The sequence below is a fragment of the Armigeres subalbatus genome, chromosome 3 (genome assembly GCF_024139115.2).
Source record: "Armigeres subalbatus isolate Guangzhou_Male chromosome 3, GZ_Asu_2, whole genome shotgun sequence".
NCBI lineage: Eukaryota > Metazoa > Arthropoda > Insecta > Diptera > Culicidae > Armigeres > Armigeres subalbatus.
In genome coordinates this window covers 157373793-157445881 of record NC_085141.1, presented here as the reverse complement: position 1 = coordinate 157445881, position 72089 = coordinate 157373793, and the positions used below count along the sequence as shown (strand labels likewise).

At 40.4% G+C, this 72089-nt stretch overlaps 1 protein-coding gene across 1 annotated transcript; it reads right to left on the bottom strand.

The window, feature by feature from the left end:
• Positions 1–55500: 55500 nt before the first annotated feature.
• On the bottom strand, positions 55501–56650 carry LOC134219121 (homeobox protein Hox-B4-like). The gene has a single exon (XM_062697813.1). It carries the CDS (start codon positions 56585–56587, stop codon positions 55697–55699), a length of 891 nt encoding a protein of 296 aa, XP_062553797.1. The 5' UTR covers positions 56588–56650; the 3' UTR covers positions 55501–55696.
• Between the last annotated feature and the right edge of the window lie 15439 nt (positions 56651–72089).

The following is a 72089-nucleotide window of genomic DNA, read 5'->3' as shown; positions in this document are numbered from 1 at the left end:
AAAGGGGACCTCGTTAAGGCTGGGGCAGGCGTAGGCACCTCGTCGGCAAGTCCTTCTGTGTGCTGGCGAATAGGCCCTATCGCAGAGAGGTTAATTTGGGGTGCACGCGGCATCATCATTCTTGATACCAGTCGTGCAGAGGGAAGCAGGCGCGAAGTCGACCCTTCCCACCTTCCGAGGGCATAGGGCGTGGTAAGGCCACCTGGAAAGCCGGCAACGCGCTGGCACGATACCATGGTGTTCTTCTAAAAAAGCGAGTTACGATGTTCGGTGCTGCAAGGACACGTAGCTAACCTCGAGGGTGCGTTGTGCACTGGCCCCCCTTTGAAGCATTTCTTTCTGGTTGTACCGAAGGGATTATGGGATTGGCGGCAATGGAAACGGTTTAGCGGGTCGGGGATGTAGTCCTGCCTCCCTTGATTGCTGTTGGAGGTGATATCTAACCCCGCACTTCCTGGACAACCCAGGATGTCTGTTGAGCAGATTCCCCCTCCATTGCTTAGGAAGAAAAAAAAAAAGACATAGAGGATCACGAAATTCGTCGCAAATTTTGAAGATGAACCCCAGCTGTCTATTTGCTTTACTTATCATGTATTCACAATGTATACGGAATGATAAAGCTGAGTCTAGAATGACTCCTAGGTAACGAATGTGATCTACGCGCTCCAATCGTTGTTTCAAAATTGTGTAGTCACAAATTATAGGATTTAATTTCCGATGGAATGTTATCACATTGCATTTCGCTATACTTATGGTCAATTTGTTCCTGGTACACCAATCTGCGAATTTGTTGATCATACCCTGTAATACGTGGCAATCTTGTATGCAGTTTATCACAAAATATAATTTTACATCATCCGTGTAAAATAACCGGCAGCCCGGTGGCAGTATATCGGCTAACTCGTTGACAAAAATTGAGAACAAAGGTGGTCCTAAGTTGCTTCCTTGAGGAACGCCAGACAGATTTGAAAAAACCAATCAATACGCTTATCATTCGATTTGTAAGGTAGGATTCAAACCATAATATAAGGCTGGAAGATATGCCGAGCTTGTCAAGTCTTGACAGCAATATTGCATGATCAACTCGATCGAACGCAGCTTTATGTCGTTGATATCTAACAAATTCATTCATTCATTGATAGTCATTTCGGGAATATTTCGATAGGGGGCTGGGGGTAATATGGACATGCTAAGAAATCGCGTCATTTTCACAAGGAAAACGTCGTAATATTGGGGACCTAAACCACTTACGTGAATCTTGAATAGAAGCACTACGATGGCTTGAAGTCAATTTAGTGGAAACAATCGGATTTTGTGATTTTTTGACAATGAAAATCAGGATGAAAAAATCTTGTTTGAAAAGTATGCGGGTGAAATGGACATAGTGTGTGGGTAAAACGGCCATGTTAAGAATTTAGGCTTAAAACAGTGAATTTAGTTGATGAATTGTATACATAGGCTATAAATCTGTAAAATGAGCCTCTGTAAATAAAAATGTTGTATAACAATTAATATACTTGTAACTTACTATGATTTTACTATGAGAGCATGTAACAAGATGAAGCATCAATAAAAATCACTTAAAATGTCATTTGTCTAAACAAAACTCGGGAATTCGAATTTCCTAATGAATGCTTGGTGTTTTCGAAGGTAATCAATACAAACGTTTCAAAATAATATTTCGTTGAAAAAATGTATGTACCGTGCGTCGTCGGGGGTGACAATGGGTCAAATGGGGGTGAAAATGGGTCACTGTTTCAACCACTTAGAATACTTATAGAATGTATCTAAGGGCAAAAAGACTAAAATATAAGAGACCTTTTTGAACGATTTTGCTCTATGACCTCCAGACTGCCGGTGAGAGCGATGACCCATTCTCACCCCCGATGCACTATGGGGATTTAGGCGGACATTAATCGGAAAATCGACTTTCACCAATATTTTTTCCACTATTTTTTTCGAAAGTAGATACACAAGATAAGAAAACCTCAAAACTTCAGGTCCCTACGAGTTATAGTTTTTGAGATATTAGTTATCAAAGTTAAGAAAAGGTAAAAAACTATAGTTTTCTTTTCAAAATCTTGCTTCACTTTATGCCAGTTTTTGAAAGGTTTTTTTCAGACACGATATCAAGGTTTATATATAGCATTGTAAAGATAATTGAAAGAGCTTTCATATCGTACTAACAAAAATTTTGATATCATGAAGAAAAAATTTAAAAAAAAATCAAAATACGAACAGAACATTGAAAAATAGAAGCATTTTTAACTTTCAAATTCAGCCACTTTTTTCCCCGCATTTTCAAGATATTTAGTTCCGGAGATATTTAGTTGAGGATCAAATTTGGGATGTGTATTTTCAGAATCCCACGGAAAATCTTGCTCAAACTTATGCCATTTTGAGAAAAAGCGATTTGATAAAAAAGCGTCTGGCCCAAAACTTGTCTTTTTTCCGAAGTGTGCATCATAGCAACACAAATTTCAATATTCTACTATAATAAAAGTTCCTTCCTATTCGTTTTTGATATTTTGTGAATAAAAATTCAATGTCGTTTTGAGATTAAAGAGTCAGAATATTAGGCCCTTTTCAAAAGTTAGTCGCGAAATTACTGAGATTGTTGCTGAACAACATTTGCCTGTTATGACGACATCAAAAACATATTGAAAGTTCGAAACTTTACTTACTTATGGATCCTGTACACCTCCGGTGGTGCAAAGAGCCGACTTGAAAGATCTCCATCCTGAGCGTTGCCCGGCTATCGCTTTAACCTATTGCCAGGTTAGATTTCGGTCGACTTCTTTTATTTCTTTATTGAGGCTTCGCCGCCATGAGCCTCTGGGTCTGCCCCTGCTGCGATATCCCGCTGGGTTCCAGTCTAATGCTTGTTTACAGATTTCGTTTCCGCCCCTACGTAGAGTGTGGTCGACCCAGCCCCACTTCCGATCCCGAATTACTGTTGCTATCGGCCTCTGGTGACGACGATGGAGCGTTGTTTGAAATCTAGTTGTGAGGCCACCAGGCCCGAATTATATACCGCAGGAATCTGTTAATGAACACCTGCAGCCGTTGAGTGTTCTCCACTGATTCACACCATGTTTCGCTAGCGTATAACAGCACAGATTTCACGTTAGAGTTGAAAATTCGTATTTTGGTGCGTTCATTTATCTGCCTGTTTTTCCAGATATTTCTTAACCTCGCAAAGGCAGCCCTTGGTTTCTTGATCCGTGCGCCTATGTCGATCTTGGTACCGCCGTCTGACGCCAAAGTTCGAAAGAAGAGAGAAAATATTTTTGTCCGCCTGTTTGTATGGGGAGGCCACATAGTGCGATGGCGGTACTTCATATGGTCCACACCAGAACGTGTCCGTTTTACCCCACCATGATCCAATTTTTTTTAAAAATTCTCAGGAAATCGAATTTTGAGATAAATTATTAATTCAACCCGTGCCCAATCTTTGGATAGACTAAGTTTGAGATACTCGAGGATCATGCGGATTAGTTTTGCCGATTTCTGCTTTAAAAGCTTAATTACTGCACCTCGAAAATTACATCACCATGGCATTTCAGCCATAGTTTACAATAAATCTTTAATAAACCTAATATTTTTCACTATTTGAATGAAGAAAAACATTAATTTACAATGTTGTGAAAACTCATATGTGAATATGTACGTTATGTGGAAGATATTGATTTGGAAAATGTATTGGAGGTAACCACTTTCCCTTCGATGGGACTCGAACCCATGACCCTACAGTACGCTAGACTGGTGATTTAACCAACTTAGCTACGAAGGACCTCTGTCGGCCTTCGCAACCTAGCGACTACTGAACGAGCTCGAAATTCCCAACATATAGTCAAATCACTCGCAATCCATTTTCCCAAGTTAATACTTCCACATGTTTATACTACACTTTCACTACGATGAACAGATGACGACAAAAATCAACGGAGGACCATACAGGCATTTGAGAGTGGACCCACTACCCGGACTAATCCGACTTACGGATAAAACGATAAAGGAATGCAAGACGATCTTCGGAGAAGCCCGGGTTAAAATGACGAACCCTGTGTTACCAAGGATCAAAGGACTACCAAAGATACACAAGCCAGGTACAGAGATACGAGAAATAGTTTCATCAGTGGGATCCCCTACACAGTTCCAGAGTATGCCGAAGCCGTTCCCCAGCAGATCAGTTGTAAACACCCAGGAGTTCACCAAGAGGATATTGGAATCAGGAAACATCGGAGAAGAGGACATCATGGTATCATTCGACGTAGCGGCATTGTTCCCAAGCGTTCCAGTGAAAGATGCTCTGAACCTTTTAGAGGATTGGCTACTAGAACAACGGACGGATACAGCATGGCGAGGAAAAGTAAAGATGTATCTCAAGCTTGCAAGATTATGGATGAATGAGAACTACTTCACATTCCGTGGAAGCTTCTACAAACAAACGAAGGGTGCACCTATGGGAAATCCGCTATCACCGTTTTTGTGCGAATTATTCATGGCGAATTTGGAGGACAACCTACACCCAACCGGCGGTTGTTAGATTTTCAAACAATTCTGTATAAGAATCTACCAAAACCTGTATAAGATCTGGGCATATGCGAAATTGTTAGATTTTTATACAAAAAATGTTAGAAAAGCTTACAAATATTGTATAAGAATCTAGCAATTTCGCATATGCCCAGTTCTTATACAGGTTTTGGTAGATTCTTATACAGAATTATTGGAAAATCTAACAACCGCCGGTTGGGTGTAGAGGAACAAGGAGTACTACCCGAGAAATGGTGGAGATACGTGGACGACATTTTCAGCATTATCAACCGGAAAGATCTACCCAGGATTTTGGAAGCGATAAACAACGTGCATAAAGACATCAAATTCACCCAGGAGGAGGAAAATGAAAGGTAAATTACCTTTCTTGGATCTACTGGTTATCAAGGGAACAAATGCAACATTAGACTTCGAAATCTACAGGAAGCCCACCAACACCATGAGAGTCATCCCATACACATCAAATCATTCGTATCAGCATAAAATGGCAGCTTTTCATCACATGATCCACAGGATGCAGACGATCCCCCTGAGCGAAGGAGCTACAACACATCATGGAAACAGCGAAGATCAACGGATACAAGGAAAGAACAATACAAGCAATCATCAACAAGAAGCAGAGGAACCTACGGAAAAACGAACTGACAACACTGACACCGATCGATGAACCGCTGAAGAGGGTATCGGTCCCCTATGATCAACACATCATCCACCAGCTACGCCATCGACTGAGGAAATTTGGCATCGATAAAAATAGTGTAAGCTGCGATCATTTTCTTCAGGTCGAGTCAAGTACGAGACACTGAAGACACTGTTGAGGTCAAAATACGTATCTGTCAAGATAAAATTAAGTGGTGGAATTCAATGGGATTGTACAAACTCGTCTTATGACAAGTAAATTAATGTCCAAGTCGGGTGGTTTAATCCCCGGAAATAGGCAATTAACTTTGCTTAAACTAGAAAAACATGTAACACTCATAATTTGCAACAAGCAATTTGCCTTGACGAAGCCGCGCTGCTGCCATCTCGCGGAGAAGGACGTGTGCGTGAAATCACTGTATTTCGACATGGTGAAGATAGGAATTATTTTTGTAAATGCTTTTAGAATTGTTTAACAGAGTTATACTGAAAACTTCCAAATATCTAGGGTTAGAATTTTGGAAAACTACATGTTAGGCTAGGTTTTTTTAACGAAATAATTCAACTTTTGTATTGCCAATCTAAAAGCAAATCAAATTTCTAACCCGAAAAATCAAACTATTTTCGGCTAAAACGAGTTTTAACGTTTTAATACGCATTTTGAAATTGACGTCCTATATGCCTTGCCGGGTGAAATAAAAAAGCATCAAAAAGCCCCCATTTTGTTTTCGCGCTGCCGTCAGGGCAAATAAAATCCACTTGATGGAGTGGATTTAGCTCAAACGGGACCCCTGTCCGTTTTACCTACCCGTTTCTCCCGAGCTTACGATTTGGTACTGATTAGTTTGGCAAAAAGTGTCTTTTTTTTGGTTTTTGAGACTATGACGAAAAGACGAAAATGCCTGCCTTTACCCTATTTCACATTTGACATCCGATGATTGTTCTCAAGAGCAATATATTTACACTAAAATCACAACAAATATTTCAAAGTGCCCATTTTTTTCTGGAAAGAGTATGTTTTGTTATATGATGTTTTTTAGAACTTAACAAAGGTTGAATGTGTTTTAATTTCTTTTCGTTCAAGTTTTTAAAGGATCCATCCGCGTTCAAGTCACGCAACTTACTCAAGTAACTTGTTTTGTCAAAACGTAACATAAAGGTTCCCCAAATACACGCGACGCGACTGTCGTTGTCGCTTAACGATTACGATTATGTCGCCGTCGCTTGGTGACTGCGATTCTGTTTGCGTTGGTTTGGATGCGTAAATGGAACATTGCATGCAACGACCCAATGAAAGAACCTCAAAACCGTTTCACACTCTATACCAGCTGCATTTTTTGTCACCAGCTGCAATTCGCTTAGTGAAATGAAGACATGATGCATACAACGAACAGCAAGTGTAAATTAATATTTATCAATAACTTTTATAATTAAATGTTTAAAAATAATTAAATATTCTGCTGAGGATATTTTCAAATTTATAAACGTTTACTTTCGAGCTTTTTCAAAAACTTGCTTTCAATAAGTATTTTTGAAATAATAATATTTCGTCATAGATGTTATATCAACAAATCTCATTAAAACAATAAATCAACAATCTGATTTTTTGGTTCAATGTAAATAGTTTTCTGTCCGTGTTGAATAATGGTTTTGAAACTTAAGACACAAACAGGCAGTTTGTGCTAAAAACCTTATTTAAATAGAATTTGTTTAATGTGAGCTGCAGAGTTTATTCCGATTTAATAATTCAACACTGGCGGTAATGAAAACGCATCGGTTATGATTATTATGGAATAAAAAGATCGATTTATTATTCTTCACCCTATGTTTCAATATACATATCTGAAAAGTAAATACTTGTGCGAGGGCTTTTTCATGCAAGAAAGTCCTTACTGTGCAAAAATGTGTGTTGCCCTTGAAAAAGAGCATTATTTGCACAGAAAAAGAAGATACCAACATAGGAAGAAAGTAAATCGAATAAGATCAGATCCCTTTATATTTTTAGAGGTTGCCCGAAACACGGCAACGATTCAGACTCCAGAGGCTCTCTAGCAGAGGGTCCTCGCAACATCAAACGGCAATTTATCACGCTGCTGGAGTGATGCTTGTTTGAATGTTTTGTGGGATTTGACAACGATTTTCCAAGTGCATCCCATTCATTGAAGTGCAATTTCGACAGATAGAGGAGAAGAACGAAAACTGAAACGATCGATAGATCTCGATTCAAACTGAATGGAGTGGCGGATGAATGGCGAAGGATTCCCTAGCACTGAATGGGAAGAAAAGGACACTTTTCATTTTTTTGTTCTTAGTTCTTTTCTCGGTTCGATTTGGCTAAGGTCAATAAAATTTGATTGATCGTAAGACCCTACGAGGGTCTGATTGTTGTCGAGGAATGCTTAAGAAATTTGCTGCCGACGGCAGCGGCTTCCATTTGGAGGTAATGAAAAAGGCTAGATTAGAATTGAAGGAACATCGTCTATAGTGGGATTTTTCATTGACTTCATTCATGAGGCGTCTACCAGAATTTGGCAACATTAACTAATTTCGGGGTTGAGCCATGGGTTCCGAGAAATGTGACCAACCCTTGGGGAGTTTGTGAGTATGAATTCGTAGAAGGACCTTACACAACTGGAATTTCTAACGGAAGCCAGCGCAGTAACAGTTCATTCATAATGCTTCGTGACTTTTATAAAACTACATAGACAAGAGTTATGTAAAGAGTTCTGAGTTTGCCTCAATTCTAGAATGAAGTTATTAAACAATAAACACATATCTGACACTAAAATAAAATTATTATATTTTAAGCAATCTTAATTGATTTTCTTCACAAACCCTTCCCAACTTCAACAAATCTGTTCTCAGTCAACCATTCATCAGCATCAGTGGAGAGGTTGATCCCAAAAGGCTTCAAACTGTGCGGTAGTTGACAAACGGCTGATCGCATAAGATCTTTCCCGGCTTAGTTCTCAAGTGTCATCGTCGTCGTAGTCAAACGAGCAAATTGAACCCACGCCGCCAATCAGGTAACGCCGTTTCTTCAAGCTTTGATCTTACCGAATTTTGACAATTATTGAACCCGGGTAATTTTCCCATATCATTGTAATAATTAGAATAGAAAGAAAATTTTGCGCAATCATCGTAGAAGATGGTTATCGATTCGATACGGTTCAGGAAAGCAAAAATTTTCCACATAGGTTCAGCAGCTACGTACGGTCCTTGAATTGTTAAGGTTAGAAGGAAAAAAAGTTTTGCAGAATCGTTCACATTCCGTAAGCATGTTAACCGTCGAACTCCGCTAAAACGTGATGATGCTGAGATAGCAAAATAAAGATTTAAAAAATGAATCCTGGATCTTTGTGTTTCTAATTGTCCGTCGAGTGAAACCAAACAGTCATTGATTCTGAATGCTGTGCGAAAGAGCCTGACCCATCCGATTATATCCAGTCGACGGTTGATGCAAGAATTTCAAACTGTTCTCCAGGTTTCTATTAACTCATTTTAAGAATCTTCGCTCTCTTAAAGATTTAGGTTCATAAAATGTATTGATTACGCTTATTAGATGTCGCAAAACTTAGCGTACACTGAAAGTATTTCTATCAAATTTAATGCACTAATATTTTTAATATTTTTTCTTTCGTTACATGGCTCATTATAACATAACGCGCTACTTCAACGTTCATTATTTTGAAATGAATCCAAGTGCTGATTGAGTTGTGGTCAAAATTGGGAACAAGGAAAAGGTTTGAACATTATTTTTTCGATGCTGCTGGGCAAAATAGATGCTTTATTTTTTTGGGTTTAATGAGGAAAATACAGAAGAGAAGTCAAAATATCACTTTAAGGAGATAGATTACATTATATCCATTAATTCATATTTATTTGTATGTAGGTAGATATGTACGCATAATAATAAAGTTTTTTTTTGATCTCGAATAATACTGTACCGCTCATAAGAAACTCTACTCCTCCGCTAATTTTTAATCGCAACAGAAAATAAGCGCCAGATAGTCGCCTAAGAAAAACACACCGCCAGAAAAAAACTGCTTTGATATTTTTGAAAATTCGGCCGACACGTGGTGGATTGTGGCGATGAATGCTTTGATAGCACGTGCTATTTGTACTGCGGATATTTTTTCACATCTATTGGAAAATGATAACGAAAGTTGTCACTTAGACACAATAAATTAGTTATGTTAGTTTGATGACGAAATCCATATTGAAATTGTGTAGAAGTGCCTTGCTGCAAAGAATGTGTTGTTGAAAAGAACACATTTCTCAATCAAATGTGTTTACTTTTCACAGGATTTGATAGAAACTATTTCAAAAGGATAATGAAACATCAATACATCCTTAAGCAATAAGTCTTACCCCAGTTAATCTGACCCTTCTACAGTGAAGGTATAAGCATTGTGATACACCCAACCCTATCGGCAATCTGACTTCCTTTCACACGATCAACGAATGGATCACTGTCGGCTAGAAACATTGCTCATGGGCATGATGGCATGGCTAAACAAACGGACTTTTTTTAATAAGGTTGGGTTTTATATTTACATTTTCTACATGCAGGTAATTAGGAGATTGAGATCGTCTTGTAAAGTGTAATGGTTGCTTTGAATGTTGTTCCGAACCCAGATCAGCGAATGTAAATGTAAATGGCAACAACATTATTCTCTCTTATAAATGTCAGGATAAACACAACTCGCAACAACCCATTGCACAATGGTTAGGCTCCATACAAAGGGATGGCCAGAATTACAAAGATATGATTTCGCGATTATATATTTTTATTGATTTTATTTTTGAGTAAATAAACTATATTTTCATGCATGATAATTCGAAACAAATTTAGCCCTTGTGTAAAATGTGAAAAATATTGTATTTTATAAATGCGTAAATAACGTAAATAATAATAATGTGTGGATATCTCGCTTAACTTTTCAAAAGGACCTAAGTAACATTTTTTTCACGAATTAATTTGAATAGCGCAATCAACAGAACAACATGAAAGCTTTTGATTACAGTACTCCAGTTAATCCATGAAAAAAATGTTGCTTAGGTCCTTTTGAAAAGTTAAGCGAGATATCTACACATTACTATTATCAGCTACATCAATAATCATACTAAAACTTTCCCAAGTGTATAAGTGCCAAAAACGTATTGCATATCCTCCAGAAGTAATACTGGAAGGTAGTTCCGGGGGGGATCAGGGCATTAGATGAGAGGGTAACCCAAGTAACCTTCTGTTACTTAGGTGGATTTAGTGGGTCAGCCTTCTGCCATCCCCACACCCTGAGTTTTTAGTCGTATGTTTGCAGATTTGCTTTCATCCCTCTATAAAAAAATGTCAAAAACGTGTTTTTCCTATACGCTCAATGAAATTATAGTATGTTTGAACATCATTTTCGAATTCATTAAACGATTACGCTCACTTAAAAGAGAAACACTGGAATAAGATATCGCGCTGAATCTATTTTGCATTGGTCTTGTCTAGGCAGTTCTCTTACACATATTTATACATATGTACATTCAAGCACATACTAACACAAATACACACCAATACACAGTGTACACATTAGGGTGGTTCAAAAAATCGATTTTGCTTCACAGTGCTCATCTGATTCTTTACCATGTTCTGAGTGTCCTCTGAAAATTTGAGTTCATTTGGATTAAAACTGATTTAGCACAAGCCGTTTCAAGTTTGCATGTAAATTAGTATGGGGAATTTTTTTTTCGTTATACTGTTAATGACGTTTCCCCATTAAGCGCAGGTTAAAAGAAAACCTACATAGCTAAAAGGGATACTCAACAGCTTTCACCCAACGAAAATCGCATGTTGATTAATCATCCCAATAATTAGTAATCGATTTTAAGACAGGTTGCGAATCTTTAGTCATGATCGTTAAACTTCTTTGAGGGCATCACTGAAATGTACAGTGCAACATAGTAGCCTGAATTTGTGTGTGCTATCTTTCGCGCCACGAGCAGCAATGTTGCCTGTTGATGAGTTATGCAATTAGCTCCAGAAAACCACGGTATAGATTAAATTCGATTACTAATTATGGGAACGATTAATTGATATGCGGTTTTCACTGAGTGAAAGCTGTTGAGTATTCCTTTTAGCTATGTAGGTTTTCTTTTAACATGCGCTTGACGAGGAAGCGTAATTAACAGTATAATGAAATCATAAATTTCCCCATACTAATTTGCATGCAAACTTGAAACGGTTTGTGCTAAATCAGTTTTAATCCAAATGAGCTCAAATTTTCAGAGGACTCTCAGAACATGGTAAAGAATCAGATGAGCACTGTGGAGCAAAAACGATTTTTTGAACCACCCTAACACATACATACACACAGACAGACATTATCTTGGGGCAGCAGGGACAGCATGGACCATGTCCAAGGGCTTGACGACCCCTCCCCAGCTGTCTGTGAGTCAGGGAGAACTGCCTAGGGCGTGGTGGGATTTAACAGTGGGCTCTGCTAAAATCCTCCCAAAAAACCACAAGTGCCCGTAATCAGACTCTATCAAAGCGACTGTGTGCCGCTTCAAAAGCACAAGCCCAAGGAGTGCCAATTGGCATGGGGAGTGTCCCTACTTCGGTAGGGTAGCGCGTGAGCTGCTTCGGCAGGGAGTGAGTGATCTGTTTGTGCTGAGGCAGAAGTGTCATAGCGCGTCGCCGCTATTGTCACCTCGAAGCGCAGCAGAAGTCTGAGTATGGACTGCACATGCTGAGGTAGGAGTGTCGTAGCGTAGTATCGTTGATTGGTCCCTACATACCGCTATCGACACCTCGAGGCATGGCAGTGGAGTGTTAGAGTGAGCACCCGAATAAGAGTCACATGGAGCGAATGGTCTTTGGAGAAGCTGCTTCGGCGGCAGGGTAGCAGTGGGTTGTACCCACACACCTACAGTTGTGCACATGTGGTGCATGGGGAGTGTCCCTGCTTCGGCAGTGGTGTGATTGATCTGCTCGTGCTGAGGCAGGAGTGTCGTAGCGTAATATCTGTAGGCCCAGGCAGTTACCGCTATCGACACCTCGAGGCATGGCAGCGGAGCGCCTGGGAGAGCATCCAAGTAAGACTCAAATGGTGTGAATGGTGTGCGAGCACCCAAGTCAGTCTCGCATGGGACGGGTGCCTGTGTGAGCGATAATGAGCGAGTACGTTTAGTACTGCCATCCCCCAGAAGTAGTACTGGGGGGTAGTTCCTGGGGGAAACGATGGTGGAGCCCAAGGGAGTTTAGTCGGTATTACCGGTATGGTCGAGTCCGACACTCCAGTACACTTCCGTGTGGTAGTTTGGCAACTACAATGCACGTGAACTGGGTTAGTGTGCAAATGCATTCTCCCTTGTAAAAAAAAAGACAGACATTATCTGGGCCAGTGTTGTAAAATGTCATTTGCATTCGTTTGTATAATTTTCCCAGAACTTGTTTCAGAAGGTAGCTATCAATTCATGTTGTATGACGAACTTAAAGCGGTTAAATGGGCCTACAACTTTGTCTAACGAGACTTTGCTGTAAATATGTAATCTGGGGCGTGGGAGGCAAAATGTCATTCAAATGACATTATGTCAAATGACACGTGACATTTTGGAGAGTTTTCACTCTCCAGCCTTTGATGTTATACTTAGAGCAATGTACCCTTGGACAAAAATATAACCCTACTCAAGCGTTATGAGTACATTCAAAATTATGGAAGAAATTTTGCTTCTAAAGAAAGTTATGAGCAAATTAGTCAAATGACATGCAGATGACATTTTACAAGCTTGAGGGCTGCGAAATGGCGAGTTGACATCTGGGAAGGAGCGCCTACACATCTCTGTCCTCACAAGTTCCAATCTCACGCTTCCACGGGTCTTCCGATGACAATCGACCGCCAGCTAAGGGTTTTGTACTTAGCTGGTAGTACAGCCTGGGCACTGTTCTCCTTCTGACATCAGCTAGAGTGAGTGGGTGCGACCAAAGGGACCATCGTCCCTGCCCCCTAATCCAAAGGCGTTAAGCGACCCGTGCCGAGGGGATGCATGGCCAAGGGGTGAAAAAATGAGCTAGGCCTTTAACGGAGCCTGTGGGGTACCTGGGCAACCTCCACAGTAATTGTCCCTTACCGCGTCATGCTGGGCTCTGGTGTGGTGGACCTCTTTTCCCGAGCAACTCGTGGGACCAAAATGGAAAACCAAGTCAATTCTTCAATTAGTGGTAGTAGTGTAGGCGACAACCCCTTCGCAAGAGGTGGGTTGTTCAGGTCTCCGCCTAGGAGGCCACAAGCAATAGCCGGCAGCTCGGTGCGCAGCACCAGCGTGGGTCACTTAACCATCTCCCAGGCTACGCCGGTAGAGGTTATAGACGGCCCATGGCTTGTGAAGGCGATGAATTGTAAACGCGATGGGCGTTCGCAAAAGGGCGCCGCCTACAAGAAGTTGACGGAGGGAGTCCTAGGCGAGAGGGTCAAGGCCCACGACGGAGGTGAATCTAAGGGTTAAAGACCTGGACGAGATCACTGAAGTCGAAGAGCTCGTCACGGCACTGCGGCGACAGTGTGAAGTGGAGACGCCCACCGCAGCCGTTCGGCTACGGAAAGGTCCGACAGGGACGCAGGTAGCATTGGTTCGGCTATCTGCAGCGGACGCCTCCAAGGTAGTCAAGTTAGGGAGCGTCAAGGTAGGATGGTCGGTGTGCCCTGTGGGCATATACGAGCAACCCGAAGTTTGCTTCAAGTGCCTGGAAACGGGGCACAAGCAATGGGACTAAGAAGGTCCTGACAGAAGCAAGCTCTGTCGACGCTGCGGATTGGAGGGACATAAGGCACAATGCTGCACGAACCCTCCCAATTGTTTGATTTGTTGTGAAGCTGTGAACAGCAAGCACCCCATGGGGGGTTCGAAGTGCCCGGCGTTTAAGCGTGCTGTAAATTTACAGTGCAGGTAACGCAGCTGGCTTGCTCGGCCTCGCCCGAGTGTTTGGTGTGCGCAGATTTAGAGGAAACGGCGGAACACGTGTTGTTCGTGTGCTCACGTTTTCGCGCAATGCGTGACCACATGCTTGCCACATATGGTTTGGACACTACCCCGGACAACCTAGTTCGGAGGATGTGTAAAGATGAAGTTGGCTGGAACGCCGTTTTATCGGCTATCGTCCAAATCGTCTCGGAGATACACAGAAGGGGGCGCGTGGACTCAAGGATGGCTAGTTCAGGCGCAAACAAGAGGTGGTCCAAGGGTTCAGAGTTGGCTTCATGGGTCATACCGGTGGTCATGCCCTGAGGTCGAACAAGATCCTTTTATCGAACAAATGGCCACGCGAAGAACAACATGGTATCGTCGCTTTCGCGGCGTCGGTCAACCGGGCGGGTTCCGAGCCCGAGGACGGAAAGGGGACCTCGTCAAGGCTGGGGTAGGCGTAGGCACCGCGTCGGCAAGTCCCTCTGTGTGTTGGCGAACAGACCCTATTGCAGAGAGGTCAATTTAGGGTGCACGTGGCATCATCATTCTTGATACCAGCCGTGCAGAGGGAAGCAGGCGCGAAGTCTACCCTTCCCACCTTCCGAGGACATAGGGCGTGGTAAGGCCACCTGGAAAGCCGGCAATGCGCTGGCACGATACCATGGTGTTCTTCTAAAAAAGCGAGTCACGATGTTCGATGCTGCAAGGACACGCAGCTAACCTCGAGGGTGCGTCGAGCACTGGCCCCCCTTTGAAGCATTACTTTCTGGTTGTACCGAAGGGACTATGGGCTTGGCGGCAACGGAAACGGTTTAGCGGGTCGGGGATGCAGTCCTGCCTCCCTCATTGGAGGTGGTCCCTAACCCCGCACTTCCTGGACAACCCAGGATGTCTGTTGAGCAGATTCCCCCTCCATTGCTTAGGAAAAAAAGACAGACATTATCTCAATTCGTTAAGTTATGTCGGTTGGCCTTCCAGGTCATCTATCAAAAAAATGGTTTTGGAGAGAACCCCCCGGTGTCTTCCTAAAACAATCCGATTTGAAACAAAATATCTCACATTTGCTATTTAGAGCAATTTGAAGAAAAAATCATTTTAAGCTATTCTGATATATTTTAAAATAATTCTTAAACATTTCAATCACAGTTACATACTTTTCGTATATCTGAACATCATGAATAAAAAAAAACATTGCATTTTATTTTGTGGTATAAAGTGCCCCAACAGCCCCTAAAATAAACCAAATCTAACGTAATTTCCCAGTCACTGATCCCGGTTCTTTGGATGGACCATTCTCAATGCTGTAACTTTCTATGTCTCTTCTTTCATCGAATAACTCTGCTCCGGGATGCGATAACATCAAATTCAATCTTCTTAAAAACCTCCCAGATATCGCAAAAAGACGATTACTTGACCTGTACAACTGTTTCATGGAGTACAACATTGTGCCACCTGAATGGCGACAGGTGAAAGTAATAGCTATTCAAAAGCCTGGGAAACCAGCGTCTAATCACAATTCATACCGACCGATTGCCATGCTATCATGTATAAGAAAATTATTAGAGAAAATGATCTTTTCAAGAGTCGACCATTGGGTCGAACAAAATGAATTACTCTCAAATACTCAGTTTGGATTTCGTAAAGGTAAAGGAACAAACGATTGTCTAGCGTTGCTCTCTTCAGATATTCAGCTGGCCTTTGCGCACAAGGAGCAATTAGCATCAGTATTCTTGGATATTAAGGGCGCTTTTGATTAAGTTTCCATACAAGTACTGTCAGACAATCTGCACAGTAATGGATAACCCGTTATTTTGAGGGGCCGTCCAGAAACCACGTGGTCATATATGGGGGAAGGGGGGGGGTTGGAAAATGACCACGATAAGCCACATTGGGGGAGGGGGGTGTTGCTCTCGAACCACGTGGTTTTTTACACGAAAAACTTTTGGTGAATAACAATAGCGGTGTAAAAATACAAATCATTAAAATTGAATGATTAAATCATTAAACGCAAAGCGCATCTAAGGGCCGATGCCTACGTAGCGTCTTTTCAACTCAGCGTTAAAAAGACGTAGGTGTGCATCGAGAAAAATCGATAACGCAGCGTCGGTCGCAACGCCGATGCATATCTGCATTATTTGACCATCTTAGCCGAAGATCCTATATACATACATAAATAAACGAAAAAACAGGTTGCCATTCAGTCTCAATTTCCATAAAATAATTTGGATAGGAAAAATGGAAAAATATTTAAAACAAATCCGCCGCAGATGGTTTTTGGCATCACACCGCCGACACTTTTTCATCAGCGGACTGCAGCTACAATTTTGAAAAATGTTCATGTTTTTACAATAATCCAAGAAAAAACCTAAGATCGAGTATAATCCCATATCGGGGATTTGACCTATTATTTGGAATCAGGTATGCTATAAATCGAGGCCGATATTAGCAATCAAACCCCAGTAGCCAAGTAGCCCCAGGACCCGTTAACATTCGCCTGAGATGTACTGGTGAGACCGCTCCCCCTGGAAGGCCTTTTATAATCGTAGATCACCCGAAAGTCCAGGGAGAGACTCCGAGGACATTGTTGGGACCGCACCGTCGATTCCGTCCAGACAATCGACGTCAAAAGGGAACAATCGGGTAATTCACCCGTTTTCGCCGCCTGTAAAGCATTCTGAGCTGCCGTCGAATCATCCATCCGATCGGTGGCCCGTTCCCCTGATAAACCATTCCGGGATCCCGAAGAGCTCCAGCATCGGCCGACCGCAACTACACGCCACACAGACACACATACAACCGTAAGTCGAAAAGAATATATAAATATGAAAAAGAACAAGAACGTGTTTTACTTGTGTCCTTGACCAGCCCTGTAAGCCGACCCTAAGAGTCCCATGCCCTGGGCCAGGTCCTTCCGACCCGCCCAGTAACACAAGTTCAACCCACAAATCTACCAGATCAATCAAGACATTTGCAATGTTCTCATCATCGGTATATACCTAATCCGATGAAATAAGCATATGACCCTAATTTCCATTAACATGAGATCCAGGAGACAAGATACCCAAAATTATCTTGAGTCAACAGCAAGTTGCACAATGACTATGAGGTTTGTTCGCAAACTGTCTTTGTAGGGCTTTAGAAGCACTGGGTTCACGGACTTGAATGATCAAGTAGTTCAAACATTACGACTTCCAGGACGTTTTGTATAGCCTAAAAAGTCTGTAGTAGCTTGTATAAATAATAATTGAAGTCATATCAACCCAATGGACCTACTGGGATATTACATCATACATTATTCATAAGTTGGTTAATTGGATAAATCGAATGATCCGAACTCCAAAATAATAATTGGTCTGTAATACATCCATTCCTCTATGAGTCGCTTTTGAAAGGACCATTAACTGAAGCATATTCGAGATGTGGAATAGAAGTTCCTTGGAAAATTATTCCAAAGAACCATCAGAGTGACCGAGAAAATATTTTTAGTATGGCATCATTGGCTCCCACGAGTCGATATCAAAATAAAATTACATTGAAGAATTAGAAATTTTGAGAGATGAACCAGCTCTGGATTGAAAATCTCTTTAGTAGAGAAAAAAATTGAAATTTTCCATAATAAAATAGGAAATTTCCAATAAAGAACAATTATACACACAACAATAATAAATTAGCACTTGTAAAAGCAAAAATTGCAATTATGAAATAAGAATTTTCCATAAAGAAATCAAAATGTTTAACGAAAAGATACAAAATTTTCATGAATAAATCAATATTAGCAATGAACAATTAAAAAAAAAATTATAATTATTTATTTCTAATATTGATGATTCTGAAAACAATACTGAAATTTCTACAGGAATGCTACTCAAAAGAAACAACAGTAGGAGGTTTTATTTGCATCTCTAAGATTACATATCTGGGGGGGGGGCGGTCTGCCAAATGACCACGATAAGCCACATGGGGAGAGGGGGGGTTGAAAATCTTCAAAAATATGACCACGTGGTTTCTGGATGGCCCCTGAATAATTTCTTGTAGAATTTGTTGTCAGAGAAACAAATGAACTTCACACTCGGCACACTGACAACTTCCATGGTTAAGTCCCTTGCTTTATAATTTCTATATTAAAGATATTGATAATTGTTTGGAAGGACAATGCACGCTCAGACAACTTGCAGATGATGCCGTGGTCTCTCTAAGAGGTCCATCTGCAGCTGACTGTTGTCTGTCTGCAGCTGACCATTGCAAAGTACCCTAAATAATTTGACTGTTTGGGCCAGACATTTAGGGAACCGAGTTTTCACCGCAAAAAACTCAGTTGGTTGTATTTACTAGGAAGCGGTACCCAGCTAAACTGAAACTAAAACTGTTGAATGATGACATCAACCAATCTTTATCTTCTAAATACCTTGGGGTCGTGTTTGATTCTAAATGTAACTGGAAACTCCATTGTGAGTATTTGATACAAAAATGCCGGAAAAGGATCCATTTTCTACGTTCTATCTCCGGAACATGGTGGGGTGCTCACCCGGAAGACCTCATTAAACTCTATAGAACGACTATTCTCTCTGTTTTTGAGTATGGCTCCTTCTGTTTCCTCTCAGCAGCTGATTGCCACCTGATCAAATTGGAACGAATTTAGTATCGTTGTTTGCGTATTGCCCTTGGCTGTATGCATTCACCGCATAACATGAGCCTGGAGGTGCTTGCTGGAGTCACTTCTTTAAAGCACCGTTACTGGGAGCTCTCACTTAGAATACTCGTCAAATGTGGAACAAGTAACACACTTGTCTTAGATAACTTCGATAAAATGCTTGAACTGACTCATCGTTCAAGATTCCTTAGAGTTTATCTCAACTACATATCGTCAGATCTTTGTCTTCCGTGTTATAATCCACCTCGAGTTCACTTCACCAACGACAGTTCCTCAATTGAATACGATCTGTCCATGAAACACGATATTCAAGGAATACCAGATCATCTTCGACAAATATCTATTCCCTCTCTTTTTTCAGAAAAATATGAACATGTCAATTGCAACAACAGATATTTCACTGATGGTTCTCGCATTAACGAATCCACTGGCTTCGGTGTTTTCAATGTAACTTCAACCACCTTCCGAAAACTTCAGGAACCGTATTCGGTTTATGTTGCTGAGCTGGCAGCAATTAACTTCGCTTTGGGGATAATTTCAAAACAGCCCGTAGACCATTATTTCATGTTCTCGAAAAGTCTTAGTTCTATCGAGGCACTCCGGTCGATAAAACCGGTTAAGCACGCATCTTACTTTCTTACAAACATAAGAGAGCAGATGCGTGATTTGGTCGAAAGATCATTCAAGATTACCTTTGTTTTGGGTCCCATCTCACTGCCCAATCTACGGCAATGAGAAGGCAGACTCGCTGGCAAAGGAGGTGATAGACAATTCTCGACCAACGAGTTTTTCCCATTAGTCCGTCAGAGTACTCTTCAAAGTTGGCAAAGAAATTGGACACACGACGAACTTGGACGGTGGCTATTCTCTAAAATTTCTCAAGTTTCTGGGCGAGCGTGGTTCAGAGGTGAGGACTTCAGGCTTCATTCGCGTGATGTCGAGACTTATGTCCAATCATTATTCACTAAACGCACATCTGTACAGAATAAACCTTGTCGATAGCAACTTATGTAGGTGCGGAGCCGGTTATGATGACATCGATCACGTAGTTTGGTTCTGCTTGGAAAACTACGTCTCCAGAGAGCAATTATTGGATACCCTAGTGGCCCGAGGTAAACAACCCTTCCAGGAGATAGGAGGTGTTTTGGGGGATCATGATGTGGTCTATATGCAAGTCATTTATAGTTTTCTTTGTTCCTCTGACATAAAAGTCTAATACTTTTGTTTTTTCTTTTCTTCGAAGTTTTTTGTTTGTTTTGTCTCTGTCTTTCTGTCCCGTAGAGCGCCGTAGCTCTGGCCGTCCGGAAGATGCTCCTATGCGAACCATTCTTCGAGCACGACGACACACCACATCGTCCCCGACGCCAAGTGACTGGATGAGCTGCTGAAATTCCTTGATTATGATGATTCCCTGATTCCCGAATCCTAATCCCCATCCATCCTTAAACATTGTAAACCTAACCTCGAGTCACCACGAGTACGTTGGCTTATTCCCTCTCTAATTTAATAATAAGATTATGTCGATTGTACATATCACAAAGAAACGTGGCTCCGTAAAGTGTTATACACGCCTGAGCCTACCAAATAAACAAACTTGGAAAAAAAAATTCTTTTACTTTATTTTCATTTTTGAACATTTTTGCTGAGTGTTGGATAAATTGTTGTAAACACTGCAAATAAATAATACAGTTTCTCAAATAAATAATTCAATATTAAAATTTAAAAAGATCTCTCATACTTCAAAATGGTAAGTGAAGGGTTGTGTCTAGATATTCGTGAACAATGTCTTATTTGCTAGAAAGAAGCAGAGAAAACGCAAATATTCTGCAATATTATATTTGAGCGACGTAGGACGCAAAATCCGCCAGAATCAAACTACAATAAAATTTCCTCCAAATATGTATATGCCCACACATAAACCTAATATACTTTTGACGTAGAATTACGTCTTTCAGTAAGATAGGGGGGTCAATCCAAAGTTTCAATTTTGGGACCGTCAAGAAAAGCGGTCAGGAAGTAAAAGCCAATAACCCAACCATTTTTTAACGGATTCTGGAGATTTTGGTATGAATCGATTAGTAAACTATCTAAGATTTCATACAACCGTTGTAAACAAATGATTCAATGCATTTAACTATTGAAAAAATTTGTGTGGGAGTTTTGAAATTTCACTTTTATAGTAAATTGCCTACATTTCAGCTATTACCCATCCAGCATGAACATGCACAAAATGTTGATGATCCACTATCGCACTATACGTAATTCTACGTTCAATTTGCGGCCGTGTCTTTGATACAACCTTCTACTTTTTTTATTCTCAACTGTATTCATTTGCAGTTTGGGACAATGCACAATGGTCGGAAAAATACGAAATTTGGCCAAAACTAATTTCAACGCGTTTTTCTTATCTGGATGCCATATAGAGGGAATACAATGTTTTATGTAATGTAACATTTCTAGCATGATTTTGCAGAGTATTCAGAGCCCCAACAGCCCCTAAAATAAACCAAATCTAACGTAATTTCTGAAAACGTCGTAAGTCCAAAGGAGGGGCTCTCTTTGTTTACTTTCTCTTTCGACTATTACGAAGTCATACTAACATTTACATCGGACGTTTCAACAGAGATCTGGAGAAAATAGCTCTGTCTAGCGTGCTGAGGTGGAAATATTGCAATAAATGCAGAGCTAGCTTCGCAGAATCATCCATATCGGCTACGTCAGAGTCCAATTCATCAATGGATATGGAATCATAATAATCACTTACACGAACGGTGGCTGAAATAGCAGTCGATGCAGTGGCAGTGGCGGATGTGTCTTGCGACTTAACCATTTCCGCATACGACTGCTTGGAGCGCTGTACCAACGAGCGCTTCACTTTTTGGGTGCGCTCTTTGTACACCGGGCATTCTTGCAAACCATGGGGAGGGTTCAAACCACAATAAGCACATTTTGTTGCTTGTTGCTGGCAGGACTCCTCCCGAAGTTTTTCTGAGCATTTGCCACAACGTGGTTTGTTGTCACAAAACTCGGTAGTGTGACCAAGTTGTTTGCAGTTGGTACAATTAAATACCCTTGGCACAAAAAGACGCACCGGAAATAGCATGTTTTCAACATCAACATATTTTGGGAGCATCGAACTGACGAACGTCACCCGAAGCGAACCTGAATTGGAATATACCTTCTTTCCATCTACCGTGGCTGGTGAATGCAATTCCATGCAGTCCAGAATATCCACGGTAGATTCCATTGCATTATTTAGGCGGCCTTTTCCTGCAAGTACATCCTTGCAAGTCAGGCTCGCTGCGTTGATCACACCTTCAATTTCGACCTCCCGCGAGGGGACATAAACCAAATATTCAACATTGTACGCCCTGTCGCCAGCAATTTCATTCGCTACCTGATATGTAGGAGCAGGGAATGCGTAGTTTGTTCCTGTTGATCTGATTAAAATCAAGCTTCGCAAAACGACGCGTCAAATCTCGTTTAATGCCGCGAAAATCTAGACTTTTTACTTTCTGCCGAAAGTAAACAACCCAAGGCCCAGGCGAAGCCGCATAGTACAATCGTGTGCGCCCTCCATCTTTAGCAGGCCAATTGCCTTCCCCAGTCTCCGCCTCCATTCTCACCCCGCAAGGTGGAAGGATAATTTTGCTTATACTAACTTAAAACTAATAGCTAATTAGAAGAAAAACTAATTTGAATAGTTCTAAGCAGTTCCACTCTGTATTGAACAGAAGGGAGAACTATAAAAATCTTTGCCACTTATCTGCCCCTGCTGCCGTAGGTAGCAGCAGTAGGGACGTTCCGATATCTCAAAATATCGATATTTGATTCGATACGATAATCGAATCAAAGTATCGATATCACCAATATATTGGTAAGAAAATATCGATATATCGGAAAATCATATGATATTTCGAAAATGAAAATATTTAGAATATATTTGTTGTAGTTATTCAGTAATCGTATTACCGAATTACCCCTTAATAATTATTAGAAATTACGTTTTCTTTTACTTATTCCAATCTTTTTTCTAGAGTATGCCAGTCGTACAATCTTCGGCGGCGACATTCGTCGTAGTTTTAACCGGTGGCGGCGGCGTTTTCGGCATGATACTAATCTTACTGTTTTCTGTTCGCTCGAAAAAAAAATCAACTGAAATTTCGAGAAATTTGCTGAAATTTCTGTATTTCTCCTAGTTTTATTCTGATTATTGACAACAGAAAATTCTCGCTTTCCACGGAAGTTTAATAAAGTTTAAATTTAATTTTCAGAGAAAATTCAGAATTTTCACGAGAAAATTCATTGAAATATTCTTAACTAAAAAAGAAAACTCTCTTAATCTTTTACGAGAAATTATTTTTTTGTTTCACATGAAATTCAAATGAAATTTATTTCCCACCAGAAAAAAAATCCTAAATTTTCATCAGAAAACCCGTAAAAATATTTTAAGGAGTCCTGTGTCTTGTGGGACATTATTTTGAAAGAAATTTTCATATGTTTTCCTATTCTTCCAAATTTACATTACATTTCTACAAATCTCTTCCTAATTTCCAAAGGTATTTTATCTAATAATTCGCATAAGGAATCAAGGACCAGCGGCATTACAGATGTTACACAAAGGCGCCTCAATGGAAAGTATCGAGTTGCCAAAACTATTTGTGATGGCAGCGCACACCTCTCACCATCCGAGATACCGAGAAAAAACGTCTGAACCGTTAAAAATACAGCATTTCAGATCCATTTTGAAATATTTTCTTCCACAAAACACAGTGCAATTATTATTTTTGTGTTACTTTGTTCTGATTCAATATATCGATATCGAAAGTAAAAGTATCGATATGACCGATATATTGGAAGCAAAATATCGATACAAAAATATCGGATATCGAAACAAAAATATCGATATTCCGATATATCGGAAGTATCGGAACGTCCCTAAGCAGCAGTAACAATAGCCTGCTTCACTTGCGTCGCCAGAAGCAGCTACTTCACTCGCCGACAGCGATCGCCTTGGATCCGTAGGTAGGAGCGCACCACACGATAGCTTTCTCACTATCGGACACACAGCACACACGTCTGGCTCGTTCGAACTATCGGCACGGAATGAACTCCTGAGTTATACTAGTTTGAATAAAAAGTTAGATTTTCTGTGCTATTTGTTTATAGCCCAAAGGAATTCCCAAGAAATCCATAATTTCATTATGTATTATGACGGATAATGATATGCTAATGGTAAAATGTGTTATTCAACCAGTTATACTTGAAACTGTTGATGTTTGGTGTTTTTTTTAGATATATCGTCAATTTAAAATTCATTCCATATACCCTTAATCAAGCTAAAATACAAATGTCGCCAAAAATGATCAGATTCAATTTGTAACATTAGTTAAACTTATACAAGTGAACATCATTGAAAGTGCTTAATAATTATGGCCAGGAATCAACATCATTTACTCCTATGTGTGATGCAACGTTCGCGTTGTTAACGTTATTAACGCACTAAGTATTCAGAAAGAATATAAAATCGGCTATAACAATTATTATAAAAATCCTGCATTTTATAAAAATCCTGCATCTGAATTTCTAAACAAATCCTCTCAGAAAAAACCTTTAGCAAGCTTTCTCCAGGAATTCTTTCGAAAATTGCTCCAAGAATTCTATCGGGAATTCTATCAGGGATTCTTTAGCAATGCCTCCAGCAACTTCTTCGGCAATGTCTTCAGGAATTTCACCATAAATTTCACCGGGAATTGATCCAAAAATTCCACCATTATTTATTCCAAGAAATCCTCCACGAACTCCTTCATAAGTTCTGCAGGGAATTCTTCAGATAATTCTTTCGTGCTGTTGTTCATAAAAAAATCTGAAGAACTGCTCCGTGGAATTCCTAAAAATATTCAGGGGAAATTCCGCAGAATTGCCAGTAAACATTCCTGAGAATTCCGCGAAAAATCTTTGAATTTCTTGTGTGAATTCCATAAAATTTTCAGTGAAAGTTTCGAATAATTTCTTGTGAAAATTTCAAAGAATTTGTTCAGAAATTCTACCAATTCCATTCCAATTTATACAGAAATTATACCGAAAATGAAATTATCAATGGAATTTTCGGAGGAATTCCTAGTTTAGTTACCGAAGAGATCCTGAAATAATTCCGGTGAAACTTCAAGATTTCCACTGGGAGATCCTCCAGGAGTTTCTCCGGAAATTCCTCCGGGAATTCTCCCAGGAGTTCCACCGGCAGTTCCTCCAAAAGTTCCTCCAGGATTTCCGCCGAGAATTATTCCGGTAGTTCTACCGGCAGTTCCTACGGGGGTTCCTCTGAATTTCTCCAGAATTTCCTCCGGGAATTCATTGTAACCGTTTGGTTACAAATTGTTGATTTTTGTCATGTCAAAAACACCATGTTGGATGGAATGAAAATGCGGGAAGATGAAAAATAGCGGGAAAATAAAGTGGGAGTTTTGTATAAAAGAGTAGCCATTGCCCAATTTCGGCCTCTTACCAAATCAGGCGTCCGTGTGCTGAAGACGTGTTTTTTCAAAGTGCAGTGAAAACAGTGTGTTACCCCCCTTCCTAGCAGGAGCTAGACGGAACATTGGGGAAATACCGTTCAGGACCTCTTTTGCCTCTCGTTTTCGCTTTCGGACTGCTTTTCCGTCCAGCACACGGTTCGGCCCGCGAAGTCATTTGGCTTCCGCGCCTAATCCGTCAAGGATTGTGACGTCCTTCACCTGACGATTACTCGGGCCGTATGCCCTAATCGTTAAGGAGGAATTCCCCTCTCGGCCATCCAAGGTGGCTAAGCCACGGCCGGCCGATCGCGCCTACGAGGGAAGACGCCTGCCCGCCATTGTCTAGCAACGCCCGCTCTGGTCCCGTCGAACGACAATCGTCCGCATCGCCACCCGCCTCGCCATTATGGCGAGAATTCTGGCCGCACAGCTGGACTGGAATCGCTGTGTCGGCAATTCCGGCCTCAACAACGGAAAGGAGCAGCGGTATGTACCGGTACCAACAGTTAAATTAGGTTGCACATAACAAATTAACACATAATTTTATTACACAGAACAACACGCACACGCCACAAATAGGAAAAATAAAATGCATAAGTAATGTGAAAGTTTTGTGTTGTTAGTTTTTGTTTACCGCGAAAAACCCTTGATTACCCAGTAGTTAGCCGACCCTGGGATTGCCGGAGAGTCTCTTGTGTCCTGGTTGGGCTCGCTACTGCTAGTTGTCGATCTAGTTTCATCATTCAGGCTTTCTTTCTGGAATTTATTTAGGCTTTTTGAGGAATTTATATAGAAATTCCTTCAGAAGCTCCTCCGAGAATTTCTCCAGCAAAAATCCAGCTACATACCCCTACAAAGGATTCAGCTAGACGAGATTTATCCATAAGATGATTTCTCCAAGATTTTTTCCGAGAATGCTTCTGGTAGTTTCACTGGCAGTTCCTCCGGGGGTTCATCTGAAAATTCTCCCGGGAGTTTCTTCACAAATTCCTCCGGGAGATACTTCAAGATTTTCTCCGAGAGTTCCTCCGGGAATTCCTCTGGCAGTTCATCCGGGATTTTCTTCGGGAGCTCCTCCGGGAATTCCACCGGCAGTTCCTCCGGGTGTTCCTTCCCTAGTTCAGATCGGTGTGGTTACAACCACTCCAATGTGACTGGATTTGGTCACATATGAGTCACAATGACTGATATGTGACAAGTGTGCTACTATGGTCTGCAAAATCCTTCGGGAGTTCCACCAGTAGCCCAGGAAATTATTCAGGCTTTTTTTTCAGGAAGTCATTCAGGAAGAAATTTAGCTGGAAATTCTTCAGAAAAATATATTAAGCTCTTTTAGTGGAATGTATTAAACCGTCTAAGACGAATTAAGTACTGTCCATTTAATTCCACCAGTTAATTTTCGTTATCTTTGCTGATACGTATTTCGACCACAACTGTGTGGTCGTCTTCAGTGTCTCGTACTTGACTCGACTTAGTCGACTTAGTCGAGTCAAGTACGAGACACTGAAGACGGCCACGCAGTTGTGGTCGAAATGCGTATCTGCAAAGATAACGAAAATTAGCTGGTGGAATTAAATGGACAGTACTTAATTCGTCTTAGACGGTGGAAATTCTTCCCGAAGTTTTTCCGATAGTTTTTCTGGGAGTTCCTCCGGGAGGTCCTATAGGAATTCTTCTAGAAGTTCCTCCTGAAATTCCTCCGGGAGTTCTTACGGGAGTCTTTATTTTAGTGATTCTTCGGGAATTCCTCCGAGAGATCTACCGGTAGTTTCTACGAGAATTCTTCCGGGAGGTTCATTTCCGGAGGAACTTCCGGAACATGTTGTTCAAAACGTGCACTTTCAGCCGAAAACGCTTTGTCATGCATCATACACGCATTATTTTGCATGTGTAGGTCAGCCGCTCTAACCGCAATCGGTGATGTACAACCACTAATTCTAAATGATGTTGACGGAAATTAAACCAGATTTGCTGTATCATTGCGAAGTCTGTTGACTAAACCGTGGAACCAGGCTTGAGAGATTTTATTCTCTTCGAAACGAAACCGCACTATTTTTTATAAGATAAAGAAAACCTAATGCGAGTGACTTAGCTTTTCTGGTAGATATTACCAAACATCTCAATGACTTAAACATAAAGCTGCAAGGCACGGAACAACACGTCGGGCTTTTGTGATCCAACATTAAAGCTTTTAAAATGAAAATGGCGCGAAATATTTTGGCACAAATTGTTGCTGAAAGCTGGTACATTTCCCTCATCTTGTTGATTTTTTAGAATACAGTTACGAAAAACCCATTCTCCCAACACCGTTTTATGATGTGAATTTTAAAATGTATGTGAAATGTTTCAAGTGAAGATTATCGACCTCCAATACAACAACGAGCTTAAATCTAAATTTCTGAAAGAAAACATCTCTCATCTCAGCACTTTTCAAGGATATAGCAGTAGAAAACTTTGAACCCTGATTACGCATTTTGGTCACCGATTACGAAAACACAATGCGTTGATTATTCGAGAGTAGGCATCAGTTTCATGTTTCTCATTGAATTTTCAACCACCTGTTACGTTTACCGTTCCATATCATTCCGGTAGTGCTAGAATGTTAAAATTCACATTTTTTTTTCTCGCGGGTAGACCGCTGCTTATAATACAGAGCGCTCGATTATTTGAAAATCGCATGTAATAATGATTGAGAGGAGAACAGTGCATAACGCACACACGGGGCAAAATGGCCAAACTAATAAAGTCACTCAATCACTCATTAATGAACGAATAATACCATTACAATTTCATATTAGTTATTCTTCATTGATCCGCAATGAAAAAATGAACAAACCCCCTTCATTTTTATTTAGATTTGCGATTTCCACTAGGTGGAATAATTGTTTTTTCGTGTTTTGGACAGTCTTTCCTTCTCCCATTAGGGTCAGAATATGGAAAACAATTTCTAAGGGTTTTCGAAAATATTTCATGTCAAAAATCCATTATTAACGTAAAAACATGGAATATCTACTAAGAATTCTACAGTATTACATTTAAACACAGTTTTGCCGATGATTTTCAATAGAGAAATTCGCTTTGTGTTTCATTTTGTTTGTGAAAAAACTATATTTCATACTGTAAATGAATTTCAGATATATTTGTTCAGATCAAACATTCTATCTATGCTACGTATGATTTAGCAGAAAAAATAAAACGAAGACATCTTAACCCACATTTGAAGTTTCTCATTAATATTAAGAAGCTTACACGCGTCCTACTATCTTAGAATCACAAAGCGGAACCAACCAAGAAAACCAAGAACCAAGAAAAACGTTAACGGAACATTGAGGCCTGCTGGTCAAATAACTTCCTTTCTTGGCATTTCCAATTCAGATGCAAATAAATATAGACCACACGCTCTTCCGAGAGCTCTTAATTTCATGCTCACACGGGATTATCCCAAAGATCAACAACGTTCCACTCAACTGCCGACAAGTTAATCCAATTTTTAGATGTTCCTCTCTTTTTCATCGCCCGAAAATCTCATTTGCCCTGCTTCAATGGATATGATCCTGATCCCGGAAAGGTGAAGTGAAAAGAGATCGCAAACCGGAGATACGAAGCCAATTTGCTGGCGATTTTTGCCATTTCACCTTGGTTTGTTTCCGAAATTGAAAGATTGCTTCTTCCGATTCAGGACCATACATCAGGCCAGACACCTACACAATGGGATCATTTTTCTCATTTCGGAACTAGCATCAGAACGAAACCATTCCAAAAGTCGCCTACAGTAAATGTTAATAACAATCATATTTCATTATTGTTTGTAATAATTCGTTTTCCTACGGCTTCAAGCTACTGCTATAACCGATGGTTTTTATATTGTGCAGCATTTTTGCAACCTCATTTGCCGCCACATTATAATCGTAAAAACCGTATGTCCGTGCACCGTGTTGGAGGTGTAGAAACTTGCCTTCTACATCCGGTCCTTTGCGTACGTTCGTTATGGAAGTAAACTAATTAAGACTTTTATGTTTGATAGAATGCTTTACTGTCGACGATGACGGCTGGCAAATTGAGATGTGACTGACTAGAATTTATTTGTGTTTGGCAGCTTATCGAAGGTGTATACTAATGTGTGATTAATTGTTAGCATTTCCGGTTGCGGATAAAAATGTTTTAAATAGAATGATCCATGCTCAATGCATTTGTTAAGCCGATGAAAATAAAACAAAATTGTAAAAATCATTTAGTATGATGTATAATATATGTAAGTTTCACAAAAATATTCAATAATACAAACATATCACATTGATTTATGAACATTAGAAATTTGAGCAAAAATTTGAAAAGTTATATTTCAACACTTTGGAAATTTATTGCTTTATCTATTTGAAAAGGTATCCCAAACCAAAAATAAATTAAGCTGTATTAAGACGATACATTTTCTTCTCCAAAGATATGTAGGTATCTTTTACAACAATAACGCTTGAGCGATCCGGAAATGACTGACCAACAGTGTAACATTTTTACAAACCATTTTCTGCCCTCGTCTCAGATCAACATTGTTCATATTGAAGAAAAAGCATTCAAGGAAGCTATTTCTTGTGGGATTTAATGGTCTGCTAATAGACTTCAAATGGCACACAGGAAGTGGTTCTTTTTGTGCTGTGGTGCTTAAGCATCAGGTATCTGAGGAAGAAAGTGGTTTACCTTTTGGCAGTCAGTCCGTGAAGGTTGAATTTCAAAAACTCTATCAACCTGTCCTTTTTGCCTTTGAAGAAAGATTAGAAGACAGATAGGTGCTCTGGGATAAGGTTTACTTTTGAGTCAGCTCGACACTTTGTTAGCAACTTACATGTATTTTATCAATTCTCCTTCTACTTATTTCAATGTAAGCCTCTACTGACGTAATGAGTTTGTAAAAAGGATGAATGAAATAAAAGTCGTAAATTTATGATCGTGAGCGTTTCTTCATACGAAGACTCGATACTCAAGACGAGACCATTCAAAAGAACCACTCCATCAGTTTTATAGCACTTCAGTCGAGCACTATGGCTAGAATTCGTCATCCACAGAGTAGCTTTGAGTTGACTGTAAACTTCCAGCTGCGTGCGTGTCCTTTTCTCACCGGAGTGAGCAATGTCGTCCACGCTCGAAAACTACAGGAAATCGATCTGAAGCTGTTTGGCTGAAAACCGTAAAATTTAAACCTTATTAACGTCACAGCGAGCGTCCGGTTCCACAGAATATCTACTGCACTCCAGAAAAACGAGCACGATGCATTAGAATTAGAGCTCCCTCCCGTAAGGACGGGGACGGTTCCGTATGGGATTTGGTTGAAGAGCCACTAGAAGGGAAGAGGGTGAACCAAATAGCAGAGGATTCACACTTTCGCCCCTTGCCTCTAACATTTGCTGTGAAACGAATCCAGAATCAGGAAGAAACGACGTCAACAAAAGAGAAAAAGTCCTGAATCATTCTCCCATTTAGAAGGAAAAGCCTTTTCTGGTGTGTATGTAAACATAACAACCGGCATCAGCGCTGCGTGAAGTAGCGATCCGAAGCGGCTTGTTTGAGGTGCGGCGATTAATGGATGTAGGTTTAATCCAATTAGCGGTGAAATTAAGATAACAAACAAATTTCATTAAAATTATAAAATGATATCAAATTAAATTTGTCGCGGTTGTCTACGCGCTTTAAAGAATGCGCACGGTTACCGCTTCATGAAGCATGTGATCATAACATCAAAATCTGGACTCGATTAAAGATTATAACGAATTCGTGATAATTTTCCAACGCAAATTGTCTCTGCAGTTTTAATATTATTGCGCAAATAATATTAAAAATGTACCATTGGTTCAATAGTATGAACAATTGATTTACCATATAATATACAGAATACCACAGAATATATTGTTTTTCGATGGTTGCACATGTTGTATCCATACGGTTGATTCAATACATCAACATTTTTCTCCAATGTGACTATACTTGCAATTGTTTTTGAATTGTTTAAGAACAGAAAATTAAATCATTAATTCACTTTTGAAGTAAATCTTCATATTGCATATTAACTACATAAAAATATTTGACTCCTAGTGCCAGTTTCTGCAATATGCATAATTTTTCCTTAAATTCATTGTTAAACGTTGAAAGTACCATAATAACAAAATAGAATATTGTAATGCTTTACAATAAAAATACAATTCAATCTATTGCATTTTAAGTATTTTGATCGGTTATGCCTACAATATATTTACCATACATTGCTATGTATTGTTTAACGAACAAAGTGTACGGAAAAATCTCAAATTTATTATAGTTACGATACTTAAAACCCGTATATTCTATTGCGAAAACTACATTTACAATTCAGTGAATAGTTTATAACAACACATTCTGATGTAATTTTTTTTATATTTTAATGTATTTTTATTCTACAATATATTCTATAGCAAATTTATTGTTTTGAAAGGTACTGTTACAATAAAATGAATTGTTTTTCTTTAATATTGTTTATTCGGTTTGCTTCCACCGACCTCTAGGAGACGCGCCGCAAATAAAGTAACACATTGTGCATTTGGGCCGTTTGAACTCAACATTTCATCCCGATTCCAAAAACTTAAATTTCAACCGATTTTTGGCGTTAAACGAAAGCTGTAGGTTCCTAAAATGATGCTTTGTGATGATTCATCCAAACTGACTGGCTGTACCAAATAAAAAGACACTGTTTGACCTTCTCACTTAGGCACCTCAAGTTAAGTTAAGATGTTTCAAATTACATTCTATATTTAAGCGTGTACAGGAACTTGATATCTGAAAGTCTACGTGGCAGAAAATCCTCTTTAAACTTTTTGAAACTTTATGATAGTTTTTGATTAGCAGATATCAGAGCTGGGCTGGTAGCACAAAACAAATCTTAAAGTTCTTTACGGCCGTCTTGACAACACATCTCGGAAAAAGGGGGTTTCGGGAGCTGGCAAAATTATACAAATTTGATTTTAAAAACAAAAAGCATAGCGAAGGGGATTGAGGGACGATAATTAGAAATCATTATCTTTTGCGCGATGCACTACATGAATATTCTTATTATTCTGTGCATACTATTCAACCTTTCACTTCGTCAGCAAAAATTTCCTACTAAATGGAAAAGCTCTACTATGTTTCCTGTATTTAAAAAAGGAGACAAAAGCCTAAGCTTTATGATTTTGAGAGACGAGCTCAATAGATGTTTTTTTTAGATTCTCCCTTACGGAAGTGGGCTAATTTCGATTAGATCCCAAACCTATCAAACTTCATGTCATGCGACATATCAAACTTCATGATTTTCAACGACGAGCTCGATTTCTTGAAAGGTTTTGCACACATTTGCCACGTCCGGAAGAGTTCCTGGGGACCTGGTTCCCTCATTTCATTTATTTATTTTACATATAAACAGATAACACTGAATGAACAATTTGACGCCACAATACACGGTTCGAAGTCGCATTTCTCCATCCTCGAATGCGCCCCACGCTCGCCAAGTCGTTATATACCTTGCAAGTCCTCCTCGAGCATTGTCCATGTTGCATGTCCGTAGAGGACTACCGGTTTTATGAGCGTTTTGTACATGACACATTTAGTGCGGTGGTGATTCTGTTTTGACCGCAGTTTCTTCTGGAGCCCATAGTAGGCTCGACTTCCACAGATGATACGCCTTCGTATTTCACGACTAACATTATTATCGGCCGTTAGCAAGGATCCAAGGTAGACGAATTCATCGACCACCTCGAAGGTCGCGCTGGGTTCCACCCATTAGCATGTACTTTGTCATTGATGCATTCACCACCAGTTCAACTTTTGTTGCTTCACGTTTCTGGTGGGTGTACAGTTCTGCCACCTTTGCAAATGTTCGGCCGGCAATCTCCATGTCATCCGCGAAACAAATAAATTGACTGGATCTGTTGAAAATCGTACCCTGGCTGTTACACCCGGCTCTCCGCATGACATCTTCTAGCGCAATGTTAAACAACAGGCACGAAAGTCCATCACCTTGTCTTAGTCCACGGCGCGATTCGAACGAACTGGAGTGTTCGCCCGAAATATTCACACAGTTTTGCACACCACCGTTGCTTTGATCAGTCCGGTAAGTTACCCAGGGAAGCTATTATCGTCCATAATTTTCCATAGCTCTACGTGGTCTATGTATACTGTTGTATGCCGCCTTGAAATCAATGATCAGATGGTGTTTTGGAACCTGGTATTCACGACATTTTTGAAGGGTTTGCCGTACAGTAAAGATCTGGTCCGTTGTCGAGCGGCCGTCAACAAAGCCGGCTTGATAACTTCCCACGAACTTATTCACTAATGGAGACAGACGACGGCATTAAGGACGGTGATTGCTCGAAAGTTCTCACACTCAAGCTTGTCGCCTTTCTTGTAGATGGGGCATATGACCCCTTCCTTCCACTCCTCCGGCAGCTGTTCAGTTTTCTAGATTCTGACAATCAGTTTGTGCAGGCAAGTGGCCAGCTTTTCGGGACCATCTGAATGAGCTCAGCTCAGCAGATATTATCGGCAGCGACGCTTTTTATCTCCTGGAAAAAGCGGTTCTACTGTCTCCGCTTCCGTCTATAACGTTCCACGTTCTGCTGGGTACCTTGCAGCAGCGCGACCGCTAGCGCTTTGTCCTTCTCCTCCAGAATATGTCTACTTTCTTCGTCGAACCAATCGTTCCGTCGACTTCGTCCCACATATCCGACGTTGTTCTCCACTGCGTCGTTCATGGCTGCTTTAACTGTATTCCAGCAGTCCTCAAGAGGAGCCCCATCGAGCTCACCCTCTTCCGGCAAAACTGCCTCGAGATGCTGTGCGTATGCAGTGGCGACATCAGGTTGCTTCAGTCGCTCTAGGTCGTACCATGGCACCAAATTGTTGATGACGGAAAAATTGTTGGGCGCAGTTTAACCATCACCAGATAGTGATCAGAGTCGATGTTAGCGCCACGATATGTCCTGACGTGGTCGATTTGTGATTCTGTCTGCAGTGGTGATCTCCAGGTGTACCGATACGAAAGGCTGTGTTGGAAGTAGGTGCTGCAAATGGCCATATTCTTGGAGCCGGCGAAATCAATTAGTCGTAGGCCGTTTTCGTTCGTCAGACGGTGAGCGTTGAACTTCCCAATAGTCGGTCTAAACTCCTCCTCTTGGCCAACCTGAACGTTCAAATCTCCTACGATGATTTTGACGTCGTGGCTTGGGCAGCTGTCGTACTCACGTTCTAGCTGCGCGTAGAATACGTCCTTATCATCATCAGTGATTCCGGAGTGTGGGCTATGGACGTTGATTATGCTGAAGTTGAAGAACCGGCGTTTGATCCTCAACCTGTACATTCTCTCATTGATCGGCCACCACCCGATCACGTGCCTTTGCACATCGCCCATCACTATGAAAGCTGTTCCCAGCTCGTGTGTGTTGCCGCAGCTCTGGTAGATGGTATGATTACCTCTAAACGTTCGCACCATTGATCCCTTCTAACCTCCTGCAGCGCTACGATGCCGAATTCACAAAGTTGATCGCTAGTCCTAGTCCCATTTCGTCGCACTGGTCTTCGCCGATTGTTCCGGTCCGTACTCTCTTGTTGATTATTCGTTGCGTAAGTTTTTTTTAAAGGCAGGCTTGCAGGGCCTGACACCAAACTCGCTGAATTTCTGGAGGACTATCCCTCCTTATTTTCGGTGGACCATGGTGTACAGTTTCATTAAGAGCCCCTCGCTGGCACTCGGCCGATGATCAGCCGACATGGAGAACAGACGCTGATGTGAGCCGCTCCTAACATGGAGGACGGACGCTCAGTAAGATTTGCACAAGGTAGTAGCACCGGTTTTTTTTTTTTTTTTTTTTCTTTATTTGAGTGATTTTTAAGTAAGTACAAAGTTCATCACTTAGCACCGGTTTGTCTTTGTGGTCTGATTGGTGATTTATGGCAATACTACCAGAGATGTCCTACACAGTTGGCAAAAAATCTACTCTTTTATTTGTTAGTAAAACTAATAGATGGATATTTCATTTGATCTGTCAGAAAAATACACGCTGGAGCTACGCGAGCGCGCGCACGGCAAATACACCGGCGTTTAATACACGCCGGTGTATTTGCTGTGCATGCGCCCGCGTGTATTTGACTTCCATTAGACTGAGGTGACAATTCGAAAATTCAAATATCCATCTATTAGTTGCACTCACTGAATGAATTTTATTTGATATGTGAAAAATAAAAAAGCAGATTTTTGCCAACTGTGTAGGACATCTCTGAATACTACAATAGGTTACAAAACGCAACTTTCGGGCTGAATATTAAATAGGCTTCCACTTTATTTTCTTCTTTATTTCTATCTTCTACCTTTGTTCTCACTTCATATTTTTGACTGTTTTTTCCTTCTTCCCTTTTCTAACTTCTTCGTTTTTTCTTATTTTTTCTATTTTTTTTTCTTTATTGCTTTCTCCTTTTTCCTGTTTTTCTTTCTTTTTTCTTCCTCCTTCCTGTTTTCTTCTTCCTTCTCCTGCTTCCTCCTTCCATCTGCTTTATTCATTCTACCCATTCTATTTACTATTTACTACGCTTTTCCTGAAAAACAGCTCTCCCACTTTTCTTACTTTTGAATTGGGTCAAGCGGTTCAGAAGCACAAGCAATTGTTTACAATGATATGAAAATGCTAATATAATCTTCCAAACTTAGACGTACATGTTCATGATAGAATTAGAGGCGAAAGTATAGAATTAATAGTTCCGTTAGGATACGGCAGGCATGAAGAATGTTTTTATAGAAGTCGATTTGAAAGCGAGCGGAGGGCAATATTTGTGATGGCACATATCGCACGACCTTCCTTCTGCCAAGCTCCCGTATGAAAGGGCAGGGAAGAATATCAGTGTGGAAGCTAATATATCTCCACTGGCAAAAGGAAGGTGGTTTGGCTCATATGCCATCGCCTGCGGAAGGGTTTTCTATCGACGAGTCGACTATCTAATATGACATCAGCATCTAGTCGAATAGGATTTTTGAGAAATAAGGAAATATTTTTGTGATACATGAAAATTGAGTATTTTGGATTTCGCATTTCAAATTTTCTGGAGGGCCTACAAGCGGGAGTGGGGAAAGTCAGGTCCCCTCGGGCCCCCTTATTCACGCCATTGAACGCGGTTATATTTCGATAATTGTAAGATTTGGGATTCATCTCATGGCTTGAATCTTCCTTTATCCAGGGCTTTGATCTTTCAGTTTCCCGTCCATGTGATTACATGGAGCTACGCACAATTATCTTACTAAAATACATAATCATTTGATTTAACCGCAATTCTTGGCTACCAATATTAGCTTGTGTCTATCATTTGTCATAAACTGATCGTTTCATTTTACGAGCAAAACTTTCGGATACGAATAATCAATTTCAATCCTAAGACAGAATCCAGTTACATTTTTACATCATTTCACGATTTTCGTCAATGCAGAACAAAATATTAAATATTGTCGTAAACAACCATAAATTAATTCCCAGTAAACAGATCATCAATTAAATTGATGTTGTCGCATTAACATCGGTCCTCCCGTGTGTCCACAAATCCGCTGCCGGCAGTTGTTTGCCATTGTGCGATGCCAGGGTCCGAAAAGTAAACAAAATATATAATCCCCATTAAGTGCAACGCGGCCAGCACCTCTTCCCGATAAAATACCTGTCCGATCTATTTTCGTTCGAGCAGAGGGTCACATCTAATTCCAGCGAATATAAAGGACGGATTTTTTCAGAGAACGCTAACCAAAATTCGATGGCAAACAAAGCCTCGATCAAAAGGTTCCAAGCTGTCTGGGCTGCCCGGCAGCGATTTTCGTGTTTTCCTTCGCACTATTGGCTTTTCATCGTCGTGAATAGTCTTCAGCGAACCTTTGGATTGTAGAGAAACTCTGTTATAATTTGTGTTTTGTGTAGACCGTAGAAAAGAAGTTAATTTATTATCATAATTCAATGGCTTTGTCGGCAAGATCGACCCTCGAACGACGAGCCGATATCGATCCCAATTCCAATAATGAGCGTATTATTTTCCAGCTGAGACTGTCTGCCAGCTTGTCTGCCGTTTCTGCTGCTGTTGCTTCCAAGTGTTTGTTATGAATGAATTGTACTTTTTCTATGTTTTTTGTGCCGATCGTTTTTTTTCCAGAGATCGTCCTTTTTTCACCTAAAAACATACCATCGAATCGGCACAGGTAGAACTCCTCCACAATTCATTCATGCATGGGCCGATGCCATTCAGTCTCGGTGTCTTTCATTGATGACCATTCAGAGTCAGATATACCAGAAGTGAGAGGACAAAGGCGTATTGCACATTAACTTTCAAATTCCTCCAACAGCATTTGGTCGGTCAGTCAGTGCAGGGTGCAAGATCCCCGATCGATGGCGTGCTGGGCGCGGTGACAAAATCGCCTCCTCAGGGGGTCCATGGGCTTCGGAAGATATCGAATGTGTGCTCCGATTCCCTGGAGTGATTTTGGAGTGCAGGGCAGGTATTTCTGAATTGCATTCGAATTTTTAACGCACTTTGCGATACGGTTCAAGCGTAAATTTGAATAGAATCTTCTGAAAAGGAAATTTAGCAATTCATTGCACACTTGACTGCTGCGAAGTGAATTTATTCTGTTCTGGTCGAAACCGTGGGAACTGAAAGTTTGACTCTTGAGGTAAAGTCTGCCTAAACGATTATCGTGATGAACACAATGATGTTAGAAACATGAAATTTAGTCTTATTACTTATTCCTGATTAGGGTTTAGAAAACGCAAACTCGTGCTCTCTACTTGTAGCATTACATGTTTGATACCAAAACTTAACACCAAATTTTAAAATGAAAATAATAGTCTAAATAGATGACAAAATTCTGCAGATTCCGAATTACCAACGTCAATAAATTATCGGTAATACGTGCAACAATTCCAATCATAAACTCTCCCGACGTGAGTGTTCATAAAGACTGCATCTGCATACAAAACCGAATACAATCGACACTCATTATATTATGGTGCTGTGGAGATTGGGGCTAAACAAACAACTCCAAAAAATGTTTTGATTTTCTATACGAAAGTGATTAAGCGGTAGAGGGGATCCCCCAGTGCCGGACACATAAGCCATTTAAAGAAAAACTTTCTAATTATCCGGATCATTGATGATTCATACAAACTATATTTGCTCATTTGAACACGTTTCAATATATTTTGATGATGAATTTTGGTAAAAAAAAATCAGAGGACACCCCAAGTACCGGACACTATTGCATCATGTTCAAATATGACCAAGTTCTAGTTACTTGAGTAAAGACATCATTTAGAATAGTAATATTTTTCACTTGCTTTATTAAAATGTGTTAGTAGAGCTTATTTTACTCTCCAGCTATTTTTTTTACATACTTCTCCAAATTCCAACATTTTCCAATAACATCTTTAATCTCTGTTTCTGTTTATTTCTGTGGCTTTCAAATACCTTAGCAAGTAGAAACATTTGAATTTAAGTAAGTTTAACAAAACAGGTGTGAAGAATGGCTATTTGATCACATACAAATTTCACTGTCCGGTCCCGGGGGACAGCTACAGGATACAGAAATTGATTTTTCACCACAGTTACATTATATGTCTAACAAATCATGATCGTTATTTAAAATATGACTAAAATTGAGCATCTCGACTATTCACAATGCATTAGATTGATTTTGATATTGTTAATTCAAACCTTCTAAAGTTAGGCGAAATATGAACATTTTTGGCATTTTTGTTGAATTCCAAATTTCGTACAAAGCTTACAAAATGAAGATCTGATTTTCCATGCAGGTAAAGGATTTTTCAATCGCTTTCTTTGTACTACATAAGATGGGGGAGGGACCTCTGCAAGTGCCATTTTGAGCAGTGTCCGATATTGGGAGGTGTCTGGCGCTAGGGGATATCTCCTTATTTTGCCCATTATCACTTATTTGTCCCATATGAATAGGAAATCCAGCAACGATGATACTGATAGGCGATCATAGACAGCATAGGATAGAAGTACTAGTGTTTCCAATCGAACCGTCAAAAACCGTTCCAATTCGAGTTGTTTACACAGAAAAAAATAAAGTATTGCATATCTGTCAAGTACTATTGTAAATTAGTTAAGACGGTCTACAAATGTTTGACGACAATAAATACAAATACAAAATGTAGGGATTTTTTGTTGACGTATATTTTCCCAGCCTATATCTCCTAGCAATAGATGTTTCGGCAATGACGAAAGCGACAATCTTGCTTTATAGTTTATTACCTCTTATGCTAAATTCCATAGCGTCTAATCAAGTGTTGAACTAATGACAATGACCTCCAGCTATGTAGAGTGAATTGATAATCATTCGGATATAATAATAATTTTACATCTTTTTGCATAAGAATTTTATAAGCGTAAAAAGGGTTGCAAAAGCTAATCTTTGGTAAAAGGTCAATATAATAGGGGAACGTTTCTGCATTTCATCTCATAGCTCCCATTTCCATCCCATCAAAAACAAAGCAATGAAAAGGTATTTGATTAGTTATTTGTTTTTGTGATTTTTTCCAGCAGTGAGCACGAATGTTAGCAAAAAGAAGCGACAAGATTGGTGCAGTATTTCTCTGTTTTGCAATGAGATGAATATATGTTCAGTGAGATGGAAAACGGAATAGTTCCCCTATAAGAAAAATAGTTGAAACAAAAGAAAAGAACTCAATAATACAAAATCACAAAAAGTCTAAGAAGGTCGTTCAGTTTCAGTTAACCCTCCTTTACCATTGTGCATTATGCGTAAACGGTTGGCATCTTTCTTCTGATTCAAAGCACAAGTTTGCTCTGTGAGACGCCGTGACGGCCTGTCAATGAATAATAATTAGCTTCCTCTGTTCGTTTAGCTTGAATTAACTTGCAAACCACCATTTTGATAATAGACTGCTGAGCAGCACTACTGATACACATGTGTGTGCAGCGCAGAGAATGCTATTAACCCGTCATATTCAAAATAATATTTTCGTTATTAGCCAAAGTGAATGTAGGGTGCGTGCCCCTCATTGTAGACTATCTCCGAAGATGGCTAATGCAAATGTCAAACGCACATAGGACAGTTGCGGTGTAGTCACATGCTTTCAGTAGTTACCTTATTAACGATGATCCTTCCGAATTTGAATATAAACCACAGGCAGCTTGCAGCTATAAAAAAAATCCATTCATCTCATTAGGGCCCATCGGCGCTGTTTGCACGCAAAATAAATTTAATTTCCAAGTGTCTACCAACTTTCAAGTACCTTTTTAATAGCAACAGTATGCGAATGGGTTTAGGACTCGTTTTCCATTGAATAAATTTATGAACTCATCCTTTTTTTCTTTAGGACACAATAGGGTAGAATTTTATAAAGGGGATGAGCACTACGAATCTATCATGGCGTCCTCGTATGTTATGTACGGCATCGTTGGGCTGCTTTCAAGTTCAACCCCATTTTGCTGCGTTTTATGTACAAACGGTCGGTCCCTTGATTCAACAACAAATCATGAGAACATATGCGCCGATTACCAGAAACTCTTGCTTCCCGGGACGGTTGATGAAAGGTAATAATGTTTGAGTAGGTTCCATCCCTCCACCAGATTCGACACAATTATTTTAATTTGAAAAGTATCCCGAAAACATTATCTGCTGTGCAAGCTAGAGATTTTCGGCGGACTGCGGAGTCGCATCGCAATGGGACGCGGTCCTCGATGCTGAGGCGAATCCATTTCATTTGGCAAACATGCGTATAAATATCAAATCTATAAACTGTTATTCCAGTCGGGACTTAGGGTGTTATTTGCTGCGAAACGATGGAGGAAAATGTATAGTTGAAAAATAATAAATAAATTATCTCCATTGGGATTGTCTCCTTCATCTGGAATTGATTTCGTTCTACTTAACAATAGGACGTCATTGAATTGTTGAAAATGACCGTTAATGACAAATTGTTTTGGATGTTTGCGCCTATTTTGTATAGGGGAAAACGAGAAGCGAGACACGAGATGCACGATTGAAAACTTGCATGAGAAATATTCAACAGCATTATGTGTCCAGGTTCCAGATATGTTCTGCTTTTCCGTAAATCTGTAGTCTGTATGTAAGAACTCCACGTATTCCAGCACTACTAATTGTTATAAAAAGTTTCGATTAGGCAAGTAAAATGGGCGACAACAATAATGGTAATGGAAATCTAAAAGTAGATTCTGTGTGGATTCTGCACAGCAGAATACCACAGTAGATCTCGGCACAGTAGCGGTTAAGTAACACAGAGTGCCTGAACAGATAAATAAAGGAATAAAAAAATATTATAGGTATTTACCAATAAAAAATAGAATGTACAATTGCTAGTATTTTCGCCAACTAAATAGACTAAACTAATTAAATAGTTATTTGTTCAATTAGTTCAGGGCAGCAGGGACTATGTCCAAGGGCTTGACGATCCCTCCCCAGGCCATCTGCGAGTTGTGGGGCTTGCCTAGGATGTGGTGAGGTTTGACAGTGGGCCCTGTTAAACCTCTATAAAAAGCTGCATGTATCCGCAAGTAGGCCCCACCAAAGCGACCGTGTGCCGCTCAAAGCGTACAAGCCCAAGTCCTGGTGTTAGGTGGGACGCTAAACAGCCCTGACACGATGGCCATCCGACGAGGAGGTTTGCGCAGGCCCAATAAGCCGCCTGGAAAACCAATCATTACGAACAATATAAGAGATAATGCGACTCGATATAATCAGCAAAGACCTAGGCGACTAATACAGGATCACGATTGGAAGCTTGGAACATGGAACTGCAAGTCGCTAGGTTTTGCAGGTTGCGACAGGATGATCTACGATGAATTACATCCCCGCAACTTCGATGTCGTGGCGCTGCAGGAGATTTGCTGGACAGGACAGAAAGTGTGGAAAAGCGGGCATCGGGCGGCTACATTCTACCAAAGCTGTGGCACTACCAACGAGCTGGGAACCGGATTCATAGTACTGGGTAAGATGCGCCAACGTGTGATTGGGTGGCAGCCAATCAACGCAAGGATGTGCAAGCTGAGGATTAAAGGCCGTTTCTTCAACTATAGCATCATCAACGTGCACTTCCCACACGAAGGGAGACCCGACGACGAGAAAGAAGCGTTCTACGCACAGCTGGAGCAGACATACGATGGATGCCCACTGCGGGACGTCAAAATCGTCATCGGTGACATGAACGCACAGGTAGAAAGGGAGGAAATGTATAGACCGGTCATCGGACCGGATAGTCAGCACACCGTATCGAATGACAACGGCCAACGATGCATAAACATCGCAGCCTCCCGCGGAATGGTAGTCCGAAGCACCTTCTTTCCCCGCAAAAATATCCACAAGGTCACATGGAGATAACCTAACCAAGAAACGGAAAACCAAATCGACCACGTTCTAATCGACGGTAAATTCTTCTCCGACATCACAAACGTCCGCACTTACCGCAGTGCGAATATTGAATCGGACCACTACGTCGTTGCAGTATGCCTACGCTCAAAACTCTCGACGGTGTACAACACGCGTCGAAGTCGGACGCCGCGGCTTAACATTGGGCGGCTACAAGACGGTAGACTAGCCCAAGAATACGCGCAGCAGCTGGAAGGGGCACTCCCAACGGAAGAGCAGCTAGTCGCAGCGTCTCTTGAACATGGCTGGAGAGATATTCGATCCGCCATTGGTAGCACCGCAACCGCTGCACTTGGCACGGTGCCGACTGGTATGACGGCGAATGTGAGCAGTTAGTGGAAGAGAAGAATGCAGCATGGGCGAGATTGCTGCAAAACCGCACGAGGGCGAACGAGGCACGATATAAACGGGCGCGGAACAGACAAAACTCGATTTTCCGGAGGGAAAAGCGCCAGCAGGAAGATCGAGACCGTGAAGAGACGGAGCAACTGTACCGCGCTTATAATACACGAAAGTTCTATGAGAAGTTAAACCGTTCACGTAAGGGCCACGTGCCACAGCCTGATATGTATAAGGACATAAACGGGAACCTTCTTACGAACGAGCGTGAGGTGATCCAAAGGTGGCGACAGCACTACGAAGAACACCTGAATGACGATGTGGCAGACGAAGATGGCGGTATGGTGATGGACCTGGGAAAACGCACGCAGGGCATAATTCTACCGGCTCCGGATCTCTATGAAATCCAGGAGGAGATTGGCCGGCTGAAAAACAACAAAGCCCCTGGAGTTGATCAACTACCAGGAGAGCTATTTAAACACGGTGGTGAGACACTGGCTAGAGCGCTGCACTATCCTATTCGACTAGATGCTGATGTTGGGGCAGCAGGGACAGCAGGAACAGCATGATGTCCAAGGGCTTGACGACCCCTCCCCAGCTGTCTGCGAGTCAGGGAGAACTGCCTAGGGCGTGGTGGGATTTAGCAGTGGGCTCTGCTAAAATCCCTCCCAAAAAACCACAAGTGCCCGTAAGCGGACTCTATCAAAGCGACTGTGTGCCGCTTCAAAAGCACAAGCCCAGGGAGGGAGTGCCAACTGGCATGTGGAGTGTCCCTACTTCGGTAGGGTAGTGCGTGAGCTGCTTCGGCAGGAGTGAGTGATCTGTTTGTGCTGAGACAGGAGTGTCATAGCGAGTCGCCGCCGCTATGGCCACCTCGAAGCGCAGCAGAAGTCTGAGTATGGACTGCACATGCTAAGGTAAGAGTGTCGTAGCGTAGTATCGTTGATTAGTCCCCACATACCGCTATCGACACCTCGAGGCATGGCAGTGGAGTGTTAGAATAAGTTGTGGAGTGTACCTACTTCGGTAGGGTAGCGCGTGAGCTGCTTCGGCAGGGAGTGAGTGATCTGGTTGTGCTGAGGCAGGAGTGTCATAGCGTGTCTCCGCCGCTATTGTCACCTCAAAGCGCAGCAGAAGTCTGAGTATGGACTGCACATGCTGAGGCAGGAGTCGAGGTATCCCATCGACACCTCGAGGCATTGCAGTGGAGTGTTAGAGTGAGCACCCGAAAAAGGGTCACATGGAGCGAATGGTCTTTGGAGAAGCTGCTTCGGCGGCAGGGTAGCAGTGGGTTGTACCCACACACCTACAGTTGTGCACATGTGGTGCATGGGGAGTGTCCCTGCTTCGGCAGGGTAGCGTATGGTCTGCTTCGGCAGTGGTGTGATTGATCTGCTCGTGCTGAGGCAGAGTGTCGTAGCGCAATATCTGTAGGCTCAGGCAGTTACCGCTATTGACACTTCGAGGCATGGCAGCGGAGCGTCCGGGAGAGCATCCAAGTAAGACTCAAATGGAGTGAATGGGGTGCGAGCACCCAAGTCAGTCTCGCGTGGGACGAGTGCCTGTGTGAGCGATAATGAGTGAGTACGCTTAGTACTGCCGTCCCCCCAGAAGTAGTACTGCGAGGTAGTTCCTGGGGGAAACGATGGTGGAGCCCAAGGGAGTTTAGTCGGTATTACCGGTATGGTCGAGTCCGACACTCCAGTACACTTCCGTGTGGTAGTTTGGCAACTACAATGCACGTGTACTGGGTTAGTGTGTAAATGCATTCTCCCTTGTAAAAAAAAAAAAAAAAAAAAAAGATGCTGATGTCATATTAGAAATTTGGAGACAGTACTCTTCGATAGAAAATCCTTCCGCACGCGATGGCATATGAGCAAATCAAACCACCTTCCTTTTGCCAGTGGAGATATATCAGCTTCCACACTGATATTCTTCCCTCTCCCTTCATATGGGAGCTTGGCAGAAGGAAGGTCGTGCGATATGTGCGATCACAAATATTGCCCTCCGCTCGCTTTCAAATCGACTTCTATAAAAACATTCTTCATACCTGCCGTATCCTAACGGAACTATCAATTCTATACTTTCGCCTCTAATTCTATCATGAACATGTACGTCTAAAGCCCTCTGTACACCTCCCGTGAACATGAACATGAACAAGAGGTGAGAAAGAGCGATAATTTCACAGTGAACATCGTCGTGGACAATCGAGTCTAGTTGGAAGTGTTGAATTATTGCCCACGAATACAGGCAGCAAGTAAGCGTGCAGTAGTAAACGAAGGAAATAAAAATGAAACATATTGTCGCATTCGCATATATGTATATGAATTATTTGAGTGGGTAATCTACGGAACGATATTGATCAAGTTGATTAATTTTAATCATCTTTTCGTTTAAATGTTCGGGAATTTTGTTATGAAAAGCCAGTAGGTACATATACTTAATGATTTCTGAATGGCAAATTTTCAACTGTGCTACCAAATGTATACATTTTGCACCGTTCAAAGCTGAATTAACAAGTTCCGGTGATCAATTGACCTGAATCCAAATACTTATTGACTGAATCCAAATAGTATTATCTTTCGATTGGTTCGCATCAAAGGAGTTCTGGCAAAACTACCCACGAAGCATGTAATTCACATGATTCATTCTGTTCCACACATTAATACAATAATGTTCAATTATGCAATTATAGTTAAGAAAATACGAATTTACGAAAAGAAAAGTAATTTCTTCTAATTTTCTATCAAGTGACTTCTTTCCCATTTGAACGATTGATTTTGACATGTAGTAACAAGTTTAATTTGATGAGGAGTTTTTAAATTTATTTTTACTTTCGCTAGATATCATTTTTGACTTTCTATTTTGGCTTACATTTGTTTAATACTTTTCTTCATCTCATTTTTTTTAAATTTATTATTCATTTGTTCGAATAGTGTTAATTACTGTTTGAATATTTGACCAGTTCGCCAATGAAAAAACCCAATTTTTGCTCAAGTTTTCGTGTATTAAATTCAATTGATCACGTAGCGTATATCCGTACCGTATTTAATTGTTGTGTTCTTTTTTTTAAAGTCTTAATATGTATTCAATAATTTTTGCTGTGCTAAGATTTTGTTGATAGTCATTATCCAAATTATGTAAATTACTCACATAAACTGTTTCAAATAAACAACTTTATTGAATAAACTAATATAGGTATACCTAATCACAAAATTTCTGAATGATAATTATTATTAATATCTGTACCTCGTGGATGGTCATAACGCACAAAGAGCATGTGTGTACCAAAAAAACGTGGGCAGACAGACAGGCAGGATGAAAACGACAGAGAGGCAATTTACACATCTTGTTAGATTCTTCATTCTCCCTGTATTGCTGTGGTGGATATATGGCGTATATGGTGTATATATCAGAGAGGAGAGAAGCTTTCTCTGGTAAATCAGGTAAAAAAATTCCACGGAGCTCGTTCACGTTCGAATGGCAAAAGCATTCTGAAAATCTGTTCACCGTGAACGACAGAGACGATGCACAAGCATATCGGAAGCATATCAAATGATTCAGTAGTAGCAAAGCAGAAAAAGTATGCCAAGCATTTATAACTAATATAGCTAAGACTTTGAATTAACAAAAGAATTAATAAATAAATAAATGACTTCAAATTAATGGGTTGATAAATTAAAAAAATGAACAATCGATTAAATTACAAAATTATTGATTTGAAAAATCAATAAATGGATAATTTTTTAGATTAATAAATTCAGAAATGAATGAATTTATAAATTATTGAATAAAAAAAAATAAATATAATAAAATAATCAAAAATAAAATAGTAAAATAATAAAAAATATTCCATAATAAGTTTATAAAGGTATGTTAATAAATTATTAAATTACCAAATTGATAAATAAACAAATTTATAAATTTATAAATCAATGAAATAATAAATTAATGAATTGATGAATAAAAAAAATGATAAATTAATCAATTAATAATTAATAAATTACTAAACTGCCGCTGCAAGCATAACTGTCCAATATTTACACGATTTGCTATCTATATGGAAAAGTTATGCTTTTATGAACAGTAAATTAAAAAATAAAAAGAAATTAATAAACCAATTACTAAAAATCTAATATATCAACAACAAAAAATAATAAATCAATAAATTTATTTTGAAACCTAGTAAATCAGTGACTTAATAAATAAGCAAATGAACAAATTATAATTAATGAACAATAATGATGGTGTTGTAAAAAATACACAAAAAAATGATATTTTTTCCTTCATTGCACATTAGGTAATCCGCTTTCAAAAGAGGAAAAAATAATAACTTTCTTTACCGACAACTTACAGAAGAGATTAAGGGCTTATTCAAAAAGAAATTTTCCAAAGAATTTAAGAATCAAGGACGTGGAACACTTCTGTATGTAGTTATGAGGCTCGTTTTGCCCCAATGTCCCATACATCACGAGTTTACATATTTTTTGTCATTTTATCTTTAGGACATTGCTCTAAAATTGTGTTTATCTCTTCACTGTGGATCGACAGAAGGGCACTACATATATTTTGCTGGAAAAAGTTGAAAATTTCAGGGATTTTGGTGTTTAATAAGCGTCAAAATGCATTTTATTTGAATTTTCCGGCCGCGTCAATTTGAAATCGTCGCGAAGCAAATTGTCGCCAGCAAACATGGCCATAAGATCTGTCAGATCAACTACGAACAAAATTGTTTGATTTCAATAATCAGATTATTTCCAGAAGTTGAGTACTTTTTTTTTGCATGTTTTAATGATTTGGCTTTGTATTAACACAGATTTAAAATAAAGATATTGGCGACGATTTTAAAGGTGCATAAAAAGTGATCGACGCGATTTGTTACCAGCGAAACTGAAAATACTATTAATTTAAATGATATTTTCCAATGATATAATGAAAATAACAAATAATCATATATTTCATTGAATGTATTGAATTATAGGGGACTTTGGGGTCATACAAGTCTAAAAGCTCATTAAATATATTTTTTTTTACAAAATAGGATAACTTTTTTCACGGACGACAGAGGAGAATGAGAGCTTATTCAAAAGAAAATTTTCAAAGAAATTCAGTGAGTGATTTTTTATAGACGCGGGATACTACTGTATGTAGTTATTGAGCTCGTTTTACTCCAATGTCCCATAAATCAATTTTTTCATATTTTTCGTCCTTTTATCTTTTAAAATATTGTACTAAAATTGTGTTTTCCTCTTCATTGCTTCTGAGCTTGTTGACCTCAAAAACCCCTCGAATCAATTTTTTCAATGCAATATACGAGTATTTGTTATTTTCATAGTATAATTGACAAATTATTGAGCTATATAATTGCATAGAGGAATTTGGGCGAAAAGGCATGAGAAAAGAATATCGACTCTCAAATAATATGATTACTCTTGTCTAGTTGTGCGATCGGGTATGGTTTGGAAATGTTCGACATCGGCTCTATCAAGAAGTATTTAAAAATCGTTTCATTTCATTTATTTAGTTAACATCTAAACAGATAAAACTGAATCAACAATTTGACGCCACAATGCACGGTTCGAGGCCGCATCTCTCCATCCTCGGATACGCCCCACGCTCGCCAAGTCGTTCTGTACCTGGTCTGCCCATCTCGCTCGCTGCGCTCCACGCCGTCTCGTACCTGCCGGATCGGAAGCGAACACCATCTTTGCAGGGTTGCTGTCCGGCATTCTTGCAACATGTCCTGCCCATCGTACCCTTCCGGCTTTAGCTACCTTCTGGATACTGGGTTCGCCGTAGAGTTGGGCGAGCTCATGGTTCATTCTTCGCCGCCACACACCGTCTTCTTGCACACCGCCAAAGATGGTCCTAAGCACCCGTCTCTCGAATACTCCGAGTGCTTGCAAGTCCTCCTCGAGCATTGTCCATGTTTCATGTCCGTAGAGGACTACCGGTCTTATTAACGTCTTGTACATGACACATTTGGTGCGGTGGCGAATCTTTTCGACCGCAGTTTCTTCTGGAGCCCGTAGTAGGCCCGACTTCCACAGATGATGCGCCTTCGTATTTCACGACTAACGTTGTTGTCAGCCGTTAGCAAGGATCCGAGGTAGACGAATTCCTCGACCACCTCGAAGGTATCCCCGTCTATCGTAACACTGCTTCCCAGGCGGGCCCTGTCGCGCTCGGTTCCGCCCACAAGCATGTACTTTGTCTTTGACGCATTCACCACCAGTCCAACTTTTGTTGCTTCACGTTTCAGGCGGGTGTACAGTTCTGCCACCTTTGCAAATGTTCGGCCGACAATGTCCATGTCATCCGCGAAGCAAATAAATTGACTGGATCTGTTGAAAATCGTACCCCGGCTGTTACACCCGGCTCTCCGCATGACACCTTCTAGCGCAATGTTGAACAACAGGCACGAAAGTCCATCACCTTGTCTTAGTCCTCGGCGCGATTCGAACGAACTGGAGTGTTCGCCCGAAATCTTCACACAGTTTTGCACACCATCCACCGTTGCTTTGATCAGTCTGGTAATCTCTCCGTTATGGTTCTCGTCCATAATTTTCCATAGCTCTACGCGGTCTATACTGTCGTATGCCGCCTTGAAATCAACGAACAGATGGTGCGTTGGGACCTGGTATTCACGGCATTTTTGAAGGATTTGCCGTACAGTAAAGATCTGGTCCGTTGTCGAGCGGCCGTCAACGAAGCCGGCTTGATAACTTCCCACGAACTCGTTCACTAATGGTGACAGACGACGGAAGATGATCTGGGATATCACTTTGTAGGCGGCATTAAGGATGGTGATCGCTCGAAAGTTCTCACACTCCAGTTTGTCGCCTTTCTTGTAGATGGGGCATATAACCCCTTCCTTCCACTCCTCCGGTAGCTGTTCGGTTTCCCAGATTCTGACTATCAGTTTGTGCAGGCAAGTGGCCAGCTTTTCCGGGCCCATCTTGATGAGCTCAGCTCCGATACCATCCTTACCAGCTGCTTTATTGGTCTTTAGCTGTTGAATGGCATCCTTAACTTCCCTCAAGGTGGGGCTGGTTGGCTTCCATCGTCCGCTGAACTGACGTAGTCATCTCCTCCGCTGCCTTGACTTTCACTGCCTGTACTCTCAGCGCCATTCAGATGTTCCTCGTAGTGCTGCTTCCACCTTTCGATCACCACACGTTCGTCCGTCAAGATGCTCCCATCCTTATCCCGGCACATTTCGGCTCGCGGCACGAAGCCTTTGCGGGATGCGTTGAGCTTCTGATAGAACTTGCGTGTATCTTGAGAACGGCACAGCTGTTCCATCTCCTCGCACTCCGCTTCTTCCAGGCGGCGTTTCTTCTCCTGAAAAAGGCGGGTCTGCTGTCTCCGCTTCCGTCTATAACGTTCCACGTTCTGCCGGGTACCTTGCTGCAGCGCAACCGCCCGCGCTGCGTCCTTCTCCTCCAGAATCTGTCTGCACTCTTCGTCGAACCAATCGTTCCGTCGACTTCGAGCCATATACCCGACGTTGTTCTCCGCTGCGTCGTTAATGGCTGCTTTAACTGTACTCCAGCAGTCCTCAATAGGGGCCCCATCGAGCTCACCCTCTTCCGGCAACGCTGCCTCGAGATGCTGCGCGTATGCAATGGCGACATCAGGTTGATTCAGTCGCTCTAGGTCGTACCGCGGCGGTCGTCGGTACCGAACATTGTTGATGACGGATAGTTTTGGGCGCAGTTTAACCATCACCAGATAGTGGTCAGAGTCGATGTTAGCGCCACGATATGTCCTGACGTCGATAATGTCGGAGAAGTGCCGTCCATCAATCAGAACGTGGTCGATTTGTGATTCTGTCTGCAGTGGTGATCTCCAGGTGTACCGATACGGGAGGCTGTGTTGGAAGTAGGTGCTACGAATGGCCATATTCTTGGAGGCGGCGAAATCAATTAGTCGTAGGCCGTTTTCGTTCGTCAGCCGGTGAGCGCTGAACTTTCCAATAGTCGGTCTAAACTCCTCCTCTTGGCCAACCTGAGCGTTCAAATCTCCTATGATGATTTTGACGTCGTGTCTTGGGCAGCTGTCGTACTCACGATCCAGCTGCGCGTAGAATGCGTCCTTATCATCATCAGTGCTTCCGGAGTGTGGGCTATGGACGTTGATTATGCTGAAGTTGAAGAACCGGCCTTTGATCCTCAACCTGCACATTCTTTCATTGATCGGCCACCACCCGATCACGCGCCTTTGCATATCGCCCATCACTATGAAAGCTGTTCCCAGCTCGTGTGTGTTGCCGCAGCTCTGGTAGATGGTATGATTACCTCTAAACGTTCGCACCATTGATCCCTTCCAACAAACCTCCTGCAGCGCTACGATGCCGAATCCACGGTCCTTGAGCACATCGGCGAGTATGCGTGTGCTCCCGATGAAGTTGAGAGATTTGCAGTTCCACGAACCGAGTTTCCAATCGCTAGTCCCTTTTCGTCGCAGTGGTCTTCGCCGATGGTTCCGGTCCGTACTCTCTTGTTGATTGTTCGTTGCTTATGATTTTTAAAGGCTGGCTTGCAGGGCCTGACACCAAACCCCTAAATTTCCGGAGGACCATTCCTCCTTATTTCCGGTGGACCATGGTGCACAGTTTCACTTTAGAGTCCCTCGCTGGCACTCGGACGATGATCAGCCGCCCTAACATGGAGAACAGACGCTGTTGTGAGCCGATCCTGACATGGAGAACAGACGCTCAATAAGATTTGCACCTCCGGAGAGGAGCAAACCCCCCCTTCCCTGTCAGCATACGACCATAGTTCCCACCGGGGTTGGTTACCCGATCTTCCCTAAGGTTGCTCGTATCCCGGCCAGCACCGCGGGGAGGTAGGGATAGGAGTTGCTGGGTAAGAGGCTAAGGACCGCGAGATGGGGTCTATTTTATTCCTTTAGGTACGCGAAGTACCAATGGTACGCTTTACCCAGCATTTGCCGTTCCATTTAAAAATCGTATTTTATCTAATAAATCACAAAACAAAACATTTGCGAAATGATTTACTTCATTAGTTATTGTTTCACAAACATTTTTTAATGTCTGTACAACATTTTTGGACAATAATATCAACAATTATCTGTAAATATTATTTATTTTTACAGAATACATGAAAAATTCACATAAAATGCACTTTGATGCCTATTTGACCCCTAAATCCCTTAAATTTCTAACTATTGTCATATTTAGTGCACCTCTATGGATCCACAGTGAAGAGATGTACACAATTTTAGAGAAATTTCGTAAAGAGAAAATATAGAAAAAATATGAAAATTCGTTGGAATTTGTGTTGGGAATCCTACGCCGTTGCTCGCAAGGCTATCTGGAGACCCGTATAAATTAATATAATTTAATAAAAATAAAACACCAATAAAAAACCAAATCTTCCAGTCGTATTTTTTTTGTATATAAATTAACTATTACATCAAATATAAATCATAAAATAAAAAAAAAATAAAATAATGAATAAATACAATGGTTTCTAGTTAGCCTTGCCAGCAAAGGCGGAGTATTCTCGATTTTCGTTGCGGTCTAAAAGATTTTTTTCGGGTTTTCGGCAATCTCGGCAATTGTACTTGCAACATAAGACACATATCCATGCAATGGACGGGTACAGAATAGAAACATCAAATAATAACTGTGGAAATGTTAATGGAATATTGAGTAAAGAAGCAGGCCAAGATTCAGTGGTAATTTAGAGCCATTGAAGAGGAAGAAGAAGAAGAAGAATGAATTATTTTTTTTTTATGAATGAAGTAATCTATCTATGAAAATATAAATTTTTCGATTGAATATACGAATGATTGAAGTATCAAAATAAATATTTAAAAAGAAAAAAATAGTATTACCAAATAATAAAAAAGAAACACAATTCATTTATGAGAAACTACTGAGTTAGTTTCCTTCCGACCAAACCGATACGACTATTAAAATGAGCGACAGCGACACACAAAGCAGGAAACCCACCGAAACCGATTCAACGAGAACAGTAAACACTCTTGGTCGATCTGAACTCCCAATCAAATCAATCTATTCTCTTTGTATTTTTGGAGTCACCACAGCTCCACGTTCATGTTCACCGTCGCGTTTACACTTGCGGTGAGTTCACTGCAGATACGATTTCACGATGATTTCACAGGCATGACCGTGGAATGCTCATAAATCTGATATTATTGATGTTTTTCATGTTTTTATGCATCTCACTACTAAATGCAGCATCTGCCTTTCATTTGAACATGATTCCCTCACGATTTGAGTATGTATCAAGAAGTTATTATCGAAAAACAGTTTGTTCACGTTCACGTTCACGGGAGGTGTAAAATGCGCTTAAGTTTGGAAGATGATATTAGCATTTCCATATCATTGTAAATCGTTTAACTGCACGTAGAAGTAGCACACACAAAATCATTAAGAAAATATTGTGAATCGCATAAAATACGGCAGACTTAAGTGGGCTGGTCAGTGGTCACTTAGTGCGAATGTCGGAAGAAAGAATAGCGAAAACAATATTCAACAGAGAACCAGATAGGGGCTGGTGACTTCGTGGAAGGCTACGAACACGCTGGCTGCACGCGGTGGAATCGGACCTGGGGACCCAGAACGTTCGGGGAAACTGGATGAACATCGCCCAAGACCGACGATTATGGAGCCCAGACAATAGCCCAGACATCGGTTTATCGACGCTGTAGCCAACCAGGTACATATCCAGGTAGGTGGGTTCTGTGTTCCAGACAGACCCACTGGAGTCAAGAAAAGACTTTTTAATAGGCCACGATTATTCAAAACGTTGTTTAAAGAAAATAAAAATAGTAGAAGATCCTGATTGTGACATTTGAACATAAAATAGCTGAGCACGTCATATTTTTTTGTAGCAGTTTTGAATGCATTCGTGATAAGTTTTCATTTGAGTTTAAATATGGATCTTTGCTGATTTTTGACAAATTTGAAATCTAGATACATATATTCAAAGGCGTAGTGGATTAAAAACAATTTCAAGGCGATATGTGAAATAAAAATCAATGCAAATTTAAGTCGTATTCCATCTGTACATAAATCTGTCACTGTCACTCATGGCTAAACCCAATCAGGGGATAGAATATTTTAGTACAGTTCTGCATAAGCACCATACAGAAACTGTGATTCGGAAGATTTCAATACAACCATTATCTTTTTAAAATCTTAAAATTTGGTATGATTTTAATACAGTATCTATATAAAAAAGCTCACATTTCATGTATTAAAACCTCACAGAATTGTATATGCCAAGGTTATTATAATAATGGTAAGACTTGTTTTTTGCTGTATTTAAACGAATTATAGAAGTTAAGCAAAAGAGGATTTTACTTTTTACTTTTTACTTTGCACGTAGCCCTACTTTATTTGTAATCCAGAGCGCCTCGGCAAGCATCTTTTGTTCGCGTTTGTTTGTCACTTCCAAATCTGTCGATCTCAGCCGTACCGATCATTGGTTATGTATGATCAACTGGCTACTATCAGCAGACCCTGGATTCCAACTCCACCCACCGTTGCAACTTTTCTGTTTTAAAAAAGGCTCTTCGAAACGCAGCTGGAACAATATCACAAGTCGTTTTGCAATAAAAAAAACTGAAAAGCCGAAAAAAAAATTGCGAGCAACTAAAAACACAACCTTCCGTTCGCACTTTCAACCTTATTTTAACCCACAATGTTGTAGTTGTTCTGAGAGCTCTAAATTCATCAAGTCGTATTGTGTTAAAATCGAAAAAATAAACAAATCAATAAAAATGTGTAAATGTGTTTTATGTCATTATTCCGGAAAATAGAAAAATATATATTAAAGGGCCACCTTATTCTTCGATAGCATGACATTACTATTCGGAATAAGACTCTGAGAAAAAGATATAGTTTAGGCATCTTTCTGCGTAAATCTGCATCTAGGACTGCAGTGCAATGTTATTATTATAAAATACCTATTTACTAAAAGTTATGTGTAACTTCGAGGGTTTAGAATGACAAGAAGTAAGCTCCGTTATCGCTTCGTTGTTGGTCGATCTGAGCAAATCGGTTCGACATCATGAGGACTATTAACAATCGTATTGTTGTCTGCATCAATTTAATTGTTTGGCCACAAAACTCAACACATTTGGATTTTCGAGTAATCAATTTGATTCCATATTTTTTAAGTTATAATTGTTGGAGAAGAGATTGATGAAAAGATTGATGAGAAAAATATCGTCAACGAATCTTTTTTGCAACTCGTTGCATAAAAACTCTTAAGAGGCCTTAATCATAAACCATAAAGAACGTTTCTCCGGAATGGGTTATAGATAGAGAATGGCCTATTCTCACTTTGTCAACTACGGAATATATTTCTTTCAAAATATCTTAGAAGTTCCAGTTTGTTATAATAATAAAATTGAGATTTATTTTTAGTATTCATTGAAGTCGATATATAAAATGTTGATAACTTGCTATTATATCTATTTTTAAATTGTTAAAGAAATCAACACGATTAAGTTCTATTTATGTACATCTACTTTTGATTCTACAATTTTTACAAATCACTGGATTTTGCCCCCTGACCCATCACGAGTTCCAATTCAATGGAATCCTTTACTGAAATCCCAGGCATGTTGTTGAAGCAACTGCACTTGTTCAACCGAGGGTTTCCGGTCAATATCCTGATGGCAATTGCCGTCAACGTTCACGTCCTCACTATCGGATCCAATTCCTCCACATGTTGAACTTTGACAACAGCACTTTTGTTGATTGTGCGACTGGGATCGGCATGGTGACGCAGAGATGGACGAAGTGGCACTCGGGCAGATTGGAGCATCACCCTTCTTTCGCTTTACCCGACGGTTTTGGAACCAGATTTTCACTTGCTTTTCGGACAAGCGGAGACGGGTGGCAATTTCGATCCGGCGCAGTCTGGTGAGGTACATGTTGGACGAGAACTCGCGCTCTAGTTCCAGAAGCTGGGTGCTAGTGAAGGCAGTGCGAATCCTCTTGCTAGAAAGCTCATCGTCGATCGCGAACGCGAGGCCATCCGCGGGGGTTGGCGACGGCGTTGAAGACTTGATGATGGGCTGCTTGGCGGTGTTGTTGATTGGGGATGCTGCTGGGTACGGCGAGAACCGATCTGGTGTTTTCTCGCAGCGATAGAGTTTGCGGTAGTATTCCTCTTTGGGCGATAGCCTCGGCGGTTGGACATCGGTCGGTTGATATAATTTTGGCGACAGATCCAACGAAAAGTTATGAGGTTGAGGTAGATGGTGTTGGTACGGCAGATGTAGCTGTTGTTGGGCAGCAGCATGTTGTTGTTGTAATCCGAGTGAGAATAGATAGCTTCCAACGTAGCACGCCGAGTATGGTAAAGTGGCCGGCGGAGTCACTGGTAACTGAGTGAACTGGCTATAATCGAACGAGTTGCTTTTCACTGGTGTTGATTTATCACCGATCAACGAATCCACTAGAAATGATCGCGACATTTTGTATTTTTGATCACTCAAATATAGGCACGAAGGATATGTTACTTGTTGCAAAGCAAAGTGTAAACTGTTTGTGGAATGAGGGGTGAAGATCTATTTTATAGTGACCCTTGCACAGAAACTCATCCCCTCCATATTTTTCGTATCCTTTTCTTGTACAAGTAAAGGTGATCGAAAACGAGGGGTTGGAAAAATATCCTTCTTTCCTGCTTAACATCTCTGTGCGTTTGAAGGTAACATAGAAAATGTGACGAAGGATGAATGAGTGAAGGACGTAGGAAGCGATATTGGAAACAGTATTGCCGGCACGACGAGTAGTTCACTTTTCCACCATTTAAAAATTAAAGTTATATTTTAGTTAAACCAATTAGCTCGAAATGTAAAATCAATTACATATAGATATTAGGACAGTTTAATTCAATCAAAGTTAATTGCCTATATTCCGGGGATTAAAGCACATAACTTGGACATTAATTTACAATGTTCTGAAAACTTATATGTGAATATGTACGAGTCCCTTAGAAGGGAAAGTGGTTACCTCTAATACATTTTTCAAATTAATATCTTCCACATAATGGACATATTCACATATGAGTTTTCAGAAGACAGTTTAATGCATATGTATTTTCCTAAAGTTAGAATACATTTTGGCTTTTTGTATCATTAACATACAAAAATAGATAAGTTATTAATGTCAACTGGCAACCCTGAAGACTTTCTTTACTACCTTTTAACGCACTTTAGACACACTTTAGCAGCAATTAGGAAATATCCTTCTCACCCGGCCGCATCCCTCTCTCGTAATTCCACATGGTCCCGTGATAGGAAAAATACACACAGAAAGGCGCATCCCGAAACCCACATCGGTCGCGTATTATCTATTCATTACATTGTCGCATGCTGCACCCTTCCCGATTCCAAGTAGCTACAAGCGTATCAACCCCGCCCAGTTTTTCCCACTCTTCCCAGTTCTCTTTTGTGTATGGCGAAATGTGCATCACCGGCTGTTGCTACACTCCAAGGATAATGATCACTGACCTTTATTTAGCATTTCTTTTCGAGTGCTGTGCCAGACAAACCGTCTGCGTTGGAGCTTAGAGATCTAGGCAACTGGTAGGTGGTGTGGTCATGGAATAAACATTTTTTTGGAATTGTTGTGCAGATAATTAGAAGTGTGCCAGCTTATACTTACATTGTAGTGGTCGGATTAGAAATTGGAAACCGTGATTAGTTGCATGAATTTCTGTGCTTTTAATTGTGTTTCTCTTGTTAAAAATAAGTAATCCGAAAAAAAGAGTTTGACTAAAACGATGTGTAAAATCAAATGAAAAAACAAATACTGTTTATTAGACATATGCAAATTTCAAAACAAAACTCGCTAGAATGTGCATTATAGCTATACCGTGGGGCCCCTAGACACTTAATTCACGCAAACAGTCGCTATAATACACAATTCTAATCCAACTAACATGTTTGTTATATGTTCTGCGTGATACGGGTAATGCAAATCTCTTTAAAAATACAAATAAAATGAACTCCTCTTGAATCGAAATCCGTCCACAGTGTACGGATTTCGGATCATGGAATCTGAATCAAGGATGTTATTGATCATTTAGTAATTTTCGTTCGATCATTTAGTAGTTTGTCAATAACTCATTCCAGAAGCTGAATTTTAAAATGTGTTGTATGGTGGACTTCTAGTGCGAAGGTTTTTCTACTACTCTGCCTAACGGTTTATTTTTAGAATTTAAATAATAACGGAGTTATAACGCTAGTAGCAGTAACTTAAACTAAATAATTGTTTTTTTTTTTGTATCATTTAATCTAATTCACTGGAATTCAAACAATGAATTATTAGGAAGAGTTGTAGAAAAACCTTCGCACTAGAAGTCCACCGTACAACATATTTTATAATTCAGCTGTGGGGTCGTTCAAAAATGACGTCCACAGTTTAAGGGGGGAGGGGGTCAAGATTTTGTGACAGTGCGTACACTCGGTATACAAAAAAGCGTGACAGAGGGGAGAAGGGGGATCTAAATATCTCAAAAAGTAGTGGACGTCATATTTGAATCACCCCTTTTAGAATGAGTTATTGACTAACTACTAAATGATCGATAACATCCTTGATCTAAATCCGCCCGATATGATATCATAAGTGGGCCACCAACTCTTACATAACACTGTAATTTGTTCAACACGTACCTTCAGAAGCCATCCTGTGTGTTTTAGGGTGAACACACATTATTCACTTTATCGGTTCAGTTCACAACACACATGTTTAGAACAGGAAAAAGAAACCAGGTGAGGCATTCCACGGGGGCGTGTCAGTCGATCCTGAGCGACCATTTCGAAAATATTTGAAACTCTGCACAGTTTTTCAATTTCATCTAAATCGTCATTTTTCGATATCAAATCTTCATATTGAGTCACGACTAACATTTCAAAGGGGTGTATGTGAAAATGGTTCAAAAATATTTAAAAAGCTGCACAGCAAAAACGGAATGTTCGATTGTTATGATTTTTTCAGCAAAGTTAGACAACTAAATGGTGATTCTTAAGAAAATGTGCACAGCAAAAAAAAAAATTTTTTTGCCTTTAAAAATATCATTTTTGTCACAAAAACTCAAATATCTCAAAACCCTATCTTTTTTCGAACGTAATTTTTTAGGAAAACGGTCCATTATATTAGCTATCTACCATAAAAATTTGGTGATGGTAAACTAATAAACAAAAAGTTATGACATTTCAAACATTTCACAATTTTCATATTTAGTAAAAAAAATTTTTTTCTGTGTAAGTTATTTCGAGAATTGCAGTTTGATGCAGATTTTATTGTTAAGGGACGTGATTTAAACAAGTTGTTTTCATGATATTTTGATTTAATTATTCATAGCATCTATAAGAAACTTAGACACGATCCAGTGTTGTGATCAAAAGTATTGATAGTGTCATAATTTTCATTGCACGTGACTGGCGAAAAATTCTTTTAATAGTGTTGAAACCTGTTGATAATAACGTTGATAGAAACATATCAGATATGTTATTTTTAAGACAAAAGCTGCAAAATCAAAGATTTATATACACGTGTACGTCTATAGTTTACCTGCAAAAAATATACCTCTTAGAGAATAGACTTTATGATCGGGAGGAAACGGATATCTTCAACAACAACAAATGCATGATAGGTACATACCATGACAATGCTCACGAAAAGCAAAAGCAAAAAAATTACTACTACTAAGGTTGTTAAAGATCTTATAGTAATTGTTTTCTTCAGTCAAGCAAATGACACCAAACTAGTCAGTAAAAACTTAAAAGTGATTTTGTTTATTGAAATATTACGAACAACATGAGTAGCCGCTTTCTCAACTGTTGTAGGCCGTTTGATGGAAAAAAGTGTTCAAAAGAGTTACGAAATCTCACCGAAAGCACCATAGATAAACTGAAAGCGACTGGTTATGCTCCAATGTCCACATTGAATACAAATTTACGCATTTGCAATCTGTATATCATCGGTTGAGCAGAGCGCAGGAAGTTCGAAAACGACAGCAACTGAGGAATTGCCAGATGTATCGACAACAACTGAGGAATTACCAGAAGTATTAAGTGCTGAGAGCCTTGCCACCGTACCATCAGCGAAATCTGTTTCAACAAATCAATCGGAAGATGAGTGTATCCAAAAGGTCAACATCGAACGCTTTAACGAGGGCATAGCTGGGATAAAAGTGACTCCGATTAAATGGAGTAAGATGGACTACGTTTATTACCCGGAGAAAAAATACCGTGAAATAAACGAAGCTGTACGAAGAAACCTCTTCAAATTAGGACCTGATGATGTGGAAAATACAGACTACGATGAGGTAATTATAAATATGAAGGAAAGGTTCTCGAATGCAGCCACGACAAGGAAAGAAAAATTATTGATTTTGTCGATGCTGCCAAGTTCGTGGTCTATTCAGGATGCCATTGATGAGTTCAAAACCAATAGAAATACAGTAAAAGAGGCAAAACAATTGAAGAATAACTGTCTTTCAACCAAAAATACTAGGTCTAGTACTGCATTAACAGATGAGACAAAAGAAATAGTAGTTCAATATTTTGAAGATGATGAAGTAAGTCGAGCTATGCCTGGTCAAAAGATTATGTATCAGTAAAAAAGATGGAAAGCGTCAAGCAATCCAAAAACGATTAATGATGACGACTTTGAAAGAAGCGTACACACGCTTCAAGGAAATTCACGATAATATTAAAATAGGTTTTTCCTCATTTGCAAGCCTTCGGCCAAGGCAATGTAAGCTTCTTTCCAATTCAGGAACACATAATGTGTGTGTGTGCACAACCCATGAGAATATTAATCTTATTTTACATAGTTTGAAAAGAATCAATTTAACAAAGGATATTAAAATGTTAACTGGTAGTCTTTTGTGTGAAAATACAACATCAAATTGCTATCTACGATCTTGTTCGGATTGTCCAGATTCTTCATCATTGGAAAATACTTTATTCGCTGAGTTTGAAGAAAATATATTGATCAGTTATCATTTGAGCAATGGGTGACCACGGATAGGTGTGATATAGAAACTATTGTAAAACCTGTAGATGAGTTTGTGTCATATTTTTGCTTGAAATTAGAAAGTTTAATCCTCACGATTTCATTAAAACAGAACAATCCAGCTTTTTAAAAAATACGAAAAATACATTACAAAATGGTGAATTTTTAGTCATTTGTGATTTTTCTGAAAATTACAGCTTTGTATTGCAAGATGAAGTGCAGTCCCATCACTGGAACGTACAACAAGCTACAATTCATCCATTCGTTATTTATTTTAATGGAAGTACGCAAATTGAACACTTAAGTTTTATTATAATTTCCGAAGATTTAAGACACGATTCAGTATCCGTAAACTTGTTCATTGAAAAATGATTAACTTTTTACGCGTTGATAAGCATAAAGAAGTCAAAAGATATATTTCATGTCTGATGGAGCAGCGTCGCAGTACAAAAATCGTAAGAATTTTTCGAGCCTATGTCAATTTAAATCAATGTACGGAATTGATGCAGAATGGCATTTTTTGCTACATCACATGGCAAAGGTCCTTGTGATGCTATTGGAGGAACAATAAAGCGCATGGCCACAAGAGCAAGTTTAGCCAAAGAACGTGAGCATCCAATTAAAACTGCGAAAGAACTTTTGATTGGGCAAATCGTAGAAAAGAAAAGATTTAACCAAATTATCATTTTGTTTTACTACTACTGAAGAGTACGAAATAAAGGCTTCAGAGCTCAGCGAGCAATTTAATAACGCGAAAACGATCCAAGGAACCCAAAAATTTCACTGTTTCATTCCATTGTCGGAAAATAAAATTAAAGCAAAACTATACTCAAACTGTGCTGATAATAATTCAAAAGTGTTCGATATTTTAAAAAATTTGAATAAAATAAATAAAAATAAGTATTAATAAACTGTTTTCATGATATCATAACCCATACCAAAATTCAAACCCAAAACTCTTAGAGTTTCTATAACAACATTGTGTAACTGCCACATTTAATTTAATACTTAGGATAATATTAATTCATTTTATTTATTTATACATATAATATTTATACATATAATATACATAATATCGATGAATACATAAATATGGAATATCATACAAACAACTTGTTTAACTCACGCAAGGCCCTTAACAATAAAATCAGCATCAAACTGCGATTCTTGAAAAAAAAAACACGGAAATTTTTTTTGTTTACTATATGTGAAAATTGTGAAATGTTTGAAATGTCATAACTTTTTTGTTTATTAGTTTACCATCACCAAATTTTTATGGTAGATAGCTAATATAATGGACCGTTTTCCCTAAAAAAATTACGTTCGAAAAAAGATAGGGTTTTGAGATATTTGAGTTTTTGTGACAAAAATGATATTTTTAAAGGCAAAAAATTTTTTTTTTACTGTGCACATTTTCTTAAGAATCACCATTTAGTTGTCTAACTTTGCTGAAAAAATCATAACAATCGAGCATTCCGTTTTTGCTGTGCAGCTTTTTAAATATTTTTGAACCATTTTCACATACACCCTTTTGAAAAGTTAGTCGTGACTCAATATGAAGATTTGATATCGAAAAATGACGATTTAGATGAAATTGAAAAACTGTGCAAAGTTTCAACTCAATAGAAAATCATGAATTAAAAATTTTCTTAAATTTTGATGCTGTTGCTTGGAATCGCTCAGGTACTAAATAAATCGCCTGCTTACAGCGACACACTAAGAGTTAACTTTTAGAAATCTGTATGGCAAAAGGCATCTAATGTTTAATATCCCGAAAATAAGGGTGCCTTAATCGAAAAAAACATTTGATAGACGTAGTAGTAGCTTCCTACATGACTGGTACCAAATAGTTTTTCGTGAAAAGTTCCTACTGTTGATAAAACCCGCCATACAAACTTCAGGTGGTTAACTCATGCTGGCTATTTTTACATATACGATAGCGCATGGCTACGGCAGTGGCGGATAGGAAACCAACCAATGTATGTGATTCATTGAACTTGAAATATGGTGTTCGCGAGGTTACGTAAAACTTTGTCATTGAAAGTTTACGGCCTATTTCCTATTTTCAGAGTAGAAAAACATTACACCAAAGATATGCACATGAGAACGGAATAATTTTTCAAATTAACCATTTCTAATCTCTTTAAATTTAAAAAAAATCATGAGGTGGACGAACCTCGGTTCTGTACGGATTTCGGTCCCTCACGGTATGTACCTTCGACTTAATTAATTCTTATGAAATGATGTATAATGTCATTGACACAGGAGCATGAAGGCTTATACTTTTGAAGTGTTTCACATTTACTCATTAAAAACTATGAAAAACATGATAAAATAATGAATAAAATCTACTACTCCTGACTCAAAATCCGTCCACCGTGGACGGATATCGAATAAAAGGATCAGAATTTGTACAGCTATTTTTCAACTAAATATTTAAATTGAAGCAGTTTGATTGACTAAACTACCACTGTAAATAGTTCGATACGCACCTTGAGAAGCGATCCCTTCGATTTGTATTCCGCTTATCTTATGTAATGGCTCGCAATTAGCAATTAAAACACAGTTACTTTTGGTGCAATTATGCTCTACCCGAAAACAAAATGGCGGCAAAAACTCCGCGTTTGGTGTGTTTTGCTTTGCGATTTGCTGTTTTAATTTCGAAGCCTTCTTTCCATTTCTATGCCCTATGTTTATTCTTTGTTCTTTGTTTATTTGTACACCCAAAAAACAGATCTTACAATTATTGTATAAAAACGTGGCATATACAAATCTGTAAGATTTTTATACAGAAACTAGTTGACCCGGCAGACATTGTCCTGCATAGTAGGCGAAAATATGCGTTCTGAACTGCCCTGGCGAAATTCATATACAAATCTTAATTTCAGTTTTTCACGATTTACTCAAATGATTTTCGTAAGAGGAAATATCATATAAACCCGTCGGAAACAATAACGAACATATCTGCTGAAGGAATGAAGAAAATCCATCCAGCCGTTTTCGCGTTATGCGGATACGAACACAGACCATTTCATTTTTATTATATAGATTGTATTAAAATATTACAAATCTGTATAATTTTAATACAACGATTGTATAAAAATCTTCCAAAAATTGTATATGCCCAATTATTATACAGTTTCTGTAAGGTTCTTATGCAGAACTGTATTAAAATCTGCCATCCGCTGGTTGGGTGATATACATTCATCTGACACTTTAGGGGTCTTAATGAACAATTGGCTTAATATACTAACTAACTAAAACATACAACATATAAAAACGCCATAAAAAATAAAAATTATGCCTAGAAAATAGTTATCATCTTGATAAGAGTCGTTCTTGAAAGGTCCGCGTGGTTAAGTTGAAATCAAACAGTTCAAAAACGTCATTGAAAATACTACACATAAATCTAATAGGATCATGCTGACCATACTCAACGTTTCGCGTTTCAAGGTGGAGGAAATTCCGCTGGCGTAGAATTCTTGTAGGAGCGTAAATATTGATCTCAGTTAGAACAGATGGGGCGTCAATTTCTCCTTTTAAAATTTTCGCCACAAATACAGCTTGAGCGATGGATCGTCGTCGTTCTAGTGTTTGTAGTCCAAGAAGTTGGCAACGTTCTTCATATGGAGGCAGGTTTGTGGCATCATTCCACGGGAGGAAGCGCAGAGCATATCGTAAGATTTTTTTCTGAACTGATTCGATCCTAGCAATCCAGTTGGCGTGGTATCGACACCAGGAAACCACACTTGACTCCAAAATGGATCGTACCAGCGAACAATACAGTGATCGCAGGCAGAATGGATCATGGAATTCTGAAGAAATTTTGAGTATAAATCCAAGCTGTCTATTTGCTTTAGAAATTACATCAGAGTAGTAGACTCGAAATGTGAGGCCACTATCCAGCATAACGCCTAAGTCTCGTACTTGCGTTACTCTTTGCAACGGCTGGTCTGCGATGGTATAGTCAAAGACAAATCGTTTGATCTTTCGATGAAACGAGATGATACTGCATTTAGCAATGCTAACTGTAATGAAGTTTCTGGAACACCACATTACAAAATAATCTACCATCTTCTGAAGCTCCATGCAATCTTGTAGACTCTTAATTATCATGTAGATCTTGACATCGTCTGCGAAAAACGATCGGCATCCGGGTGGCAACAATATATCGATTTCATTTATGAATAGCACAAAAAGCAATGGGCTTAGATTGCTTCCTTGAGGAACTCCGGAAATGTTACAAAACGTTTCAGACTGTTCAGTTCCTATTTTGACACACAGTGTGCGGTTAGACAGGTACGATGTTAACCATGAGACAAATGCGGGGGAAACGTCAATTTTCTCCAATATAGTAATATTCCATGGTCAACACGATCAAAGGCTGCTTTGAGGTCCGTATAGACAGCATCAACCTAAGCACCAGAATCCATGCTACGTAGGCATGTGGAAAGGAATTGAACTAAGTTCGTTGAAACAGATCTCTTTGGAAAGAATCCGTGTTGATCAGAGGAAATGTAATGCCGGCAACTAGCAAACAGAGCATCATTTACAATAATCTCGAACACCTTCGAGCTAGCACACAGCGAAGTAATGCCAAGATAGTTTTGAATGTCTGCCTTGTCACCTTTCTTATGGACAGGGAACATAACCGATGATTTCCAACAAGTAGGGAATTAACGTTGCGCCAAGGAATTATTGAATATAACAGTGAGTGGATATACAAAAGCATCAGCGCATTTTTTTAATACACAGGCAGGAATTCCGTCAGGACCAATAGAGCTGGACTGTTTCAATTTATCGATTGCTGCTTTAACAAGATGCGTAGAGATTTCGAAGCAACTTAACTCAACCGTATTCCTAGGAGTGTCATGAAGTGCTGCGATTATTTGCGATTGCGATGCCACAGACCCGTTGAATGCAGTCTTGAAATGTTCCACGAACAGGTTGCATTTCCACCGGCAATCCATTTCCTTTCCTTTTGGAATTAACGAAAGACCAAAAATGCTTCGGGTTCCTACGGAGGTTGGACTGTGTACGGATCACGTATCGCTTGTATAGAAAATTGTTGTACAGACAATAACTGTTACTCGCCTGAGTGAACACCCGATTTAAGAATGGAGAACGAGATCGACAGTAACTACGTAAAGCTTTTGACCTTGCTCGTTTCAACTGACGTAATCGGGAATTCGACCATGGTGGTTTAGGGACAGATCGTCGGAGAGGAACGCAGTCAAGGATGGCTTGATTCACCTGCTCGTTGAAGTAATCCACTGCGTCATCCACGCAAGTTGCCGTATCAATGGCAGAGATTGCCTCACACAAAGTAGTGTAATCGGCGCGATGAAAATCCAGGCTATGTAGATCCGCGACATCTTCGTATACCGTTGGGAGTTTCAGTTGAATGGTGATCTCAAGGGCCGGATGGTTCAGATCGAGGTCGATCAAAGGTTCCGTAGCATTAAAAACAGAAGATTCACTTTTGATGTTGTCATTGACTAGAACCAAGTCAAGTATACGAGAATTGTGATTAGCAATCGGGTTGATTTGCGTAAGGCCGTTTAAACTGAATCCGTTTAACAAAATTGAGGTAGAGGGCGGGAGGTACGATTGCTGCACATCCAAGACCGGGAACGTATTCTGCCAAAGACCAAACCAGATTGGATTGATTGTAATATCCAAGCTGAATTGCGACGTCCAAATCTGTCCAAATCGTCCAAATCTGATCCAAATCTGAATGAATTGCCCGAATAGATTCGACATGATTATTAATATCAGTGACATTTGTTCGCCGGTCTGGCGGTAGGTAAAGAACTCCGATGCTAGCAGTACCAGTGGGCATTTTAATCCTGATCCATAGTTGTTCGAGGGAGTCACAGACCGGTGTAGGATCTATGCAACATAGAGGATCTATGTAACATGTTGCCTAATCTTACTCTCTATAGCCCTAATCTTACTCTATTAATTGCAATTTGCAATTTAAACACAGTCACTTTCGGTACAACTATATCCGGCACACGCCAAAAGGGTGCCTGAAACTTTGCGTTTTCTGGGTGGCGATTTGTTTTTCAAATGTAATAGTTAAAATTGCGAAACACTGTTTGTGGTGGTTGCACATGAGATTTACTTTCTCTGAATTTTACATCTCCAACACCGTTCTGAACATTTGTTTAAATCTGTGTCTGTGATTGTTTGTGAAGTTAATCCTCATTTGTTCTAATTAATCTAAAAAAAGCCGACGGTTGGTGTGAAATAAGCAGCATATTGATGAATTTATTATTATTATTATTCTTTATTCAGACTAAGGCCGAAGTGGCTTGTGCGGTATATAAGAGTCTTCTCCATTTGGCTCGGTCCATGGCCACACGTCGCCAACCATGCAGTCTACGGAGGGTCCGCAAGTCATCTTCCACCTGATCGATCTACCTTGCCCACAGCGCACCACGCCTTCTTGTGCCCGTCGGATCGTTGTCGAGAACCATTTTAACCGGGTTACTGTACGACATTCTGGCTACGTGCCCGGTCCACCGCAGTCGTCCGATTCTCGCGGTGTGAACGATGGATGGTTCTCCCAACAGCTGATACAACTCGTGGTTCATTCGCGTCCTCCACGTACCGTCGTGCGAGTTGGAGGACCATCGTCCAGGTCTCGTGTCCGTAGAGGACTACCGGTCTAATGAGCGTTTTGTAGATTGTCAGTTTGGTACGGCGGCGAACTCTATTCGATCGGAGCGTCTTGCGGAGTCCAAAGTATGTACGATTTCCAGCCACTATGCGTCTCCGAATTTCTCTGCTGGTATCATTTTCGGCGGTCACTAGTGAGCCCAAGTACACAAATTCTTCTACCACCTCGATTTCGTCACCTCCGATGCAAACTCGCGGTGGGTGGCTCACATTGTCTTCTCTTGAACCTCTTTTTATCATGTACTTCGTCTTCGACGTGTTGATGACTAGTCCGATCCGCTTGACTTCCCTCTTCAGTCTGATGTAGGCTTCCTCCATCTTCTCAAAGTTACGTGCCATAATATCTATGTCGTCGGCGAAACCAAATAGCTGGACGGACTTATTGAAAATTGTACCACTCGTGTTAATCCCTGCTCTTCGTATTACCCCTTCCAAAGCGATGTTGAATAGCAGACACGAAAGACCATCACCTTGCCGTAACCCTCTGCGGGTTTCGAAGGGACTCGAGAATGCCCTGAAACTCGAAATACGCGCATCACCCGATCCATCGTCGCTTTGATCAACCGTGTCATTTTATCCGAAATCCGTTTTCGTGCATTAGCTGCCATAGCTGGTCCCGATAGATTGTATCATATGCGGCTTTGAAGTCGATGAATAGATGATGTGTGGGCACGTTGTATTCGCGGCATTTCTGCAGTACTTGGCGAATGGCGAACACCTGTTCCGTGGTGGAGCGTTCGCCCATAAAACCCGCCTGGTACTGCCCCACGAACTCCCTTGCAATTGGTGCTAGTCGACGGCATAAAATTTGGGAGAGTACCTTGTAGGCGACGTTCAGCAATGTGATTGCGCTGTAGTTGCTACACTCCAGCTTATCGCCCTTTTTGTAGATGGGACACACGACACCTTCCATCCACTCCTGCGGTAAAGCTTCCTCCTCCCAAATCTTGATATTGACCCAGTGCAGCGCTCTAGCCAGTGCCTCACCACCGTGTTCAAATAGCTCTCCTGGTAGTTGGTCAACCCCATGGGGCTTTGTTGTTCTTCTATCCTCCTGGATTTTCTGGAGATCCAGAGCCGGTAAGATTATGTCCTGCGCGCGTTCTCCCAGGTCCATCACCATATCGCCATCTTCGTCTGCCACATCGCCATTCAGGTGCTCTTCGTAGTGCTGCCGCCACCTTTGGATCACCTCACGCTCGTTCGTAAGAAGGTTCCCGTTCATGTCCTTGCACATATCAGGCAGTGGCACGTGGCCCGTACGTGAACGGTTTACCTTCTCATAGAACTTTCGTGTGTTATTAGTGCGGTGCAGTTGCTCCGTCTCTTCACGGTCTCGATCTTCCTGCTGGCGCTTTTTCCTCCGGAAAATCTAGTTTTGTCTGTTCCGCACCTGTTTATATCGTGCCTTGTTCGTGCGGTGTTGCAGCAATCTCGCCCATGATGCATTCTTCTCTCCTACTAACTGCTCACATTCACCGTCATACCAGTCGTTCCTCCGAGGCCACCGTGCCAAGTGCAGCGGTTGCGGTGATACCAATGGCGGATCGAAAATCTTTCCAGCCATCTTCAAGAGACGCTGCACCTAGCTGCTCTTCCGTTGGGAGTGCCACTTCCAGCTGCTGCGCGTATTCTTGGGCTAGTCTACCGTCTTGTAGCCGCCCAATGTTAAGCCGCGGCGTCCGACTCCGACGCGTGTTGTACACCGTCGAAAGTTTTGAGCGCAGGCATACTGCAACGAGGTAGTGGTCGGATTAAATATTCGCACTGCGGTAAGTGCGGAAGTTCGTGATGTCGGAGAAGAATTTACCGTCGATTAGAACGTGGTCGATTTGGTTTTCCGTTACTTGATTAGGTGATTTCCATGTGGCCTTGTTGATATTCTTACGAGGGAAGAAAGTGCTCCGGACTACCATTCCGCGGGAGGCTGCAAAGTTTATGCATCGTTGGCCGTTGTCGTTCGATACGGTATGCAGACTATCCGGTCTGATGACCGGTCTATACATTTCCTCCCTTCTTACCTGAGCGTTCATGACGATTGACGATTTTGACGTCCCGCAGTGGGCATCCATCGTATGTCTGCTCCAGCTATGCGTAGAACGCTTCTTTCTCGTCGTCGGGTCTCCCTTCGTGTGGGCAGTGCACGTTGATGATGCTATAGTTGAAGAAACGGCCTTTCCGCAGCTTGCACATCCTTGCGTTGATTGGCTGCCACCCAATCACGCGTTGGCACATCTTTCCCAGCACTATGCAGCCGGTTCCCAGCTCGTTGTAAGTGCCACAGCTTTGGTAGAAGCTAGCCGCTCGATGTCCGCTTTTTCACACTTTCTGTCCTGTCTAGCACATTTCCTGCAGCACTTGCGGGGATGTAATTGATCGTAGATTATACTGTCGCAACCTGAGAAGCCTTGCAACTTGCAATTTTTTATTCGTCGCCTTGGTCTTTGCCGATTATATCGAGTCGTATTATCTCTTATATTGCTCGTAATAATTGGTTTTCCAGGCGGTTTAGCGGGCCTGCGTAAACCTCCTGTCTCGTCGGAGGGCCGTCTTGCAGAAATTGTATCTTTAGATGGATAATACGGCCATTACACAAGATACAATCCTTTGCATAGCTTCTATTTATATTCCTCCGCTCCACTTAACCGACGAAAACTTTGGAGCGCAGTCTCCCTTCTATTATCTCCAGTATGAATATTGGGTGATATGAATGGACATGGAATTGAATGGGGCGAAGAATATGACGATTATAGAACCCCAATTTTCTATGATTTGTGTGGCGATTTCAACTTGAGTATTCTGAACAATGGTGAATAACTCAAATAGGACTAAATGGTCAACAAAGCCGTATTGATCTGTCTTTATGTTCAAATTCACTATCATTAGATTGCACGTGGAAGGTAATCCAAGATCCCCATGGTAGTGACCATATGCCGATAGTTACCACAATTAAAAGTAGCTATCAACAATCTGAGCCAGTTAATGTTCCTTTCGACCTCACGAAAAACATTGACTGGCAAAAATTTGCATCGGTGGTAAAAATTGGTATTGGATCAACTGATATTCTTCCACCACTGGATGAATATCGATTCCTTACCAAATTAATTCAAAAAAGCGCACTAGAAGCTCAGAAACGACGCGTTCCAAATACATCTGTCATAATAAGTCCAGTCACTCCTGGATGGGATGATGAATTGTATTCTGAGAAATTTGATGCCTTCAAGGCTTTCCGTAAACACGGAAGGTCTGACCTTTGCGAAGAGTACTTGAGGATTGAAAGAAAGCTCAAAAATCTTCTAACGTTTTGTCGAGGGACTATCGCCCGCAACATGTGGAACCGCATTTCAACCAATGAGAGTGAAGAATACCAACAGTACCGCTGTTTCGAGATTCGATCACCGATTCCGGTTCTTTGGGTGGATTGGGTGATTCTCAATGCTGGAACTATTCATGTCTCTTCTTTCGTCGAATAACTCTGCCCCGGGGTACGATAACATCAAATTCAATCTTCTAAAAAAATCTCCCAGATCAAAAAGACGATTATTTGACCTGTACAAGCGTTAAGAAAATTGTTTTGAGCTTTTTAGTGGAATGTCTTCAATTGTCATAAGACGACTTTGTACAATCCCATTTAATTCCACCACCTTTTTGTTCCTTGACAAATACGTATTTACGTATATACGTATCTGTCAAGGTACAATTAAGTGGTGGCATTAAATGGGATTGTACAAACTCGTCTTATGACAACTGTACAACCGTTTTATGGAGTACACCGTCCACCAGAATGGCGACAGGTCAAAGTGATAGCTATTTAAAAGCCTGGGAAACCAGCATCTGATCACAATTTATACCGACCGATTGCCATCTTCTTCTTCTCTTCTATGCCTATATAAAAACCAATCTATGTATGTATGTTCGCTAACTACTTCTGAACCACTTGGCCGATTTCAACCAAAATTTGTACACACGTTCTCTATCCTCAGGAGAAGTTAACAAAGGAGGTGGGAGGGTCATTTGGAAAAGGGGGAGGGCTTTGTTTAGAAAACGAACAATTCTGTGTAACTTTCTTCTCCCCGGACGGATTTCAACCAACTTTTGTACACATATTCACTATAAGGAGACAATCATATGAGAGTGTAATTTGGGAAAGGGGGAGGGGTATTGTTCAGGAAACGGGTAATTCAGAGTAAATTCTGAATCCCTGGACCGATTTCAACCAAATTTGGTACACATTCACTATCCTAAAGAGAAGATAAAAAGAAGATG

Bases quoted from the DNA above. Each gene is read 5' to 3' on its own strand.
- LOC134219121 (XM_062697813.1), bottom strand. From the start codon at position 56,587: ATGTCGCGATCATTTCTAGTGGATTCGTTGATCGGTGATAAATCAACA.